The 72,089-nt window shown below is 37.3% G+C and overlaps 1 protein-coding gene, 1 long non-coding RNA gene and 1 pseudogene across 2 annotated transcripts; 1 reads left to right on the forward strand and 2 right to left on the reverse strand.

Moving 5' to 3' along the window:
• Nucleotides 1-19,777: 19,777 nt before the first annotated feature.
• LOC149802072 (uncharacterized) lies at nt 19,778-21,741 on the reverse strand (annotated as a pseudogene).
• Nucleotides 19,778-27,400, reverse strand: LOC149802071 (chitin deacetylase 8-like). The gene is made up of 3 exons (XM_089956469.1): nt 26,874-27,400; nt 22,327-23,240; nt 19,778-21,752 (listed from the first exon to the last, which is right to left on the reverse strand). Exons 1-3 carry the CDS (start codon nt 26,996-26,998, stop codon nt 21,742-21,744), a joined length of 1,050 nt encoding a protein of 349 aa, XP_089812595.1. The 5' UTR covers nt 26,999-27,400; the 3' UTR covers nt 19,778-21,741.
• Nucleotides 27,401-29,252: 1,852 nt separating this feature from the next.
• Nucleotides 29,253-50,409, forward strand: LOC149802073 (uncharacterized). The gene is made up of 3 exons (XR_016420501.1): nt 29,253-29,372; nt 31,120-31,283; nt 47,464-50,409. It is a non-coding gene; the product is annotated as an uncharacterized LOC149802073 (long non-coding RNA).
• Nucleotides 50,410-72,089: the final 21,680 nt, after the last annotated feature.

Raw genomic sequence — 72,089 nt, forward strand, 5'->3', positions numbered from 1 at the left:
GAAGGACCAATGCCACCTGTTTGCTGTACCAAGCCGACGAAGAGAAAGGAGAAGAAATCAAATACTTGGACGTGTGTTCGCTGTATCCCTACGTGTGCAAATATTGTCGCTTTCCTGTAGGGCACCCGCAGTTGTTGACGGAACACATCGACCTGAAAAACATTCGACAATACGAAGGCTTGATCAAGTGTAAAGTTTTGCCTCCCACGAACCTATACCATCCCGTCTTACCTCACCATTGTCAAGGCAAACTGATGTTTCCCTTGTGCCGTACTTGTGCCGAAACGTGCAACCAGGACCAACCTTGCCATCACAGCCAGGAAGAACGTGCCTTGACGGGAACCTGGGTCAGCGTGGAATTGTTCAAAGCTCTGGACATGGGATACCAACTGTTAGAAGTGTACGAAATTTGCCACTTTCCCAAGACACAACAGTACCACAAGGGTGACCCTACTCAGAAAGGCATTTTCGCCGACTACGTGGATGCCTTTTTGAAACTGAAACAAGAAGCCAGCGGCTATCCTTCCTGGTGTCACACTCCCGAAGACCAAATACAATTCAAAGAGAAGTACTACGCACAAGAAGGCATCTCTTTAGACCACATCGAAAAAAACGAAGGCAGGCGATCGTTTGCCAAAGTGATGTTAAATTGCTTGTGGCGTAAAATGGCACAACGACCGTGTTTACCCAAGACGGAATATTTGACAGAACCTTCCCGCTACTTCCAGATGATTCACGACAAAACCAAATACATGAAACACGTGGACGTCGTTCGAGAGGATTTGATCTTGGTCAATTACGAAGAAGATCTGGACTTTGTACAAGACGACCCTTTTGGAAATGTCATCATTGCAGCTTACGTGACAGCTCATGCTCGCTTAAAATTGTACGAAGCTTTAGAACTGTTAGAAGAACGCGTCCTGTACTTTGACACGGACAGTTGCATTTACATCCATCACCCGATTCAACAGCACCCTGACATCGAAGGAGACCGTTTAGGAGCCTGGACAGACGAGCATCCCGACGACAAGATTCTAAGTTTCGTCAGTGGTGGTCCCAAAAATTACGGCTACGAATACCGGGACAAACAAGGAGAAGTGCACACAACGTGCAAAGTGAAAGGACTGACTCTGAATCATCGTACCAGTCGAGTGGTCAACTTTGGGGTATTGAAAGAAGCCTTGCAATCGGGAGAGGATGGAAACTTTAAAGTGACCACCTATCAACCGAACAAGATTGTACGTTTACCCACTCACCACATCGTCAGTCGACCCTTGGAAAAAGTCTATCAAATTGTATACCAGAAGCGAGTGCGACTTCCCAATCACTTCACCTTACCGTACGGTCACGTCGGTATTGGTCTGTATATAAAAAGGAACCCTAGGCAAGATCGATAGTTCATTGTTCATTGAAGTAACTTACCATGTCGTTGACGTAGAAGAAACCAGATTGGTTAGGAGTCAAATGTTGGACATCACCGAGACCAGGGTTTTGAGGCTTGGACACATGAGGCGACCCAGTATGCACGAGAGTTATTCAAGGAAAAAAGTTACTTTTCAACCTGTATTAGTGACGGTGCCAGAAGAACCCGTCACCCAGGACAGGACTGTCGTGGACAGGCCTGAAAGACCCTTTCGGGAGGACACTTGTGTGACCTTACCCCTACTATAGAACTGGTTAGAACTTTACCCAAAACATGTTGTACAGACACTTGTGTTTATTCCACGTTCATGGTTATCATGTGCCTTTTATTCTTGTACTTAAGCCTTTGGCTTTTATGTATTTTTGTCTTTCGTATTCATGTTTGAAACATTCAATAAACGTGTTCTGAAAAAGTATATAAACTCTTGTCTTGTTTGTTTTTCGTGTCACAAGTGACATTTCTCACACCATGGCTACCTCTGCTGTCTCTGCTCCCGCTTCCTCTACTGTCAAAGTCATCGACGAACACTTAGATCGTGCCAGTTGGGAGGCTTTGTAACTTCGCCATCCCTTTAACATGCTCATTGCTGGACCTAGCGGTTCAGGCAAAACCGAATTCGTCAAACGTTTGATCGAACATAAACATCATTTGATCGATCGACCCCCTCAACGAATCGTGTGGTGTTACAAAGAGTGGCAATCGGCGTACAGCCTCTTGCGAGAAAGTCAAGGCGATTCCATCGTGTTTGTGGAAGGCATTCCTAAAGAAGACGATGGCATCGTCTTTGACTCCCGTCTAACCCATTTGGTCATTTTCGACGACATGTTAGGAGAAGACGAAGAAGAAATTAAACTGTGGTTCACGCGCAAAGGGCATCACCGTAATGCCAGTGTCGTTTACATCACCCAAAATTTGTTTCAACAAAGTAAAGCCCATCGGACCATCAGTCTCAATGCGCATTACGTGGTCTTGTTTAAAAGCCCTCGAGATAAATCGCAAGTGCAAGTCTTAGCCAAACAGTTAGGAACGCCTTGGCTGACTCAGGCGTACGACGATGCCACTCAAACGCCACACGCCTATTTACTCGTCGATTTGAAACCTACGACTCCCGAGGATTTGCGATTTCGTACCCACTTGTTTCACCACTGGTGCCAAGACGGAGGGCCTGTCCTGTACACGTCTCCGTCCTCGACTTCATTTCACTCCCCATAAAAAATCTATAAAAACCTCAGACCCTTTTTCGTCTGTCTCACTCTCAGTGCGAACATGACGTCCCTTCAGTCGCATCTTCCCGTCAAATTGATTCGTGCCTTGTATGGCATCAGTCGAGAAAAAGATCCACAAACACGAGCTCGTGTCTTAGAAGCTAGTCTCAAAGAAGTCTTACGATGGTTCACGGTGACGGCACGTCAATTACTCCAAGGAATCATTCAGATTCCTCATCAAACCAAACGCTTTTTCGATCGAAACAAAGTCGCTTTGGTCCAACTGGCCGATCCCCGCATCGACACTCAAACCAAAAAACAAATCATTTTGACACCTGGAGGGAGCGGTACTCTAGGAGGGGTCATCATTCGCTCACTCTTAAGATGGGATCCTAATGCCCCCAAAGTTATACCCAAGACAAAAGTCCAACGAAGCCCCAAGAAGAAAAAGACCAGGTCCCCACGCAGAACTTCTCCAGTGGCAGGACCCTCCTCTGACCAGACACCACCACCACCCCGGAAAAAGAAAAGAAGCCCCCAGAAAAAGAAAAGTCCACAGAAAACTAGTCGCAAGAGAGGCACTTCGGCCAGGACGCAACCTTACACTCGCAAACCACGACCTGCCACGGCAGTGACTGCGTCTCCGGCAGCTTCACGTTTGTCCACTTCTCCGTTAATGACACCCAGAACTGAAGAGTACTTGGAGACGTTGATCACACCAAGAACTTCTCCGTTGATGACCCCCAAAAGAACTTCCCCAGTGGCAGGACCTTCCAATTTAGTGGCAGTGGCTGCTGCTCACAAAGTACCTTCTCCCAAAATCAAAGTTCAAGAAAAATCGGGCATGTTACAAAGTTTACTGGATTTGTCCAAGCAAGAACTGGCTCGATTTAGTCCGTTACGTACCCCTGCACGACGTGTCATGCCTGTCCTCAAACTAATACGACGTCAAGACAATCAGTGGCGACGCGTTCCAGTATAAAAAAGCCTGTGACCAAGTCGGGTATCAGTGTTTTTTGGTGCTCCTGAAGACTCAAAGATGTCACCCTCCAGAAAACCCCAAGGAAAGAAAAGGAAAGGACTGCCACCACGTTTAGCCAAACATGGGGACATGTTATCTGTCCTGTCCAAAGCTTCTCCACCCCTACGAAACAAACTCATTCAAACAGCCTCCAAAGAGGTCATCGATACCGTGTGCGAATGTTGTTTGAACGTTTTGAAAGGCACGATCCCTTTGTCCAAACACCAGAAACAATGCTTAGGCAAACATCGTCACGTTCTTCGCCAAATGGTTCAAAAGAGAATTCCCATTCGTCAAAAAAAGAAGATGTTAGTGCAACGTGGAGGTATTTTACCTCTCTTGTTAGGCCCCATACTGAAAGGAGTCTTGGGAACTATGTTGGGAGGACTGATGGGAGCAAGATAAAAAGGCCTCGGAAGTTCCAAGATCTCAGAATCGACCCCTGACAACCCCATGGAAGGACGAAAACTAGCTTTAGTGCCTTACAAACGATGGATGGAATACCATCGGTGGCAAGAACAACACACCCCGCATTTACCTCCCAATCCCCATTTGAGCGAGATGTCCCAGTTACAACACGAATTGCAGTCCTTGATGGATCGCCAAGATTTGTCCGAAACAGAAAAATCGCAAAAGTACGGTCAACTCTTGCAACGACTGCAACTCTTTCACCAGAAAGCTTTAGACGAAACAGCTCTACCCACTCTGAAAGATTTTAAGACCTTGATGAAAAGTCCAGCACCATCACCAGTACCAGTACCAGTACCACCAGTACCCGTGACCAAGACAGAAAAAGGAGAAGAAGAGGAAGGGTTTCAAACTCCACCAGAAAAAGTACGCAAGTTAACAACACCACCTACCTCCAGAATTGGATGGATTAAAAAGATGATGGCCACCCCTTCTTCCTCACAAGAGAAAAAGAAAGTGAAGACAGAAGTGAAGACAGAAGTGAAACAAGAACCGATATCCCCGCTCAGACATCCTTCTCCTCTTTGACACCTATTGCTGGCCGCACACGCAAAGCATTGCAATCCAAGAAAATACCCCAAGAGAAAAAGAGTAGCATCCTCCAAGAGTGGGTGTCTTATTAACACACCAACCAACACAAAAAAAATGGAAAAAGTCTTAGCCAGCATTTACTACGATCCCTCCCATCCTGCAGGTTACGCAGGAGTTCAAAAATTGTATCGTGCTGCCAAAACGCGACTGAAAAGTCTCCGTTTACCTCAAGTGCAACGATGGTTACAAGAACAAGCTACCTACATTTTACACAAACCCATTCGACGCAAGTTTGCCAGAAGTCGCACCCGAGTGGAAGGCATCGATCATCAATGGCAAGCCGATTTAGCCGATGTCTCTCATTTGGCCAGCTACAATCGTGGCTACAAATATTTGTTTTGTGTCATCGACGTCTTTTCCAAATTTGCCTGGGTCGTGCCCTTGACTTCCAAATCGAGCAGCGAGTTAGTGCGAGCCCTGCAACGGGTGTTGAAACAAAGCGGTCGTCACCCTCTTCGATGGCAAACGGACAAAGGCACCGAATTTCTGAACCAAGCTTTCCAAAAAGAATTAAAGAAACGTGACATTCATTTTTTTACCACCGAGAATCCCGAAACCAAAGCCAGCATCGTGGAACGTTTTCAACGCACTTTGAAAGAACGCATGTGGAAATATTTTACGCATCACCACACTCTGAAGTACACCGACATCTTACCGCACCTGGTGCAAGCGTACAACCAATCTTACCATCGAAGCATCGGACGTGCCCCGCAAGACGTGACTCCCGACAACGAAGTGCTGGTGTTTGAGCGCCTGTTTGGTACGTCCCCGACTAGGGCTGTCCCCAAGAAAAGTGGAGAGTTGGCCGTAGGAGATTGGGTGCGCATTGGCAAAACCAAACGCACTTTTGACAAAGGTTACCTACCTAACTGGACGACCGAACTGTTTCGCGTCACTGGACGAGTGCATGGCCGTCATCCTACCGTCTATAAATTGGAAGACATGAACGGAGAAGTGCTCAAAGGAACGTTTTATTTGCCCGAGTTACAACGTGTCACCAAAAAAGAAGACGACGTGTACGACATCGAAAGCATTCTCGAACGCAGAACCCGTAAAGTGGGCAAACGACGTGTCAAAGAAGTCAAAGTACGTTGGAAAGGATATCCGCCCAGTTTTGATTCTTGGATCGACGCTTCGCAAGTCATCGACTATAAAAAGAAGTGACCATCATGCCTTTTCACACAGACGCAGCTACGTCGACCACTCCTCCTTCACCCAGTTCTTCTGTGCAAGATTTACAAAAACAACCCTTGTGGGTGTGGTGTGGAGAACGTGTGCCTAAAACGCAAATCGTCTTTTTCTGCCAAATCTTCGTGGTGTATTGTGTCATCGGGGCAGCCATCGCCAATTTGAGTTTGCAACAAGGAGACAAACAATTGTGGACCATTTTATTGAGCAGTTGCATCGGTTACCTGCTTCCTAATCCCTCCCTGAAATTCACCTCGAACGGGAACCCCGGGAACCTTGTGTCCAGTACCAGTGCCAGTCACCACTTCAACTACAACCAGAACCCCATTGTAGACGGAGACACGCCTCTGACGTCCAGTAACCCCTCGGACAGCCACAGAACTCTGGAATTATGAGTCACCAAAACCAATTTTACTTAACTTTACCCAGTGACAGTTCCATGGAGGTGTTTCCCAAGAACACGTTGTGCTGTTACACGGCCAAATTACCTCAGGCCATCCAGTTAGATCACGAAGCCCATTGGGAAGTGGCTTTAGTAGAAATGATTCACCCGACCCAAGTCCTCAATGTCCTTCCCAATCAAAATTTTTTTGATGTGGAAGTTCATGACGAGCAAATGCAACAGTGGATGGATAGCAATGTCAAATATGACAAGAAAACCCGTACACAAAATCAAAAGTACACCACCTATCACTTGTTCATTCCCCCAGGCTATTATTTTAGTGGTCAACATTTGGTCAGCACCATAGCCTCCAGGTTTAATGTCGTGTTTCTGAAAGCTTTGGAGCATGTCAACAAAAGTGTCACCATGGAGTACCACAAAGCAGCTCGTCGCTTCTTGATGAAATTTGAACGAAGTAAAATCGTGTCCATTTTATTTTGTCCTGAATTGTTTGACATGTTGGGCGGAGACATGGACATGAGAAAGGCCATGCTCAAGAAAAATGAATTACCCATCGTTTACGACAACGAGTCTTTTAGCAAGTTATTTCGTGCCCCGGTAGAACTGAACCAAGGACTGAATTTGATGTTCGTGTATTCCGATGTGGTGGAGTACAACGTGGTGGGACACACCTCCGTACCGTTACTGCGTGTCAATCCTTTCAAAGTAGATTCTGCCACGGGCGCTGACGAGGAAGGTGGAAACACTTACCACGTCCACCGCGAATTTGTCCATCCTCACTATTTGCCTGTCAGCAAGTCGTATTTGGACACGGTCAACATTGCTATAAAAGGAGATCTGGGACAAAATATTCCATTCACCAAAGGAAAAGTCACGGTGAAACTCCATTTTCGAAAACGGTTCTCTCACGACTCTTAAGTTATGTATCCAGTGTACCGAGGGGTTGCTCAACAGCGAGGACACGGCTTAGGAGATATGTTAAAATCGGCCTTTCGTTCGGTGGCCCCGGTGTTGAAACCGATGGTGACACACGGATTGCACGCCTTGAAAGATGCGGCACTGACTCAAGGCAAAGAATTTCTCCAAAATGTCATCATCGACAAACAAAACCCTAAAGAAGCCTTCATGAGGGCAGGCAAAAATGTCTTGCTGCAAACGGGCAAAGACATTTTAGGCCAACGAGAAACACCTATAAATGCTCTGCACGCTACCGAGTCAGGCATTCAGCAAGGACAAGGCAGAAAGAGACGACGAAGAAAACACCCTTTCACCAGACTTCAAGCGAGAAAGGCCAAGAAAAGAAGAACCGTTCGAGACTTAGACGTTTTCGATTATTGAGAAAAGAGACAAAATAATGATGCACCGAGAATCTTGCGCTTGTTCCAAGACGGAACTGGATCTGTTTGCCATGCCCCCCACGATGATGACGATGCAAGAATCCCAATGGGTGGAATTTCACCCCGTCTCCTCACTGACCGATTCCGCTCCCATCGAGTTTGAAATCAAAGGACAGCCCGAAGATTACATCGATCTGAATAGCAGTTATTTGTACCTGAAAGTCAAAATTCTAGATAAGACTGGAGGTGCTATAGACGATGAATCAGTAGCTCCCGTCAACAATTTCATGCATTCCTTGTTCAGTGGAGTGGACTTGTACTTGAATAACAAACTGGTCAGTAGCAGCATGGATACTTACCCTTATCGTGCCTACCTGGAAAATCTCTTGACGTACGGAATAGATGCCAAGAACACTCATCTCAATGCCTGTGTGGTATGGGAAGCTGACGAACCTACCAAGTTTGAAATATTGGAAACTGATGAAAAGAAAGACAACAATGATGGATTTGTAGAACGAAGAAAGAGAATCACGGGAGCCGACACAAGTTTAGAACTGATGGATCGTTTGCATTTGGACATGTGGTTGCAAGAAAAGTATTTGCTGAACGGGGTGGATGTCCGCCTGAGACTGAATCGTAGCAGTGCCGCTTTCCATTTGATGGCTGATAGTGACGGTTACAAAACCAAAATCCTAGAAGCCAGACTCTACGTACGCCGTGTGGAAGTGTTACCTAAAGTGGGAAACGACATCAGTCAGACGTTGAGCAGAACGACTGCCACGTATACCATACGACGCGTGGAAGTGAAAACCTTCACTATTCCCAAGGGATAGCGATCCATGATCGAAGATCATCTGTTCCAAGGACAGTTACCCAAACGTTTGATCGTTGGTATCGTCGAGAATACAGCCTTCAACGGAGCTGCCGAAAAAAATCCTTTCTACTTTCAACACTTTGGCGTGTCCAAAATCGAAGTCAGTCGCGATGGCAAGACCTTGTGTACCCGACCTTTTGAACCTGACTTTGCCAAGAAGAATTACTTGAGATCGTACTTGTCCCTGTACGAAGCCACCGGACAGTTAGGAACCAATACCAGTCACGGTATTACGTACGAGGATTATGCAGGAGGCTACGCTTTGTGGGCTTTCGATTTCACTCCAGACCAAGGCAGCGACGAGGGACATTTCCACCCTACAAAATCCGGCCAGATTCGTGTGGAAATTCAGTTTAAAGACCGAGACCCTGATGAAACGGTGAACGTCATCCTGTACGCAGAATTCGATAATACCATAGAAATCAACAGTTTGAGAGAAGTCATCCTAGATTACTAGAAACCATGGAAGACTGTTATCCCTCTTTACCTAGTGGAGAAACTTTTAGTGTTGGATTATTGTTAAAAATGTTAGAGTTGTTGTTGTTTAGTGTTAAGTGATTTTTGAATAAAAAATGTGTTTTGAAAAAATTGTTTGATGTTATATTGTTGGATTATTGTTAAAAATGTTAGAGTTGTTGTTTAGTGTTAAGTGATTTTTGAATAAAAAATGTTGTGTTTTGAAAAAAAATGCCTTTGTCTTTTGTTTAGCTATAAGAATGTTGGATTGATGCTCTTTCATTTCTTACTATCCCTCTCATGACACTCACTAAACGTTGCGACTCAAAAACCGTGTGGGGGATGTTTTCCTTCACGTCCGCGCTTTGACTTTAAGAACCGGGTTGTTTCCAGTCTAACCATCCATTGTCGACTCATCCTCCTAAGAAGATGTGCTCCAAACTAGCTAAACTCAACGAAGCCTACGTGAATTTGCATAGGGTCAGACACAGTCTGATACCGAAGCCAGAAGAAATAGAGAATGTGAGAATGTTAAAAATCACTGAAGACCTGATAGAAGAGCTCTTCAGAGAAGAAATGAACAGGGAAAAAGAAGAATGGACAGAGAAGTACAGACTTCAGAGACAGCAGCAACAACAACAACAAGAGCAGCAGCAGCAACCTGAAGCTGACAGAGGCTTTGTCGATTGTCGTATCGACACCAAAGAGTTCTTCTTCTCTTTCCGAAGAAGCAGACCTATCGCCAGAAAGTCTATCCTCAGAGGACATCGCATTCTTAGAAACTAAAAAGAATGCCATAGCAAACAAAAAAAAAAAACAGCCCTTTTCAGGGCTACCCAATACTCTAGAAAAGAAATAACAATCGATTTGCCAATGTGTGTAGGTAGAGTAGTGTGAAAATAAACACTAACTCTTTATTGATAGTGAGAGTGTATGTGTTTGTGTGTTTGTGTTTGTAAGTGGTTAAGTAAGTTGGTATGGATAGTAGATTAAAATGATGTCTTTTTTTTTGGTGTTTGAGGTGTAAATTTGGGGTTAGATTGGATTGCTTTGCGTATGTGGATAGTCTATTGAAGTGATTTATAAAAAATTTTAAAATAGTGATGGGTAGCATAAAAAGTGAGTGAGTGTTTCTTTTAGGTCCGCGCGTTGTTGTTTTTTGGTCGTGATGTAGGTAAGATCAATTTTATGTTTTTAGGGGATGTTTTCCTTCACGTCCGCGATTTCACTATAAATTGAAACTCGTTCGGCAGTCCAGCTACCCTTGTTGATTGATCAACACCAAAAATGAACACGAGACTGGAGAAACTGTTGGAACTTCATGTGCATCTGGAATATGCCAGGCGCATATTAAATGAACTGGCCGCGGAAGCCATTGTGGAGGAGGGAAGGATAAGAGAGGAGGAGGAAAGAAGAAACAAAGAAGAGGAGGAGAGAAGATATAAAGAAGAAGAGGAAAGAAGATACAAAGAGGAGGAGAGAAGATACAAAGAAGAGGAGGAGGAGGAAAAGGAGAGAAGAAGAAGAAATTTCAGAATCCCAGAGAGCGAAAATTGGGATTCTGAAGCAACATATCCTGCCTCTGCTCTCTCCCCCAAAAAGGTAAAAAGTAACTGGGGGACAAGATGTGTATGTGGCGCCAGGCCTGGAAGGTGCCACCATTAACCAGGTGTCCATGAAGTTCCAAAAAAAAACAGCCCTTTTCAGGGCTACCCAATACTCTAGAAAAGAAATAACGATCGATTTGCCAATGTGTGTAGGTAGAGTAGTGTGATTATAAACACTAACTCTTTTTTAAGATAGTGTGAGGGTATGTGTTTGTGTGTTGGTGCTTGTAAGAGCTAAGGTATGTTTGTGGGAATAGTAGATTATGGGTTTCTTTATTGTTTCTTAGCGTAGGTGAAGAGCATAGTTAGGGTTCTGTAAGCGCTCACGTACGATTGTGTGGATAGTAGATTATGGATTAGTTTATTGTTCTTAGCGTATGTGGAGAGTATAGTTTGGGTTTTGTAACCGCTCACGTACGATTGTGTGGATAGTAGATTATGGATTTGTTTATTGTTTCTTAGCGTATGTGTTTGTGTGTTTGTGTTTGTGTGTTTGTGTTTGTGTTTGTACCCGCTCACGTACGATTGTGTGAATAGTAGATTATGGATTTGTTTATTGTTCTTAGCGTATGTGAAGAGTATAGTTTGGGTTTTGTAAGCGCTCACGTAAGATTGTGTGGATAGTAGATTATGGATTTTGTTTATTGTTTCTTAGCGTATGTGGAGAGTATAGTTTGGGTTTTTATTATATGAAATGAGAAAGTATAGTTTGGGTTTTGTTATATGAAATGAAAAAAGTAGGGGGATGTTTTCCTTCACGTTCGCGCGTTGTTTGGTCATGATCTAGGTAAGATCAATTTTACGTTTTAGGGGGATGTTTTCTTTCACGTACGCGCTTTAAGTATAAGAACCCACAGTATTCGTCGTTCAAACCATTCTGCAAAGAATAAAAAAAGAAGATGGCTTCTAACCAAATGGACAAAATACAAACATTACAAGACGTTTTAGACAACTTAGGAATGATGGAGCAGATGTTAATAAGACTGGTTGAAGACCATTATTCCTATAGTCCCCATCGTGTAAAGATGGAAATTAATAACTTAAAAAAGGTAAAGGACAAGATTAGTGGTGTCATGAAAGAGATAAAGGAGGAGAAGGAGGATGAAGAGAAAAGAATAAGAATAAGCAAATGGAACGAAAAAATTGAAAAAGAAGAAGAAAATGAGAAGAGGAAGAAAGAAGAGGAGGAAGAGAAGAAGAAAGAAGAGCAGAAAAAAAAAGAAAGAGAAGAAGAGAAAGAGTGTAGGAGATAAAATAAGAACTTGGTGGAGAAAAAGAAGAAATTAGAAGCAGAAGAAGAAGAAAACCCAAAGGCCCTTTTCAGGGCCAGCCATATTTCTCGAAAAGAGATAGCCTTTCCATTGCCTACCCTTTTTTAAATTTAAATTTAAATTTAAATTTAAAAAAATTAAAAAAAAAAAATCCCATATTCAATTCCCCTTGTCCCTAGACAGACCCAAACTCTATTCCCCATGTTCAATTCCCCTTGTCCCTAGAGTGACCCACGATTTTTCTCCATGTTCAATTCCCCTTGTCGCCAGAGTGACCCACGATTTTTCTCTATGTTAAATTTCCCTTGTCGCCAGAGTGACCCACGATTTTTCTCCATGTTAAATTTCCATTGTCGCTAGAGTGACCCAGGGGTCTCTGTAATGCTAATTCCCATTGTCGCTAGGGTGACCCCATTTACTACTAATGCCCCACCCTCCATCCGCAAGTCTAATAACTTGGAAATAATTCAAAATGTTAAAAGATGTCGGCTCAAACTACACCATTATAATTCTCATTGACTAAATTTTCCATGCTCATATACATAATAGTGTCTGAGGAGTTCGAGGACACCAGAACACCAGACACTTCAGACTGTGTCTCAATATCCCTACGCTTCCGCATGGATACTAACCGCTGATGGTCAGTCATATAACAAATATGTAACTTGGTTTACGTAGCGGTGTATGTAGTAAGTTAAAGGAGGTTACTGTTACATTGTGATCTTGCATTTTGAACAAATATCGGTAAATCAATTTAATTTGCTGTTTAATTTTTATCGCGTGTAATGTTGAAAATTAAATAACTAAGGTTAATTGAATTCTGAAAACTGCATTATACACTTTAAACTTTTCCATACCTTTAATATCATTACACGTGTCCATGATTAAGCTATTAGGGTTTCAAACGTCAAATCAAACTTTATTTATACTGAACATTGTCTGTAAACTAAACTTAAGTCCAAGCTGCAGCTCGCTGTTTATTTAATACTACAAAGGAAACCATACCAGTTGTAATATTAGGGATGAAGATGACAAAATTTAGAGGACTGTCTCACAGACTTGAAGTTGAAGCGAGATTGTCGAGACCGTATAAACTAATTCGAGATAGATTTTTGTTCTATTTGCTTTATTTACATCCGCAGGTTTTTTTTTCTTCTTACATAAAACTGAAAAGACCAGGACATTCGGATTGATTTTACTTAACCACATTCGGATCTTCCTTGTCTCTTTCCTTTGCGAATCGAATAATTTGGTCTTACTCGGAGGTAATCGTGTAATACTTCCCAAATTGGTTAGTGTGTTGGTGGACGACCATCCGGCTAGATATGCGAGGAACAGAGTCTTATAAACTGATAGGTCCCGACTATAACACTTGACGATATTTTAACAATCAACGAAAAATTAAAATATTTTATGTTCTTCCTCCAACTTGATAATGAAACAATTGAAGAAATCATTTGGTTTCTATTGTCTGCAACAATTGATTGAGTGTTAGTGATTACACGTCATCTATTCATTGTAACGTTGTGAAGTATTACACGTCATCTATTCATTGTAACGTTGTGAAGTAGTTCACGTCATCTATTCATTGTAACGTTGTGAAGTATTTCACGTCATCTATTCATTGTTATCACATAGTCGGTAGACTTTGCCTATGGTGTGTGCAGTTTCATATTTTGATATCAAATGTGAACATATCACTTTTCATGATTCTGACTGGTCCAAATGAGCCCATGAAATTATTGTGCAGTATTCTCTTTACTGATTGGCTGAAATCGTGGGAAAGCTTTTTAAATCCGCCTTCTGGATTTTTAGTTTTTAATAAACATTTTGAGGGAGGCGGTATATCCTTAGCATGGAATCCACTCTTTATACAAGCGTAGTTTAAATATTAACGTACAGAAGTAAAAAAAAACCTCATCCCTGTTCGAAGAAGAATTTGAGCATAAACCGGTCTCCAAACTGACAGAAGTTTATCCAACCGCAGGAGTCTGACTTTTTATCAATAACGTACGACGAAATCTCGGCACCACACGGCACTAGTCTATCAAGAATAGATATTTTTTTCCCCCTAGTTTTGATCTCCAGTACGATTTTAACTATGAACCTAGATGACGTCTTTCTTGAGTTCCATTGCCGGCTGAAGTCGGCATATTATTGGAGAACGACCTTGACTTGAAATTGGAGGATCTCAATACGATATCTGGACTTAAAATTATCTTGATATTGGATGTTAGAAATTGGGTCCCCGTCGCTAGCACAGAAATAATAACGCATTAAGTCAGATACCGCAGAAACAGTATAGTATAAAGCCAAATCCGGATATTTCGTGCGTGAAGTTGGGAAATACAATGCACGCTTTCGAATGTTCCCTTCGAGAGGAGGAATATGTAGTTGAAACAGAAAGCCTCATCGAGGATATGGACAAAAAAGACGATATATCCCTGGAAAAAGGGTGGAGAAAAGGACAATATCATGTTAGGGTAGAGTCATGGATCACCCAGGGAAATCATTGTGATAATCGTGGATTATCCACGATAGTATCCAGAATCTTTATATCCATCACTGGTAGAAGTCGGACTCTTCTATACCTGCCTCTCAGATTATTGTTCCTAAAGCACTAAGAAACACACTGTTGCAGTTCTATCGTAATCAACGCTGAGCTGGACGTCCACGTATCAAGAAAAGTTTATCGAAGGTCACAGCTGGTTACTATTGGCCCAATCAAAAGCCGACATGAATCGATAGGTATTATCATGTGATGTACGTGCTGAACGAAAACAACTTCAACAGGTATTCACAAAATCGATGGATATTATCATGTGATATAAGTGCCGAACGAAAACAACTTCAACAGGTATTCACAAAATCGATGGATATTATCATGTGATATAAGTGCCGAACGAAAACAACTTCAACAGGCATTCACAAAATCGATGGATATTATCATGTGATACAAGTGACCAACGAAAACCACTTGGACAGGCATTCACAGTAAAGAAAGTAGTATCACGTGATTTACAGGCCGAACGAAAGCCAATTGAACAGACATTCACAGAATCGATGGGTAATATTCCGTGATGTACGTGCCGAACGAAAACCACTTGAACATGCCTTCACGGAATCGATGGGTATTATTCCGTGATGTACGTGCCGAACGAAAACCACTTGAACATGCCTTCACGGAATCGATGGGTATTATTCCGTGATGTACGTGCCGAACGAAAGCCACTTGAAAAGACATTCACATAATCGATGGGTATTATTCCGGGATGTACGTGCATGTACACATACTGTAGTACGGACCTAGCTGCATGTACAAATCCTGTAGTACGGACCTAAATGCATGTACACATCCTGTAGTACGGACCTAGCTGCATGTACAAATTCTGTAGTACGGACCTAGCTACATGTACAAATTCTGTACTACGGACCTAGCTGTATGTACACATCCTGTAGTACGGACCTAGTTGCATGTACAAATCCTGTAGTATGGTTTCGATCAGACCGTTGATGTACTTGTTATTTTAAAAGATTCCTCTTTTCATTCTTTTTTTCATGAATGGAAAGTGAGTTATAGCCCGAACCAGAATCGAAAATTGTCATACAACACTCTAAAATGCTGTTATCTTGGCTATTTTGACTTCGACCCTCACTCTTCGTTCATGACCGGGCAAACTAAATAATCCTTTATTATGCATCGGTATGAAATAGAAAAATTCTACATTTGGGATGAAAATTGTTCCATCCTACACTGATGGAGATGAAGGATTATACAATTCTTTACTTTCTGTATCATTCAGTCCATGTGTCTGAACCTCCATGAACAAAGGTCGACTCATTTACTCTAAGTCATTTTGCAGGATAGGGGTAAACCTTTGCACATGTCCTTAACTTCGTTCCCTCTCAGTATCAATTTCTTTTGTTGCCTTTTTTGTCACAAATTCTCCACACCTCATTTCTACTTGCAAATTGTTGTCTGTTTTTTGTATAATGTGACCACATATCTAGATTTTCCACAGACTTCGGATTTTTCACCAAGTTTGTAGATTTGGATGTAAAACTGGCAATATTATGGATTATGGTTCCTTTATTATCAAACAATTGTCTTTGTGATTATTTCTCTGTGCTCACTGCCAAGTAAATCGAAAAAATTAATATTTTTTAGCCATTTTCTACGCCATTTAAATGTGTCTGATATTAGAATTAGACCATCTCTTGCATTGATTCTGTATATATATATATATATATATATATATATATATATATATATATATATATATATATATATATATATATATATAAGAAACAAAGAAAAAGAACGTTATACTGCAGTAACAAGTGATATCGTATTCTGGATGTAATTCAGTTTTTTTTTATCTCGTCTCTTTAAACTACGCAGTAATAGTTGTTGTCGTTGTTGTTATAGGGTTTGACGCCATTTTTCAGCACACGATAGGCTATACATTGCGGCCAGCATTAATGGTGGAGGAAGAACCCGCGAAATCCCCTGAAAGAACCACCGACCAACGAGAATCTACTGGCATGCTTTCTCACATACCCACATTGGCCGAATCCGAGACTCGAACCCACGCAGACAGAGGTGAGATGGCAGTGATCCGTAACGGAGAGCGCTTTAGGCCACTCCGCCACTCGTGGCCCCCGCATTAATAGTTGACTTTTCAAGAACGAACATTCTTAAATTTATTATTTTTTTTATTTTCTCTGTTTGCCTCCAAAGCAACCTCTTCATAGTGAGGCAGTCATAATTCTTAACTTTTCCTCCTGACCCATTTCTTCGCTTACCGAATTGTATAGCAATCCGTCAAAATTAGACTGAGGTATGCATTTTGCATGAAAGTAGTTAAACTTTGATAAATATGTGATGCAATTGATCACCGGAACAATACCAATTGCTAGTACATTAACAAATGTGTGTGATGTTCGTGTAACACATGCTTGATGACAGGTTGCACGCAGTAAAAGAAGAAATATACTATCTATCATTGATACGGTTGCTTTCAAACGAAGCTTTGTTCACGCACTTGCAAAGCCGTTGTTTTATTTCTTTTTTTATTGTTTTTTTATTTTTATAAATGCAACATTCTTGCACCTGTACACAGGATTGGTACAGACGTGCAGTCTACAACGTGCCAGCAAATTAGAGTCTTGGCCGTTATCTCTACTTGGGAATGCAAATACACCACGTGACTGGGTTTAGGCTGATCACAATACATGCATGGGCAGATACAGAAACTGCGTATTCTGATTGATAATATCGCATGGGTAATATGGACCAAAATGTGCATTTTGTGTTTTCAAGTTTTGTCATGGTTTAAACAAATCTTTATGGTCTAAAATATATAAATGTTCAACACGACGACGTTACTGAGAATCATCATTTGCGGCTGCACAGCTGAACTGGTTCATTTTAGGTGCAGGCAAGGAAACTAATATAAATATAAAGTCTAAACTACAATGAAGGCCACATTTGGCCAAGAACCTCTTGATGAAAATTGTTTTGATTTTCACATAATAGGATGTTCTAGGCTTTCTCACGGTTTAATGAGAGAAACAGGCTATGCAGGTATGTTCCAAATTTCGAACCCCAAACCGATCTGCCAAGTCCACCTCTTTGTGCTTACTTCGGTAATTATTGAATATTATGTTGCAAATTTACAAGATATAGTTATTGTAGCCCTCACTGTAATTCATCTGACAAAGTCCAATTTTGGATTAACCAAATTCAGTGTCGAATCGTAAAATATGTGGGGTTGTGGGAGGGGGCCTAATCAAGTAGTTGAGAGGTCTGTGGGAGAGAACTCTCAGTGGGTGCCGAGGGGGCGAAGCCTTGGAAGCTCCTGCCTTTTAAGCGTTTGCAGGGCATACTTCTAAGCATCTCACTGTAAAGAAATCATGATATATGAAACGTTCCGGTTCTTTCAAGCTCATTTGTAAGGAGGGATGGGGGAGATAAAGGGCGAGAATATTGACCCGCACGTTAGATTTCTTTAGTTCCTGATTAACTATGAAAAAAGTAATAAAAACGTAAATGTGACTCGTATTTTGTTGCTTTGTGGAACAGCTTAGTTTTAAATAATTGTGAACAGAATAGTACATGTTTATTTGTTTTAAACTGATTATGTAAGACTTTAAAAAAACATCCATCTTTTGAACATTGAAGATTGAATTTTCAGCAAATATAGAAAGCAGATCAGATTGAATTTGATTCACCTGGTCACGATTGTAGACTATACCGTGACACCACCTTCTCTGCAGTACCTCGCTCTTTGATCACATTAGTCTGTTGACAAGAAGGCCACCTTTTTCCTCGCAAATGTATGTCCTATGTTCGACATACATTCATTCAGACCAGAGCTTATGAATTTACGTGTCTGTTCAAGGAATAGAAACTGAGAACTGAAAATTGACAACTAAAGATTGGAAAATCACAAATAATCGTTTTTGTGCGATATATTTTTTATAGTTGCAGAGAAGATGACATTGAATTATGAGTCTTTATAGGACAATAAACCCTCCTCATTGTTCCCACTCTTTTGAATATATCGCTGCTATAAGGCAGCTTATACCCATGGGTCATACAACCCGTAATCTATTGTCTCTACGCATTAGCACACGAGTACATTTACTGAATGCCACCTTTCTCCAGTCACAGATTCAAATAATTCAAAATCAAAGGACATACTAATACTAATAATAATAATAATAACAATGATAATAATAATAATAATAATAATAATAATAATATTAATAATAATTACATACTATATATAGCAACTCAGATACTATATTTTTTGACTTAATTGACTAGATATGTTGTAACAGTATATTTGTTTTATTTTATTTGGACGAATGCTGTGGTAGGACAACTTTCTATCATTTGGAAGATCGGTCTTTGTCGACAGCTATTTTTTTTTTAAAAGAGAGAGGAGTTTATTTACTCCTACAGGTTGACATATAAACCAGACCTGTTCTGAGGGTGGGGTGAGAGTAACAGGTTTGGATCTCCCTGCTTCTATCCATTGACCGGACACTCTTAATTTCATTCTGTAATGAGCATCTTTTGGGGTAAATTGGCAATATTCTGACAGACATAGCCTTTCGTTCCTAATGCCCGTTGAGTTATCGATTGAAAAGATGACTGCCAAGTTGTTTGTAGTGGCAACGAAAACTCCCACGGTCGAAGCTAATCAGTATTTATGATATTGCGCAAGAACTTCATGGAGTTATTTGGACCAATCAGATTCACATAAAGTGCTATGTTAAGATGTTGACATATAAAAACTATTAAACTGCATACTGTATGTAAAGTGTATCGACTATGTGATAATAGGCATACAGACGACTGCCATGTGCTACCTTATAACGTCGCCAGCATCGTGTATCACGTATACAATGAAATAATTCCTGACCTTTTCCTCCGGCGTAATAGGTAAAATTTTCATATTCTGGAGGAAAGAGCGGAGAAAATGCAACACAAATTGAGTTTGATGCAGTTATCAGAATATACCGTTTTCTCCAGGTGTCATTTTACCACCAAATTTACAGCGTTGTTCGGAGAGGTATTATCCTTACACAGGGAGGAGTAAAGAAAATGATATACTTGCATCTTTTACACTGTTCTTCAGTAGAAGCATCTATAACAGCAGAGCCGACGGGAGTGTGGTTGGGGTGGTGGATATATCCCCTAGGCTTGGGCCGAAATACCGCTTTGTAATTTTATGAAAGAAAAATTTTGTTAGCACAAGAACTAGGAGAGACCCTGGTGCTTCTTACTCCACGTCCCGTGATCGCTCTCTTCAGCCCTGATAACTACCTAAGCAATAAACGTAGCGTTCATTTACAATAATCTAAATTGCTACACATTCCCGATCAAATATAGACCGGTGAAACAAAACTAAAACAACGAAAATTCGAAACAGGCCATTTTATTTTGATAGCAAATTCACCTATTGATGTAAATAGGTCAATATCTTGTACTTGACATGAGATGGTTGCACAATTATAAGAATCAATTTATTGTCTTCTTAATTGACGACTTTTCTAGGTCCTGGTTCTTCTTCGTTGATTCTGGTGTCTTTTATGGGAAAGATCGTCACTAGTCAGGCAAGGCAATTTCATCAGTGTTTTATTTTCCTTTTATCATGTAAGCTAAATCTGTCCTTTTCACTAAACTACAAGTAAATGACGTATAACAGAATATTAAAAATATTCAAGCTTTTTTATTTGCAAAGATAGCTTTCAATATCATCGATATAATTTGATATTTTTTTCCCTCGAAGTCAGGAAAATTTAGTATGACTGCTGGGAAATGTTTCTCGAAGCTGACAACATATGGTAAATCACTCATCTGTGCAAAAGTGACTTCTCTGTTCTAGAAAAAGCGTGGGGAAACATGTAGTATGTATAATACACAATATAAAGTACAAAATACTGGAGCTATTAAATGTCAGTTTCCTGAAAGCAAATTTGTCCTTTCAGAAGGAAACCCACTTATTTGTCTAAAAATATTTGTATTTATCAGGACATTATAGTTCAATAAAGTCGAAGAATATATTCGTAAACAGATTTAATACTACTGTACTGAGTTAATATTACTATTTTGTACAGATTTAATACTACTGTACTGAGTTAATAAGACAATTTGGTACAGATTTAATACTATTGTACTTAGTTAACATTACTACTATGTACATAGTTCATATTACTGTACACACAGTATCTTGTATTACCTATTCACAAACGCCATTGTAAACTTACAGTTTACTTGAGGCAACTTTGATAAATGATAATCTTTATTTTTATGTAACAAAATAATGAAATACATAATATACACAATAAATTGAACAACCTTCATTGCAATTAGATGGAAATAGTGGCGTCGTACTGAATTCCATATTTGGTAAGTAACGAAACGTGGTCGTCACCCATTGGCTTGATTTCAGGAGCACGGAAACCAAAAGGTCCATTAATTCCAAGTCGTTTGAGAAAGTTAAGCTCTTCTAGAAGCTCCATTTCCATTTACTCGCTATTTCTGTAGTGGAGATCATTAACTCCTCTCAATGCAATCCCAGCACCCATTTTATGTAACGTCTTCAAAAAGGAGGTATAGCTATCTTGGGAAGATACGAATAAGGTTCCTTTTATTGGACAGTTGTTGGGGTTACTCTTGTTCGAAAAGAGCTGATAGTACCGTCGAAAGACTGAAGGAATAATGTTACCGTCAATGGTGATATATACCATTTGAGGAGTTTCGCTTGCACTAGTTTTACCTGGGATTCCTGCATCGTTGCAAAAAAGAGGCGCCAAGCAGTTTTCTCCAGAGACACAATTGGCAGAGAAAACAGAGGCGTTCAGAAAAGGTTGTAGAATGCCTTGTGCGAGGGTAATGGTAGTCCGCAAACTGGTAGTCGGCGGTATCCGCCTGCTTGTTGATAGACTTGTTGTCGTTCTTAATTTGGCTGTCGTAGTGGTAGTTGCTGTTGCTGGAATTGGAGTTGTTGTAGTGACAGTCGTTGTTGCAGCGGGTTCCGTTGTAGTTATGGTTGTCGTTGTGATTTGTTTCATAGATAAAGTGGTTGTGGTAGTTTTAGTCGGGATAACAGTAGCAGTAGTGGTTGTAGTTAGTCCTGGGGTCGTCATTTTGGTAGTCGGTTTCGGGGTTGTCGTTGTGGTAGTCTGATTTGGGGTCGTAGTTGTAGTAGTTGGTTTTCGTGTCCTTGTTGTGGTAGTCGGTTTTGGGGTCGTTGTTGTGGTAGTCGTAGCTGTAGTGGAGGTGGTTGTGGTAGTGGCAGTGGTAGGGGTTAATGTGGTAGTGGTAGGTTGCCTCTCAACGTCACTGGTCTGGGCTGTGTTAGCTTTGGAATGTGTCCGATCTCATCTTGTGGCTTTAAAAGTGTAAAAAAGACCGTTCTAAAATAATTGTATTAGATCCTTTTCCGAAGTACTTAAATAACTTAAAATGGATAATTAAAAACAAAAATAACTAAGGTTCATTTTCACTGTGTTAAATATCAGATTAAAATGTAAAATACTTTAAGGTAATGTGTATCATGTTTGAGGGACCAACCTTTCAGCCTCGATAATAATTGTGAGAGGGTAGGTAATTCTAAATTGAGAGCTCTTGCTGGATGAAAGAACCAATCGACATTTAGAAAGAGTAATAGCGATAGACTTCACGGCACAGATGAGAAAGCATATTGTACTATGTAAAAGTGAGGCCACAATGTAACTTGTAAAGCTGCATCCTATCCTAAATTGATAATAATAAAAGGATAGAAAAATCGGTAAAACACGAGTACTGGATTAAATCTAGCTCACCCGTCCAAGTCTTTTATATCTAGTCTGTACCGAAAAGGTATCCAATATGCTTAGAAAATATAATGTTTTTAAACAAATATCTCTATATGATACGTGTTAGGCGGTATTGTATAATCAGTCAGATAGGCACGATAAACTTACTTGTGTCTATCGGACTCTGAGATGGCACAACATGACCATTGCAGCTGAATTCTGGGTGTCTGATAAGGTCTGTGAGAGGAACTGGGTTCTTCATCCAAGCTATAACTTGTTTGGCGCTGACGACATAAACGTCGTTCAATGTGTCGAGGTAGTCCAGAAATCTCTCCATCGCCTTTATATTGTAGTCGGTGTAGAACCAAGCTGCGTGCATGTGCAAACCGAACGGCGTTCGGCTGGATGTATAGTAATCATTAAAATTCTTAAGCAGAAGTTGGTACGCCTCCTCCTCGTTACTAGGTCTATTATAACATCCGTCAACGAAGACGCATGGATACGCCCCTTTTGCATCAACGATGCTATTTACTGGGATTTCAAAAAAGCCATCTAGGGTCACGCCCGTCGGGCAGGGCTGAACGCTGCATTGGTATGGCCAACCACCTCGCAAGGTAAACGGGAATGGTTTGGGTGAACCAAAGGAATATCTTGGGTATGTCAATGACACGTCATATTGGTATCCCAGCTCTTTCAGAACTCTTGGTTGGGCGTCTCCAGCTGTTTTAAGGAAAGGGCTCCTCCACCCAACAATATGCTCTGGGGGAATCTTAGCGAGCTTGACGAGATTATTTTTCTGCTCCAGGGCCTCTGTCCGCAATGTCTCCTCCGTGTCAATCATGCTGTGTGTCACGCTGTGAACGCCAATTTCCATGCCACGTTTGTAAAACTCCTGGACCAAGTTGTAGTCTGTATACTGGTGGGAAACGTACAGCGTTCCCTGAATTGGGCATCCATTGGGGTTCTTCCTATCATCCGTAAAGAGACGCCTGTAGAAGCCAGCTACGACAGTGTTTACCGCATCATCAAATCCGAAGTATACAAATTGTGGCATTTCACTTTTGTCCATTGGGAATTCGTTCCTGAAATTAGAAAATAATTGATATGTGATTGAAAGGGACTAATTGACAGGAAAGGTGCTATATGAACAAAAGTCGATAAAAAATGTAGGTAATTCCCAGTCTTTTAGTACTGTAAACATAATTCATGGTAGAAAGTATCCAATACTAAAATGTAAGTTGTTAAACAAATTATTAACTCGTGGATAAAGAAATATCAAACCATTCTAGGATAATAGTATACATTCAAGAGGAACATGAACGAATTTAGCGAAATAAAGGAAAGATTGAACTGAGGAACACGAAAATGATAGACCAATATATGGTCTCATACTTTTGGACTAACGTAATTTGCCTGCCTTCCTACCCGAGTCCATGCCTACACACCCACCTACTTACCCGCCTACCTATATACCTTCCAACCTACATGCGGCATGCAACATACATACACACCATAAAGCAAGAAAGCGAATATCACTGCGCAGTCATGAAGATAACATGGGACTTATTTCGGCTCATTTTAAGTAGGAAGTGTAGTAACATTTTAGACAGGATAAATGATATATTTTAACCTACTTCGTAAGTAGTGTATGGGGAGGGGGGCGATTCAGCAACAATGGAAAATGGAAGGTGACGTCACATGAATGAGCAAAGAGCAGGGGTGTACAGAGAGAACAAAGACAGGAGACAAACACTGATACAACATACTAAAAACATATGGGGGGGGGGGGTTGAAGCAAGAAAGTCATTTCTTTTCGAGGCAAATAAGGGGCCCTGAAAAGAGCATTTGAGTTCTTCTGCTTCTTCTTCTACTTTCTCCACTTCTTGAGTCATCTTCTAATTTTTCCTAATATTCCTTTCTTCTTTATCTCTGGCATCCAGTCAGGATGGCCTATGATTTTCCCCTGAATTTCCCCTGGATTTTGATCCAGTTATTGTGAGCCTCTCAAACTTTTTCTTTATATTTTCTCTCCTTTGACCACCTTTCTTTGATCTTCTTCACTTCTTTATGTTTTCTCTTTGTTTTCTCTCCTTTGACCACCTTTCTTTGATCTTCTTCACTTCTTTATGTTTTCTCTTTGTTTTCTCTCCTTTGACGACCTTTCTTTGATCTTCTTCACTTCTTTATGTTTTCTCTTTGTTTTCTCTCCTTTGACCATCTTTCTTTGATCTTCTTCACTTCTTTATGTTTTCTCTTTGTTTTCTCTCCTTTGACCACCTTTCTTTGATCTTCTTCACTTCTTTATGTTTTCTCTTTGTTTTCTCTCCTTTGACCACCTTTCTTTGATCTTCTTCACTTCTTCTGTTCTTCGGCTGTCTCGAGCTGGTCCAACCCCCATTTTACGAAAGACCACTCTGTCCATTGTACGATATCTTCCAAGAAACACCTTACTCTTATGACAATATGTAAGGCTTCTTTCAACATACCCACTTTCACATACTCAGGGTGAAAGAAGACTTTTAGTCTCTTCACTTTTTCTCTATCATGTCTTCCACAAGACCCATGGCTAATTTCAGGCTGGTTACTTGCCTTGTGACAAAATCCTTGCCTTTCTACTACATACCAGCCATCCACCATCCAAAACCAAATCTCCTTCAAGTTGTTGAACAAATCTGAAGCTTTTGCCATGTTCTTCTTTGATATTCTGTAGAATGGCGCAAATGACGAACGCTTTGACTTTTTTTATCTAAAGCACGGACGTGAAGGAAAACATCCCCTTTTTTTCTCTTCTCATACTATCTACTATTCAAACACAGGTGAGGAGACAAATAACTAACCAAAATCTACTATCCACACATGCGAAGAAGCAAAAATCAAACCCTAACTATACTATCCACACACGGGAGACGCAGAAACATAACCATAATCTACTATTCACTTGGTCTGGAGTAAAATCAAAAGCCCACAAAGCATAGCCTCCTGCATAATCGTCGTACGAAATAACGTGGCTAGTATTGGTCACTAACTGTCCTGTGGCTTCGTACAGAGACAGGTACGATTTCAAATAATTCCTGTCACTAAACTTAGGCTCGAAGGGTCTGGTACACAGTGTCTTGCCATCGCGACTGACTTCGATTTTGGCTTCGTTGTAATGTTGAAACTGGAAAGGGTTTTCGTTGTGAAGTCCATTGAAGGCTGAATTCTTGACGATGCCAATGATCAAACGTTTGGGTAACTGTCCTTGGAATAGATGATCTTCGATCATGGATCGCTGTCCAGCAGGAATAGTGAAAGTTTTCACTTCCACTCTTCGTATCGGATACTTGGCGGTCGTTCTGCTCAAACTGTGACTGATGTCATTTCCCACTTTAGGTAACACTTCCACACGATGCACGTAGAGCCTGGTTTCTTGGATGATAGTTTTGTATTTGTTGGCATGGGCTATCAAATAGAAAGTGGCACTGCTACGATTCAGTCTCAGGCGGATATCCACTCCGTTCAGCAAATACTTTTCTTGTAACCACATGTCCAAATGCAAACGATCCAACAGTTCTAAACTACGTCTTTGCATAATTTTCTTACGACGGTCATTAAACCCCACATTGTGAGGATGGTCATCTGCTGTCAGGACTGTGTCGTTAAACGTGTTCTCACCCGCTGTCAGGTTTCCATACCACGCAAGCATCCAGATGAGTATTCTTGGCTTCTTTTCCGTACGTCAAGAGATTTTCCAGGTACGCTCGATAAGGGTAAGTATCTATGCTGCTGCTGACCAGTTTGTTATTCAAGTACAAGTCCATTTCGCTGAACAAGGAATCCATGATATTGTTGACAGGAGCTACTCTAGCATCGGCTCCTGGATTAGTGTTTTCAGTTTTGATCACTTTGACTTTCAAGTACAAGTAACTGCTATTCAGATCAATGTAATCTTCGGGCTGACCTTTGATATCAAACTCAATGGGAGCTGAATCCGTCAAAGAGGAGACGGGATGAAATTCGACCCACTGTGATTCTTGTATGAAAGGACATTGGTCTTCAGAGTGTCCCGACCGTCAAAAAAGCAAAACATGGGTTAGAAGAGACAAAAGTCAAGATACCTGTTATCACTGTCAAGAAAAACGACATTGGTCTTCAGAATGCCCTAAGAAACAACAGGAGCAAAGAGAAGAGAGGGTTTGTGGAGAGGAAGAAGAAGAGGTACCTCCCACAAGGAAGAACCCAGACACGTGCAGAAAGAGAAACATGAAAAGAAAAGAAGACATTGAGAAAGTGAGGAAGAAGTGGAGGAAAATAGTGTGACAGTGAAGAAATTTAAAAAAAAAACAGAGAGAGAGAGTAAAAACAGACACAGATGAAGCTTATGAACTTTTTAAAGTGTTATGTTGTGATGTGAATTGGATTGTAACAATTGGACCAGAATAGACCAGGCATAATACGTAAGTGTCTCTTGGTTTTGATTTCAGAATACGAACCTACACTCACTCACTCACAGACTGCTCCTTTTGGAAGAGCTACAAATAAGACTACCAAACATTATAACTGAGCGAGAAAAGGACATAAAATAGGATGCTTGAAAGAAATAATGAGATATATTCAAACAATAAAAATAAATAATTAACGATGAAAATGATTTGGAAGAAATAAAAGGAAAACATAACGTTTACAATATATTTCAGCAAGAAATTTAGATTTCTTCAAACAGAATAGGAACGTACCTAGCGCATGAACAGTCCGGGAGTTTGCAGTCTGGTGCACATTGTCCGGATTCTCCCTGGACTATGCTGAAGACTGACACCACGAATAACACACAGATTGTGAATCTCCAAGAGGCAGGCGACATTGTGAAAGGACTTGCACACTTTCTCCCGTACGTCCGCTGTTTGTGTGTTAGGTCGTAGAAGACAGACCGCCGGAGTTTAGAATAGCAAATGTTCACAAGGTTCACTTATATACTAATAGACAGGCAGTAGAGCCCAGGAGATGGAGATATTAAAACTGTTTTCATAAGATTGACGCCACTTTGTCCTGAGATGACAGCACAATTATATCTAGTTATGAACGAGACCGGCTGTCAAGTAAATGATTTGTGTAATAGTTTTTATCTCAATAATATGATCAGTACTCAGTGTATCTCAATAATATGACCAGTACTCAGTGCATCTCATGCTCTGTGAGGAATATGCAAGAAGGGTATAGAGACCGACATTTATAACCCGTGCAACTCGCTTGCTGAATGGTTGATAGGATTGACGCATCGAACGTATCTACTCGAAAATAAATACCACCATAGCTAGCCGCCAACGGACTGTTAAACCGCCTGGTAAACACCGTTTGTTCATATGCTTGTCTAACGCAATAGTTATGTCATACAATCATTATGGCCAGATGCTAGTAGTGCTCCAAGTATGGTACGTTCCAATAAATTGTGAAATACCAAGTGTAAGTATACGACTTGATTGATTGGCATACATTGAAACATTGCATATTGGACCTACCCACTAGGTTTTAAAACAGGATCTTCTCACAAGTTGTGACTATAAATATATAGGGTGTTTTTCATAGGAATTTCAACCGGTGAAACTATACATGGGTGTTTATCCACGATCGTCACATAAGTTGAAACTATAAATAGTTACTAGGTTTATCCATTTTAGTCTAAACCAATGTAACCTAATGTTCGGGTATATGAATAGTCTCCTTTAAATTATGGGACATTTTCATAATTTTAGCGTTACTTCTATTCATATCCATTTTAGCGTTGGTCTTTTCCTTGATTATAATACTTATAGTATCATTGCAATTTTGCAAATTTATGAACACAGCCGACATAATTTCATTTCTAGGCAATTCTTCATATATAAATCTAGGGCTTGTATTAGTATGTGTCTGTTTCTGTCTCTGATGTGTTTGGCCCTCTACCATACTTGTTTCTAGACAGGCCCTATACGATTTCCCCATTGTTCCTAGACAGACCCATCCATGTTCAAGGTCCCCTTGTCACTAGATAGTCCCATGTTCAATTCCCCTTGTCCCTAGTAAGTCCCAATCCACTGTCTCTATACATTCACTATGTTTGATACCCCTTGTTCCGATACAGTTCCAATTTATGTTAAACATTCACTTGTCCTGCTATAGTCCCACCCATGTTAAATTCACCATGTTAAATTTCCCTTGTCCATATATAGTTCCACCTTGTTAAGTTCTCGTTCTGTACTTATAGTACAAAAGACCAAATTTGACATAGAAGTCCTATTGTCTGTATATTGTTCCATGTTCAATTCCCTTGTCGCTAGACAGTCCCAGTCCTAATTCCTTGTTGCTATACAGTCCCAATCCTTTGTCGCTCTATAGTCTCACCCATGTTAAAATTCCGCATGTTAAATTTCCATTGACGCCAATTTTGATATACCCTATTTTAACATTAAGGTCCCATTGACGCTAAAGCGGCCCAATCCCTTGTCGCTATGTTCAATTCACATTCACACCATGTTAAATGTCCCCATGTTAAATTCCCCTGGATGCCAAAGTATCCCACGACCTTTTTGACCGGGAGTTCCATTGACGCCAAAGTAACCCCAATAGCTACTTTCGTATCTTTATTCTGCGTATTTCTTTGTTGACTTTTGCTTTAGTTCTAGTTGAAATTGCTATTACGATATGAGTCAATTTTTAAATATCAGGTAACAAGGATGAGTATGCAATACGTTAATGCAGGCGTCACAGCGGAAACATGGGCTGCAATTCATGGTCTTGAACCAGTGATCTACCTAACTCTAAAATAACACTGCTTGAATTATCCAATCCGATGAAAGCTATTTTTGTTCCTGCGACACATGCAACTGCTACAGTGCAACGGACACCTGCTTTTGTTTGGGATGTCAAGTAGATGATTTATTCAAATTGATCTTCATGTAATATTGTGATTAGTGCTTAGTAAGAGATTGTGTAATAATAAACCTAACGTGTTAGTAAGGGACCGTCTCATGATAACACGCGCAACTCGCTATTGAATTGGTTGATAGGACTGACGTATCTACCGCACCTATTACAAAATAAATACCACCATAGCCAGCCGTCTAGCGACAGTGAAACCATCCGGTAACGCCGTTTGTTCTCGATCTACTCCATCACAATCGTTAATGCTATATGATTAGTTTGGAAAGATTCCAGTGTTCAGAGTATGAAACTTTTCCCTAAGCTGTGAAACATCACAGGTGAGTGTACGAATTGTCTGAATGGTATACAATAAAATATTGAGCAAGAGACCAACCCACTGGAACGAAACAAAGTAAAGGAAATTGTTCTTTTAAATTTAGAACTTGATTCACAAATATCTTGACTTCATGATCGACAACCACAATAGGAAGCAAAACGAGAAAAGAAAAGAAAGAAAAGCGTTGGAGTGATTATTTCTGAGATAGTGCTAAATCATAGTTACACAGTAACACGAAATGATAGGTTATCCTTTCACCATATTTGTTTTCAACAATTAGATTAAATTGAACATAGAAAGATTTTATTAATAAAAAATCTCTACTCAGCAAAATTGTGAAGCCTTAAAACCCCCAAATCTCTGTCTCTCTGTCTCTGTCTCTCTCTGTCTCTCACGTTTGTCTGTGTTTGGAAAAACACTCTAATATTATTACGGAATTCGTATCATATAGATCCATAAGTCTTTGTCTTCGATCTCATTATTTCTATAATTTCAGTTTTGACACTTTCTAATATTTTCCAAGAGACATAATTTCTTTTCTTTCAAACATTACCATTACTATTTCAGATTTTTATGAACATCTTTGTAAAGTGTCGAATTTTGAATTGTATTGAACCTTAAAGTGGAATGCATTGAGCATTAAAATATTATCACATTTAAGCCAGAAAAGGTTTAGTGTACGGTCACTTCGACCTTTCTTTATTTCTCCCCTCCCCCGCCGTATCAGTGTTAAAACTTGAAAGGCTAGAATTTATGAGTGAGTGAGATTCGAACAGGGCATTGCTACGCTGTCCTGAGAAAGTAAACATTTGGGCTACCAATCATAACCGCCTGATAGGAACCCATGTGTAAGGGAAACTGATATGCACCGTCTACGATGAGACGAAATAAATGATTATTTTGGGAAAAATGTAGGAACCGCTGCTTATCATTGGCCAGAGTAAATTAAGGCGCACACTTTAGAAATAATGTAAATTTAAAGTGACGACCTTAGTCGAAATTCTTTAGTCTCCGAGGACGCCTAAAAAGAATAAAGAATAGTGCTTTCCTAGTTAAACAAGGAAAGGGGACCAGGTGGCTGTTTTGTAAGAAAAGACAGGGTTTAGTGATAGGACGCAAAATTTCTGAAAGAGAACAGCATTAAGGTTTTCTAACTTAATTTTCTACGTAGTTTTGTGTGTGTTTGTTTTATGCAAATGTGTTTGATATGACTAGGAATCATATTATGTATCGTTTTTTAAATTTCATAGAAATCTGTTCAGGCTAGAGTTATTATGCAATTTATCTCTTTATTTTACAGTTCATAGTTCATTGATAGACTTGACGATTGCATGATATCCAAATTTTCATATGTGTAGGATTTCATAGGGTTATATGAAATAATTTTCTTTGTTAGGACGATGCTGATTATCGTGAGTTAACGATAATCTCATATTTATATCTGATTTTGTAATGTTTAAATAATCTTGTAAGTTAGGGATGGCTGTGAGCTAGAATTTTGTGAATTTTATGCAATAGTAATCGAGCGTGTGGTAGCGTAGGTAAAGATATGTGGTAACGTTCGATATACCGCTATCGTTTTAATTATGGCCTGTCACTGTGAAGCGGGGGTGATGTTCTATTGGATTAGTTCATAATTTATGCAGTATGGAAAGCTAATATGCTTCTGAGTAATATAAGTGAGGGAATTTTAAGTACATGTAGAAAGTGGTACATACTGATATTTAGGGGTAATTTTGTCCTTTAAGGAACAGCTTTCTGGGGAAAGACGGGACAATCCAAAGACGGAAGTCCCCAAAAAGAAGTGACAAGTTCAGAATAAAGGACGAGGAAGTCCAGTAAAGAGAGAAGCGTAGAGGATAGGAAGGCTCGAGGAAACAGGAAGACGTTGGTACACGGTCACAGGAGCAAGGTGATGCAATCAGTCGTGGACATTGCGCTCTTTTCACCACTCGTTATTATGATAAAATAAATCCAAATTAGACACTGCTATTAAATTTACATAATTTAGATTGAATTGGAATAGCCGCTATTAATTTGTTTTTATTAAATTTGTTATTTTCCTTGTCTAAAGGGGCTCGTATTGCATGATATCTTCCTAATATTCTTGCTCAGTTCTCTGTTGAAATTCTATTTTACCACTCCCACCGGGCTATAATATCGAGGGAGGTTATCCTCTAGGTAACGCCAGCCAAATCAAATTAACCACCCCTATTACTAACAGGGCGACGTTTCAATCTTATTCCCTATGGAAACGGGTCCATGAATACTTAAGATGTACGCGCCGAATCAGTTGTAGGATCTGAGCATGATGGTCCTAGCATTCAACTTTTGCAGTAAAAGACTGTAGTACTCACCTGGACACATCAACACTTAAATGACGTTGATGTCAACATTTTACAGGAAACTGATTTGAACACATATTAAATCAAAATCATCAGATCATGATATATAGATCATATTTATTTCCTTCCGCCGGAAGTGTGTTACACTCATCAGGAGACATTAATATAAAGTTATATAACCATAAAACAAGTAGTACAACTTCAGCGCGGTCGTGGATGGAAGAATTGATTGAAATCCAGAATTAACATTATAACGCTTTTTCCCAATTTGTGATGGGGCATTACCATACGTAGCAGCTCAATAGCACAAAGACAAAATGGTTACTTTTCACACTCTAGAAGGTTATTTTCAAATAATCATTGTTTTCCTCAGTCTTCATTATTAGAGAATACGTTTTCTTCATCTATTAATGTTATGTTCTCATCACCAAGCTAATTGTTTGACATATGTACACAATTTAACCAATCAACCAACCCAACAACATCTAATTATTGCGCGTGTTTGTTTTAGAGCAAGGTGTCTGTTTGAATTTTAACTCTGAGACAGCTCTAAACAGTTGTTAACACTCGAATTGACACACTGACATATGTGCTTTCAGATTTAAGTAAATGGGTAAGCACGACCTGTCAAACGTTAACGGGTCTTCCCATTAGATTTAGTAAAACGGATAAGCACGGGCTAGAAATCGTTAAGAATCATTTGCATCATAGAGTGCACATAAGTTCTCGCTCACTTGTTTTGGATTTAGTTTTCTGCTTAAAATGTATCACACCCGCGAAGACTAAGTTTCACAACAAATTAAACCGTTCGCATTCAGATTTTGTTTTTCAACATTCATGAGAATAATAATTTTACGTTGAGCACCATCACATATTTTCAATAATTGCTTTCTCAAAATCTCATTATAGTATACGTCCCACAAGAAAACTCTTTAGTAAAAGTAAGCGAAAACCAGAAATTGGCTAAAATAAAATTTTGTTTAACTTGAATAGTTCGATTCAAATAAGAATAATACAATATACAAATTTTGCTTATATATGGTGTTAATATAATAAGCTGAAGTCTACTATAAAATAATCGAAGCGCATGAGAAAGCGAATGTGACCCGCAGATGCTGGCGTTATGCTGATTTACATCACATGACGTTGGAGATTTCTGTCACTGCGGCACGCGCGCATTCTTACGTGAGAAAATAAAGCAAAAAGAATTTTACAACGTTAAATGGAATATCTTTGGAACTTGTAATAAATATTTATTGTTTGAGTAAAATTCAATTATTATTTAATTCCAGATGTTTTGACTTGTGTATTGTTTTGCCCTGTTGGAGAAGAGATATCGATATCAATCTCTTTTTTCGAGACTTTCGGCTCTTTTCCTATTCGTACATTATGGAAAATCTTTTTATTAATAAAGGCGCCAAGCCACTGAGCTGCGTTAACAATTATAGACTCATTGAAAGATAAAAAAGAATCTGTTAAAAATGTAATTAGACTTATTGTGAAACTTTCGGTGCTACTCGTTGCTAAAGCGGTGCGGAACAGTTCCGTAGACCCTATCTTTTCACATTATACTTGAAAATTTAACTTCGAATAATTAAAAAAGATGTTTTCGAGATGCTTGGTTATATACTATTCATTTATATCGCACGATAATTTGAAAATCTTTCTTTGTAGTGAAACTCGTATTACCTTATAACAAAACCAAATTCTTATTTTCACTTCAAGTATTACATGTTCAACAAATTATTACGCCGTGATAGTGTTAAAAGGGACAGTACATATTTGTTCTGACAAATAATCACGCTGTGATAATGTTAAAAGGGACAGTACATATTTATTCTGACAAATAATTACGCCGTGATAATGTTAAAAGGGACAGTACATATTTGTTCCGAGAAATAATCACGCTGTGATAATGTTAAAAGGGACAGTACATATTTATTCTGACAAATAATCACGCTGTGATAATGTTAAAAGGGACAGTACATATTTATTCTGACAAATAATCACACTGTGATAATATTAAAAGGGACAGTACATATTTATTCTGACAAATAATCACGCCGTGATAATGTTAAAAGGGACAGTACATACTGATTCTGACAATCACGCCGTGATAATGTTAAAAGGGACAGTACATATTTATTCTGACAAATAATTACGCCGTGATAATGTTAAAAGAGACAATGTTAATAAACAGTACATATTTATTCTGACAAGTAATTACGCCGTGATAATGTTAAAAGGGACAGTACATATTTATTCTGACAAATAATCACGCTGTGATAATGTTAAAAGGGACAGTACATAATTATTCTGACAAATAATCACGCCGTGATAATGTTAAAAGGGACAGTACATATTTATTCTGACAAATAATCACGCTGTGATAATGTTAAAAGGGACAGTACATATTTATTCTGACACATAATCACGCCGTGATAATGTTAAAAGGGACAGTACATATTTATTCTGACAAATAATTACGCCGTGATAATGTTAAAAGGGACAGAACATATTTATTCTGACAATCACGCCGTGATAATGTTAAAAGGGACAGTACATATTTATTCTGACAAATAATCACGCTGTGATAATGTTAAAAGGGACAGTACATAATTATTCTGACAAATAATCACGCCGTGATAATGTTAAAAGGGACAGTACATATTTATTCTGACAAATAATCACGCTGTGATAATTTTAAAAGGGACAGTACATATTTATTCTGACACATAATCACGCCGTGATAATGTTAAAAGGGACAGTACATATTTATTCTAACAATCACGCCGTGACAATTTAAAAGGGACAGTACATATTTATTCTGACAAATAATTACTCTGTGATAATGTTAAAAGGGACAGTACATATTTATTCTGACAATCACGCCGTGATAATGTTAAAAGGGACAGTACATATTTATTCTGACAATCACGGCGTGAAAATGTTAAAAGGGACAGTACATATTTATTCTGACAATCACGCCGTGATAATGCTAAAAGGGACAGTACATATTTATTCTGACAAATAATCACGCTGTGATAATGTTAAAAGGGACAGTACATATTTATTCTGACAAATAATTACGCCGTGATAATGTTAAAAGGGACAGTACATATTTATTCTGATAAATAATCACGCTGTGATAATGTTGAAAGGGACAGTACATATTTATTCTGACAATCACACCGTGATAATGTTAAAAGGGACAGTACATATTTATTCTGAAAAATAATTACCCCGTGATAATGTTAAAAGGGACAGTACATATTTATTCTGACAAATAATTACGCCGTCATAATGTTAAAAGGGACCGTACATATTTATTCTGACAAATAATCACGCCGTGATAATGTTAAAAGGGACAGTACATATTTATTCTGACAATCACGCTGTGATAATGTTAAAAGGTGACAGTACATATTTATTCTGACAATCACGCCGTGATAATGTTAAAAGGGACAGTACATATTTATTCTGACAAATAATCACGCTGTGATAATGTTAAAAGGGATAGTACATATTTATTCTGACAATCACGCCGAGATAATGTTAAAAGGGACAGTACATATTTATTCTGACAAATAATCACGCTGTGATAATGTTAAAAGGGATAGTACATATTTATTCTGACAAATAATTACGCCGTTTGGATAGCATATTTGGGTTTGTTATTTCCTCTTCCCGTGTGTGGATAGGATATTTGGGTTTGTTATTTTCTCTTCCCATGTGTGGATAGTATATTTGGGTTTGTTTTTTTCGTCTTCCCGTGCGTGGATAGTATAATTGGGTTTGTTTTTTCCTCTATAAGGTGACTAAATCCCAGTCATCAGGCACCCCGGACGAGGCGGAAACACTAATTATTAGAATAAAAACTCCAAATGTTATTCGATTAAATAACTTTTCCCTAAAATTGACTAGGAGATTCATCATGCCATCTCTATCTTATCCTACAAACAGCACAAATGATTTTCCAATTTACAAATACGGCAAAACGACGCCATTTAATATTCGGAAACTAGGGTACAAAAAATCGATCCCGGATATAGGGCGCATCCCTTCCACTCGCTCCGACATACCTTTGCCACTGCCAGACATGTGCCATATAAGTGAGTGCGTGTGAGCCATTCCCACTCACCATGAGTCCCGTGAGACATCAATGTCTCGAAATCGGACTAATCAAATAGCACTTCCTAAGTGCATTAATTCGTTGGGGGAGGGGGGAGTGGCACCATTCCTTCCCCCTCGAAAAATCAATTATTCCCAAACGGGAAATTAACCAGTCGTACATGCCCGTAACGGCGAACATGACTTAAATTAAAACAACCGACCGACGACCGATCGTTCGCGGCTGAATTAAACAGTGTTCTGTGAACACATAAATGCCTGGGGGATGAGGCACTTATTCCTTCACCCAGAAGTAATTAAACATCCTGCTTTGCAGGAATAAAACCGACGTACATGCCCTTGTTGGCGAAAACGTCCTTAATTCAACATTGAATAAACGAAGATGGTAATGGACTTTAACTTGAAAAACAGATGGTACTGGTTAGTGGATGGAGCCTATGTGTTGGAAAGGCTTGCATATGAATGCAAGTTTCAAGTAGCCTAGACTTTGTGACCAGTCTGAGAGTAGTCAGGGATCTGGCATAAGGCATGATAGAGGAGGAAGTGGAGAAATTAAGAGGCTTCATTCAACCTCCGTATGTGAGAGTGGGAATCTTGAAGGAGGCACTTGATGGTGTCATCAAAGTCAGGTGCTTTTTAGAAGAGATTGGAATTTGACATAGAGGTCTTTTGTAAAGTGGGGGCTAAAACAATGAAAGAAAGGAGAAGAAATTATGAGAAAAGTGATGGAAGGAGAGGTGAAAAAGAATAAAGATAACTGGGCTAAAGAGAGAAAGGGAAAAGAAAACAGAAAGAAACAAGAAAAGTTTGAAATACTGAAATAAAACTGGATGACGGTGCAGGAGAAATTTAGATCTAAGGGACATCCATTACTGGATGCCATAGAAGGAAAAGAAGAAGAAGAAAGGAATTATTGAGAAGGTGAGGAAATGGTGGAATAACTGGAGAAAATAGGAGAAGTAAAACCCAAATGCTCTTTTCAGGGCCACTTATATGCCTCGACAAGATTTGCTTTCTTGCTTAGTTTTTTTTTTAGTCGGTTGTATAGTTCTATGTGCTTGTATGTTGTATGTGTTATATATGTATATGTCCCGCCAAAACGTTCTAGTTTTTTCCTGCTCTTTGGTCCCAATTGAGGTTAGCAGCCCTTGTTACCTTGTTACCAAGCTTTAGTTCTGTGACGTCATCTTACCTATTATATGCCTATTGTCCTTGTACAACAACCCCACTTTCCCTTTTCCGTATACTATACTGGATATAATATGGTGTTTGTTTGCTATAATCAGAGTAAGATATGTTTCTACCTATATTAACAAAACACCTGTCAGGCCCCTGCCCTAGAACATTAAATTGTTGGTCTCTAATATGAATGCGGTATACCGTGATATTATCGCAGTATGTTCCGCGGTATACCACTGTACAAAATTTTTAGTGGTACCCACTCTAGTGGTTAGCGTGTAGGCCAAGCGACCGAAATATCGCGGTTTCGAAATCCAATCATCAGCTCAGCTCGAATCAGTTAACCGGATGTTTCACTGGGCATAGCACTTTAGGACTAAAGAGCCTACTTGTATTGCTGTGCCGTAGAACACTGAACCAAGCCAATCCTACCACCTCAAAGTTTAGATTAAAACAATCGTTAGGTAGTTAAATATTGTTGGCTGATAAACCTAGCGTTACAAAGTTTATATTCAAACCAATTGTTACGTAGTTAGATTCTGTCTCTCCGAAGAATACGAAATTTTGCAAATGATAATAATAATAATAATAATAATAATGATAATGATAATAATAATGAGGACTTTGTATAGCGCCTAATCTTTTGAAGCTCTATTCCCTTTTCAACATTAGACAACACCTATAAGACAAACAACATATATAATGATATGATTACAAACACAAACACCATGAAATCAGAAAACATTAAAAAAACATGCTGAGAATATTTAAGGTAGGAAACACTATTAGGTCTTTAAGTTTGTTCTTGCGGTCGAAATAAGTGAGTTTTGAGAGCACTCTTGAATGTGATCACTGTGTCTTTGTGTCTAAGTACAGTGGACAATCCATTCCACGTTGTTGGGCCTTGGTATGCAAAATAACGCTGTCCATATGACTTCGTTTTCATAGAAGAAATAATGAGTATACGATTGTCAGAAGAGGAGCGTAAGTATCTTACTGGTGTGTAAGGTCGGATAGGTATGTCGGACGAGAGTCCGTCAGTGAAACGTAGCACAGAGAACAAATTGTGTGTTTGATTCTGGATCGAATGGATAGCCAGTGTAGGGTACAGAGCAGCGGAGAGGTGTGCTCTGATCGTGTACTCTAAGTATGATCAGAGCAGCTGTGTTTTGAACTTTTGAAGTTTTTGGAGTAGATATTGAGATGAACCAGACAGAATTCAGTTACAATAGTCAAGTGTTGAAAGTACTAATGAACACACAAGTGTTTTAGTGGCATCAACTGAAAGATATATGCGAATGGAGCTGATGCGTCTCAGCTCAAGATATGCATCCTTGCATATGTTCATGACATGTTGGTGCAATGTGAGAGTACTGTCCAGAGTAACACCTAGGTTTCGTACTGACTGTGTAAATTTAATGTTGGTGTTGCTGATATTTATTGTTTGAGGTAAAGGATGTGAGTGAGAAAGTCTTTGTGTTGTGATCAGAATGGCCTCAGTTTTATCATCATTCATCTGCAGCTTGTTACATGTCATCCATGATTTCACATTAGAAATGCACCTCTCTACACCTTGAATGGTATCATCAACTTCAGTTGGGTGACTAGATTTGTATATTTGTGTGTCATCAGCGTACAATTGGTGAGACATTGGATGATGATCTATGACGCTTGAGAGCGGCTGAGTGTATAGAAGGAAGAGAACAGGTCCAAGAGCACAACCCCGTGGAACACCAGAACATAAATAAACTGGGCTGGAGTGCATTCCATTTGCAGACACAATTTTTATCCTGTTGACCAAGTAGGATTTGAACCACAGTAAGGCTGTATCATGAATGCCAAATGCATGCTGGAGACGGTGAAGTAATATATCATGGTCTATTGTGTCAAATGCTGCAGACAAATTAAGGATGGTTAGGACTGCAATATTTCCGCTATCCAACGCAGAGAGAATGTCATTAACTACTTTTAGAAGAGTAGTTTGAGTACTGTGACAAGGGTGATATGCAGACTGTACATTGCTAAAACGACTGTTTGAATTCAAATGAGATACAAGCTTGGATAGAACAACCATATCTGAGACCTTTTATATGAATGGGGGATTAGAAACTGGACGGTAGTTCTTTAAATCGTTATGGTCTAGTGTAGGTTTCTTCAGCAAGGGCTTTACAATAGCAGTTTTGATAAATGATGGAAATTCCCTGATGAGAGAGAGAGGTATTAACAACATCAGTTAGTGAAGGCAATACTGGATCCAAGCACTCAAGCAGCAGTGATGTTGGAATTGGATCAAGTTCACATGACTTTGGTGCACTCTTCATCAGGATTGTACGTACGAAATCCATAAAGACAGGTTCAAATTCTGCTGATGGTTGCCGCTCAAATTCTGTATCCCAACTGTATGGTAACGACGAGTCAACTGAAATTGTGGTGTCAAGCCTATTTCTCTAATGGTTTGTAGTTTGTCACGGAAGAAATTTGCAAACATGTCTGGAAGGTCGACTAGAGAGAAGCTAGTTGGAAGTGGTGTAGATTTGTTCCTTGATATTAGCTTGTTAGTAATCTCGAAGAGCTCTTTGCAGCTGAAACTTTCCATGATCTTAGTAGTGTAGTGGGCTGATTTCGCTGCATGGACTATATTTGTGACCTTCTTAGCGGCTTCATGGATTTGCTTATGAATAGTGAGTCTGGTGGAAAGCCAAAGCCTTTCATCTTTACGAAGGTCTATTTTAGCAGTGCGAAGCTGGTCCCTAACACTGCTATACCATGGAGAACACTTTTGAATTGATACTATGCACTTGGTAGTTGGGGCATGTTTGTCGAGCAATAAACGCAGGCAGTTATCAAGTTGTTCTGCGGTAGGAGGTAAGCAAGGTGCTAGGTTTGCTTGGATGTCAAGCAGTAGTTTGGTTCTATTTATCATACAGAGGTTTCTCTTATTAGCAGATAAAGGTGGAGGGTTGGGGACTGATACGTCAAGATGGCATATAATGCAGAGGTGATCTGATCCAAGTTCATGGGATACCAGGGAGGACCGTAGACTGTTATTATCAGGTCTCTGAAGAATCTAGTCTGAAATGTGACCATGTTTATGGGTGGGTTGGTTAACTGACTGTTTGAGTTTGAAAACATTAATGGAATCTATGAGTTTTGATGTGTTTGGGTTTCTGGGACAGTCAAAGTGAAGTTGAAATCTCCAAGAATAATCAGGTTGCCACCTATCGAATTTCCATAGTCCAGGAGATTCGGAAACTGCTCCATATGCGCGAAAGCAACCATATATTGGCCAATGTTGCAAAGATGGTCCTATGACAGCAATATCAACAAAAGTAACAACAAAATTATGTAACCAATGAAAATAATGAGAAAAAGTAATATGAACGACGGCTGTTACAGTGTCTGTTTCTTCACTTCAATCATCATAATTGTTATTATCGTTATTATCAGCGACACTACCGTTACTAACCTATTTTTCTTTCTCATGTCATTTGTTTGTATCGTTTTTTCATTTATTTTTTTATTTGTTTATTTAATTATTTATTTATGTATTGCCTTTTCTTAAATGTCTTTAAAGTTAACATTGGCTACCAGACTGTTGTAAAATTGTCCCCACTGATGGGACTTGTGATTGTGCTTATCAAATGAGTTTGGGAATTAATTGGCAATATAACTGCATTATGGCTGCCATATATAACAAATAATAAAAATTTCAAACATCGTTTTAAAAACGTGTTGATTGGGACTAGACTTCGCAGAAATGACTTGGTGTCAAAACACTTCACTTTCACACAACAGATACTGACATATCATCTGATATGATCACTGTTACTAATAAATGGCATTAAAGCTTCAAAAAATTGTTAAGAACTATGAAGTTAAAAAATGATCGTTGCAGTGAAGGCTTTCAAGTTTTCATAAAGGATGCGAACCATCCATCCAATAAGGCCACTGTTACCAAAATTGAACAAAAGTTTTGAAGGGCTTTTCAACAATTGTTTGGCCACTTTAGATCAAATTTCACAGAAATTAAACATAAATCAAGGAAATGACAGTTTGTAAAATAATAGATATCTAACATTTAGCTGGTTTTGCTAAATAAAATTAGAAAAAATAGTGCAAGTTTGGCCATATTGGTCCAAATTTCACAGAAATGGTTCTTGTTTCAAAGACTCGTTTAGTAGAAATTATGCTGATCTGGTATGGCAGCCTGTACTAAAAGTGGATTCATTGACTTTATGTGAAGTGGCTGGGCCAGTTGGGACCAAACTTCCATAGAATTGATCATTGCATCAAGAAGTTTAAAATTCCACACAAATAATGTTGGTCTGCCATTCACTGTACCTGCTTACTTCAAATAGGAGCAAAATTAAAAAGAACTTGGCCAATTGGGAGAGAATTTCACAGAAATTATAACTGCATCAATACTAATTTCAAGTTTGTATAAATATAGCTGATGCTGAATCCAATATGGTTGCTGTTACATAAAATAGATAAAAATTACTATGTCAAGAATATCTAGGCCAGTGGACCTTTCTCAGATTGTTCTTCAAATAATAAATCCAGTGAAATCTTTTGAGATTTAATTAGTGGAGACAAACTTTTCATTTAATCTGTAGGTTACTGAGAAATTGTTAGTAAAGAATAACCAAACTTCGAAGCATCTTAAACTTATATTTTGTGCAGTAAAGTTTTATTTCATGTAAAAATATAATGTTGATCTTTGATTTACCACATATTAACAAGTTTTAATGTCACTGAAGGCATCTTAAGCATTAATTGATTATGTCACCTGAGAGTTGTTAGCGATCTTATTTTAATTAGATGCTTTGCTGATATCAATGTGTACCAAAAACAAAAAAACAGACATGGCAAATAAACACTAGATGTAGTAGATTAAATACAATTCAGACTATTATTCCAAACTCTTTCATTTGGGGAGGTTAGTTGCTTGTCATTACTGTCATTGTTACTTAATTGCACATCCTGGTTTCATTATATAATTAAAATGTGAAAGAAAGAGTTACGTGGTGCATGTAAACCACTCTTCCATTTGATCTTATAATCCTACACTCTTGTAATGTTATTTCTTGATCTTATTTGTTTTCATTTGTGCATTCATATATTTTATAATTCTTTTTATCTCCTTTCTTGTACATTCATTTATTAATTCATTTATTCTTTTCCTTACACTCACTGCTCCTACATCCATTTATTTGTTTGAACCTTTCCTTTTTGATTAATATTAGTTTGAAAGATGACTGATGAAACCACACCTTAAATAGACCATTGGTGAAAAACTTTGCCCAGGGAATTTGAGAATCTTGAAATAGTTTGCATAAATGCCTCTCTGTGCCCAACTCCCCCTCTCTCTCTCTCCACAAATACAATTGTTCTCTCAAACTTGTCTGATTCATATCTGAGAAAATTGCATAGAAGTATGTATCCAGAATTTTCTTTTTCTTTAAATGAAAATTGCTTTTCACAATGAAAATAATTCCTCGCAAAGAATGATACATTTTTAGGAGATGGTCAAGAACTTTCAGAGAGTCATAACACATCTCAGCAAATTGATTCTGTCTTTTTTATATTATATTCTGTACAGGGTTAATGTATAAAGATTAATATTCAGGTACAATTTATGTAAATGGTGACGTGACTGATGAAGTGTTTCTTACTAATGCTTGGCAGGCAATGTTAAAACTTTCGTAGAAAGCATGTTTTACATGAAGTAGAAAAAACACCATTTCTGTAACTTTTCTTCATGAGGATTAATGATGGATGGTCAAAGGTTATCGCAAATGTTCTTTATATTATTGATATGATATCAAATCAGTTGCCTTAATTCATTAAAACAAAGTTGAAGCATTAAACAATTTTAAAAAGTGATCAAGTATCATTGTGTTCATAATGGTGCTGGTTAAACATGATTTCTCATCAAATTACACTTGTGGGATTCACTGTCAATACTCCTTCATTGTTACACCACACATTATCTCACAAGAAGTGGAGAGTATCAGCTAATGGAAGATACAGCTGTGTGACAGTCTATTTGGACCAAATTGCACAGACATTATCTTTGCACCAAGGTTTTTCATTTTCTAGAAATGATGCTGGTCTGTTAGATGAGCAGTATTAGGGCCACCTGAACCTCTTGTTTGCAATTTACATTGAAACATAACCAAAGCTTTATAATACCAGTCTAACCTGGCTCTGCTCAAATTGAAGTTTTGTGTTCACATGTCACTGCATGATAAGCACGAATTTTGGATAGAAACCATAGATATTGGCATAGTTTGAGACACAAGTCATATGGTGCAGGTGCATATGAACAGAAGAACCTCTTTTTAAGCAAAGTTACAATAGATTCTCCTGTGTATGTGGGAATTTGGTAAACAGAGTCTATGTAGAATGATATTTCATATTTGTCCAAACAAACATTATAAACTGATTTAGTGTCTTCAATGCTTGATAGGTGTGTTGGAACGTTTTAAAGTGAAGAGCAACTTTCCCATCGCCATGTTTGTTTACAACCAGAAAAAAATATGCAATAAGGGATAATAGAAAAAATAAATAAATACAGTAGCAATTTAATCGAGTTCTATTGAACTTCAGAAAGGTACATGGGAACAGCCCCCAGATATCTAAATCCTGTATAGCAGTACACAACATTCTCAAATTACATGGGTATATATACACATGTGAACTTCTCTCCATATTTGGGCATCTACTGATATGACTTAAACACCTATAAAACATTAGGCAGCTAATCATCTGGGAACACGATGCTCTCAATGACCAGGTATGGAACAATGTCCCCCAAAACCACACACACACACACACACACACACACACACATATATATATATATATATATATATATATATATATATATATATATATATATATATATATATATATATATATATATATATATATATATATATATATATATATATATATATATATATATTAATTTCAAAAATGTCTATAATTAAAATTACATAGGAGGAGGATTTATGACTGATGCAATATATATATATATATATATATATATATATATATATATATATATATATATATATATATATATATATATAATACATGGTTTTGGAGGACATTGTTCCATACCTGGTAATTGGGAGCATCATGTTCCCAGATGATATATGTACATATGTGTGTGTGTACACACACACACACACACACACATATATATATATATATATATATATATATATATATATATATATATATATATATATATATATATATATATATATATATAATGTCTATGATTAAAATTACATAGGAGGAGGATTTATGACTGATACAATATATATATATATATATATATATATATATATATATATATATATATATATATATATATATATATATATATATATATATATATATATATTGTATCAGTCATAAAATATCCTCCTATGTAATTTTAATTATACACATTTTTTATTAATATGTAAATATCGGTTTTATGAGATAATTTTTATCTTCCTTTTTGTGGATAGCGTTATTTGTAAGGAACATGTTTACTTGGATTTGAGTACAGGGTCGTTTGATTACCCCATACATGGTCTACCTGTTTTCTGTCAGGATGTAAAATATTTATGTGGACAGTCCTAAACTTGTTTACGAATTTTATGGAAATTTCCATTCGAAATGGTCTTGGCCCGGGACATTTTCTTGTGCCATAAGTCAGATAAGGGTTTATATATCTAGAATAATTATTAATTTTGTCTTAATTTTCTTTTCCTTAAAGTCTTTCTGTTTGGATAAGTATTTTTGCATGACAATGGTTTAAGAAATTTACTTTAGCAAATGTCTTTGTGAAACAGTGGCAGTAGATAACATCGGAATGAGAGTGAGATGTATGTGCCACACCTACAGAATACCTTTCATGTCCGCAACCACTTTAATTTAATTTAGAACAAGAACTAAACTGAACAGGAAAATAGTTTCATATGAAACATGAGTACGTCGAAACTACAGCTCCCATTCGTAAAGATTACTGATGCGTTAGAGAAGGAAAGGCCACTTTACAAAGTAACAAAGCATAAGGGTCGGGCCGCAACATGTGCGGTTGTGTAGGTTTGGCATATACTGGAGTTAAACAGAGCCAGGAAACTAAAAATACCCCATACTGCAGTAAACAAGGGACAAATGGACTGCTGTTTCTTCCTGGTTAATCTATATACACTGTGGGTTTAAACGTGGCATAAAATACATTGTTCCGATATAATGGCGAAGTGTATCTGACATTGAGTGATAAAAGTAAAATGTTCGATACAGAACAAAATTTCAAATTGAAACTACGATGGTACTGGGTGCCGCGAAAACGTCTTCGTTCGAAAGTGGCAGCGAACTGTCCATAAAAAGATAAATTTCCATTGTGTTTCACTTCGTTTCATTGATTGATGTAAATAATATGCAGATAAAGTGAACTGTCTAAATACCTATATATTGGACTATATTGCTATCAAAACAATATAGTAGTATATCAGTCTACCAATATTAACTTACAGTACATCAGATTACTTGTTGTTATTGTTGTTCTTATACCACATCATCCACAGTAACAGGTACATTGGTAGAACAAGCACGTGACAAAAGTATAGGGCATTTAAAACTCATCGCGTCCAGTTTATGAGTGTGTCAAAAACCGACACCCAAAGGTCCTTTTCAGGGCCTCCCAGCTCTCTAGAAAAAAGTGTCTAGTAAAAAATAACTAAATAAATGAAAACTTAAATCCATTTTCAAATGATCTTTGAATTGTGTTATTGAGAGTGCGTGCATGTAGGTCCTCGTTTTCAAAAAAGACCAAGAGACCCATAAGCCACAATCGTAATTAGGGTCATGCTAATTAGTTATAAATTTTCCAATCATTAAATTTTAAATCCAAAGTACGTAGTGTACGTATGCTCATATACTTCAGAATTTACAAACTAATAGGTCTAAGAGACCTGTTGACTTTTGTTCAGCCATGTTAGGAAATTTGGTTTTAGAACGGTGATGGTTGTGGTCGTGGTTGTTTGAAAGATATTATCGAATTGTGATTTCAAGCATAACTGAGATCCAATGGGAAGAGGCAAATTTGAATAGCCCTTAAAAGGGCCGATGTTAAATATCGTCAGGAAATAGTAGTCGCTTCAAGTGATCAGGCGGCATAAACATCCTTCTGACAATTCCTTCAGTCAGTTTTGGGCAGATGATATCTGCGACAACTAAGTATTCACATTTTGTCCATGCCTAGAAGGATGGAAATGCAATCTTGTGAACGTTGATCAGTTGATTAAATAATAATATCAATAGGGAAATTGGAGTCATTGGAAAATTCTCCCCCATGTAGCTTTAGACTTAAAACCACCCTCAAAAATTTATTCTCACGAGGCAAGACAAATTTCCGTTGACATTCTGATATTTTGTAAGTTTCCAGCACCGGTCTTTGGTCGTCCGTGTATGTTGGTGCAACAATTTGGTCATTAATTAAAACTCAAATTTCACGTTTCTTGGCTTCATCAACAATATAGTTGACCACGTCTGCTCTCTGATGGACAGTAAGTCCAGTTTTACGTTTGATTGATGTTTTGGTTGATCTGCGGTTAATATACGTTTAGAAACAGATTTTATTTTGCTGACAAACTCTGAATCTCCTAGAAGCATAGTATTTGCATGAAATGTTAATTGTGGCCTTCGGCAATTAGAGGGTTTTTACATCTATTTGCAGAGTTATTGAGTTGAGTATTGGATTGGGGATGGAATTATTTATTGAAATAAATTATTCTCTGGAATTACAAAGTGCTCAATAATATTCTTGGCCAGAAACAATAATTTGGAATTATAATGAATTCAAACAAGGATATATTGGACTATATTATCATCAAAAGACTGTTGGCACATTACCAGTGGAATGTGATTAGAAATGGTGATATGTATTAAATGTAAAAATCTTGATATTAAGCTGGTTGAAATACCCAATAATGTTTTTTTTTTAAATTGTGATCTGACCATGCCGCAATAAATCTCATTTATGAATTTCATATCAATAGTTAATTGTTGCTTACATACTCTCTAGGTCAATGATGAATTCCACTAACTGATCATAAACGAAACAAAAAAATGACTTGAGAAAATATTAATGTTTCTCGTTCTCTAAATAAATTCAACATTGCACATTATTTCCTAGAAAACCCTTTGGGATTGAGGGAGAAAAAGAAACTGAGCCGAATGAAACGCTTGTAGGTTAACTGACGCAAAGTAGCAAACAGGAACATGGATATATATACGTAGAGTATTTTCCGTCTGTATAATCGGGTGCTGAAAACACAATAGTTCCACGTAGCAATTGAGTATTCACATTTAACTTGTAGCGTGGAGCCAAATATCATAAAGTTTATATATATATTTTGAATGATTTTACAGGCTCGTTGTTATTCTGTGGTTTCCTTCTTGCTGGCTTGCGTGCAACCCTCGGCGATGACCCGGGTAAAATATATATGGTCTTGACATTTGTTAATTTGGATGATGTTGTGTTTGATGCTACGAATATCGTTCACCAAAAGCACTTTTTCCGGCCACTCCCTTTTGGAGGGAAAACATGGGTCATGCAAAGTGTAACTTTAAAACTCTTCACTGGATTTCTGAAATAGTTGAATATTGTCAATGATTTTGGAGGGTGCCAGATACTTGCTATCACTGTCAGGAGAAAGGACAAAAATGAGAACAAAGAAAACAAATAAGAGGACAAAGAACCCATTGTCGTCAAGAAACGCCAGAAATCCAGACAACTTGAAGAAAGTGAAGACGATGTAGAACCGTACCGGTAGAAAATTCAAGAGGAAACACTGAAATAAGACGACAACGTTAATGATGGTTATAAAATGTTAATTTTTATTACAAACCAAAATATACCCGAAAGGAAACGAAAGTGCCCCTTTGCCTTGATTTTAAGATCTGCATTTGAATAAACACACACGCGCTTGCTTATACTATTGAATGTGGGATGTTCGATGGTATGGATGGTGTGATGGATAGTATGATGATGGACTATTAATACACGAGTCAGATGTGTTCTACACATGCTATGGAAACTACACACTCATCTCTGTGATTAAGATTTAACAGTCGCATGCCAGAATTTCTGTTGATGACTCAGCTCACTTGAGTATGAGAATTATGTATGTTTAATCTGTATTGTTGTCTAATCTCCATCACAAAATCTTTTGTATATCTATATGTTCTAATTCAACTTTTCCAAAGTCAAGTTAAATGTCTACCCGACTAGTGACATTTAATGACAATATGTCCCTATGCATACAAATTAAATATTCAGATCATATTATTGGCGGTAAAAATGTTTATTCGAATGTGAGGGTAAGACTTTCCTTTTTCACTTGGAATTTCCTTAACCTGATGACAACTTTGCATGTTGTAGAAAGGAAACTGATCTACATCTTGGTTCTAATATTATGTCATAATTTTTTATGTATCAGTATTGTTTGTTTGAAAAATTGCACATTCCTACCTCCACATCCTAAATGGAGGCAGTTTTGTTGTTGTTTTCAGTTTTTAATTTGGGTTGATTTATTTATTTAAATTATTCACTGTAAGCATATTATTTTGGAATTATTGTGAAAATACTCACGAAAGTTTAGATTATTTAAGATTATATTATGGTGAGATATGAAAGGTGGCGCTCACCAATTAATTTTAACTTTTGAGAGAGTGACGTAGGTAAGGTGAAGTTGTTTGCATTTGTAAGATGCACAATGGAGATAATGTTGGCATACCTCTATGTTACTTTTGTGTAATGTGGCTGACATTTCTTTGGATAATGTACTTGTGGAAATTGTACATGATCTAAGCACACGGTAGAACAAAATGGATGCTCCCCTGTGCTTGACAAATTAACCAGAATTAATCAAAAGTACACTAACTTTAGCAATTATTAAAATAGGGAAAACGAATTTTGCTGAAGTAGACAATAGCAGTTACTGAAAGTGCAATGAACCAAGTACAAAATATCTGAAAAGTAAATAAAGTTATCGGCTCTTTTTTCTACAATTTACCTCTGAAGTCCAGGAAGTGAAAATGAATATACGGAGCTAGCAGTTTTTTTTAAACGAGCACATCTTAAGTGAGCCCAAGCTGTATACTCTAGAACCCACAGTACACCCATCAATCATATATCAAAATAAAGGGAATTAAAAGTTCTTTTAACAGCACCTAAGATATACAAAGTCTTTATTATATAGCCTGTATAACCAGTGAAGAAATCATGGGAAATTCTTTCTCCTTAAAATTCTAACCCTATGCAAAATACGAAACTGTAGAGCGCCACCAAAGACTGTTAACGAATAGCCACATACCAGGATATTGGACCATTAATATATTCAAGACTACAGGCGCATCAGCACATTAAATATGTGACTTTATTTGGAACACAACTGGAAGTTATTTGGAACACTAAACACATGGACATGTGATAGAACGTTTAGGTCTATTTATAATTTAATTGACAATATCGCAAGTTCTTTTTAAATTTTACTTTGTATCATAAGGAAAGAAAATATAGTATGAATTGAACAAACATTGGTGGCTTTTTGCTCTTTTCTCTTGCTTTGTTTAGGACTAATATTCGTAACAGTGAGATACAAATAGATTCGACTAATCCCAAAAAAGTATCAGGTCATGTGAATGTATGCCATGCCAATTGGCCGTAGACATTACCTGTATACAATGTTTAAAACCAATATACATATAGTGGTAGCAAGATGAAGACATACTATCCTTCCATGGATATAGATATGTTGATATACCTAACTGTCCGAAGAACTATTTATCCTTACACACCATATGATGAAACTGCACATCGTCACTAATTTGACTGAGGGGAAAAACACCAGTTGTAGCAGATCTGGGTCTCCTCGGGTCTTTTGCCATACACGTGAAATCTTTCGAACAGAACGAAATGAAGATAATTATCTGCTTCAGAGATTCCTGTATGACTTTAACGTGTATCTTAAGGTATCGATTGAAATTGCTCGTGGACATTGTACATTTAAGTGCTACACTTGAAACGTATTAATGTAGAATGGGTTCTCCACCATTGTCAGAAATGACCTTTATATAAATGCAGACTTTATGTGCAATAGACGGGTCTATGAAAAAGGTGAACTATGTGTGCATATATGTCACTAAACGTATCTAGAAATATAAAAATGCGTTTTGTATTACATTGTGTCTTTATAATGTGTCTTTAATTCACAGAAGAATAAATGATAAACAACTTTACAATATTTTCGATCAAATGCGCAAGAAACATGTTGTTAAACTAATAGAACAAGATTAGTATTTCTATTACACAGATGACCCTTCTCTAAATGTTCACAAAATCCAAAGTTCCGAACGTTTACTGAGCCGAGGCAGCTTCTTTGATTGAAAACCGAACTTGTAACCAAAGTACCGTGTTCAGTACCGGCCCAAGCTAGCCCTAGTCAGTTGCATATGCTTTCTCGAAGTATATGGTCAGTTGTGGTTCATTTGCGCTATTCGTGTTATCCATCTGTATGCCACAAATCCTTATTTGGGGAGTAAAATTCAAACTTAAATAAATTGTTCACATTTATAATTGGATGTACATGTTGTTTTTAAATTTAATAGTAGAATAGACAACCAAGCAACATAAAGTCAGATTCATAAAAGACAACCAAGCATCATACGGTCTAATTCATAAAAAAATAACCTAGCAACATAAGGTCTCATTCATAAAAGACAAACCAAGCAACATAAGGTCTGATCCATAAACGACAACCAAGCATCATAAGGTCTAATTCATAAAAGACAACCAAGCATCATAAGGTCTAATTCATAAAAGACAACCAAGCAACATAAGGTCTCATTCATAAAAGACAAACCAAGCTATATAAAGTCTCATTCATAAAAGATAAACCAATCATCGTAAAGTCTGATTCAAAAAGCACAACCAAGCAATATAAGGTCTGGTTCATAAAACACAACCAAGCGACATAAGGTCTGATTCATAAAAGAGAAACCAAGCATCATAAGGTCTAATTCATAAAAGACAAACCAAGCATCATAAGGTCTGATTCATAAAAGACAGCCAAGCAACATAAGGTCTCATTCATAAACGACAACCAAGCATCATAAGGTCTGATTCATAAAAGACAAACCAAGCAACATCAAGTCTGATCTATAAAAAACAACGAAGCATAATAATATCTGATTCATAAAGACAACCAAACAACATCAGGTCTCATTCATAAACGAAAACCAAGCATCATAAGGTCTGATACATAAACGACAAACCAATCATCGTAAGATCTGATTCATAAAGCACAACCAAGCAACATAAGGTCTGATTCATAAAAGACAAACCAAGCAACATAAGGTCTGATTCATAAAAGACAAACCAAGCAACATAAGGTCTAATTCATAAAAGACAACTAAGGAACATAAGGTCTAATTCATATCATGGTGAATATAAGAGCTAGACCATGAGTCATCTTAATCAACTTTGTTAACTTTCTTTGTTATACTGATCAACAATGGAACCATTTACATAGTTATGTACAGTTGTGTTGTCGAGTCGAAAAAAGAAAAAGAAAAACGTCATTAGTTACATTTATGTACAATATTTCATCCGACCTAATACACAAATGAGATGAAGAATATTTGTTAAAAAATGTTATCGTGTGGATACTGGTGTTCTTACACCTGAAGCGTATCTCTCTCTCTATCTCTGTCTCTGTCTGTCTGTTTGTGTGTGTGTGTGTCTCTTTCTCTCTCTAATACACACATACACATCTAAACATAAAGAAGAAACACAATCGTTCATAAAGCAGTGAAATATAAGTAAAATAAGGTGCAAAATTCACTGTTCCCTCTCACCCATTTTGTGTTCACACGTTGGATACTTTCAGGCAGAAACACAATAGCAAAAGTTGTGCATGCCTTAGGGAGAATATTGATGAAATATACATTTAAACTTGATATTTTCCAGCCGTAGATCGCACCGGATTGTATCAAATCTAAGCATTTCGAATAATGAAAACGTGATCAGACTGAATGCATTAGAGGAGAGTGATAAAGAGGTCTCAGTTCTATTTTTAAGTTATGAATATGAAACGCCCGAATTCAAGAAATTATACCCTGATACTATCAAACGAATATATATGCCAAGTTGCCATTTGTTCTACATTGGCAATTTAGGAAAGAAAAAAGTCAACGAGGAGTTGCGATTGTAACGAACTATTTTATTCATCGAAATTTCTTGGCCAATCCTGATGTGAATATAATTGCGAAAACAGCCGACGTTTTCTAAATAGATTCTAGTTTCAGTATTTCCGGCGAACAAAATTTGTGATTTTTTTGTAAGTTAATGCCACGATATACATCCGAGGTATATTTTGTCTTGCAGAAATAGCCGAGATGTTCTGAATGCCTCATGGTGTGGTGAAACCGCTTGCACAAGTGGAGTATTGCAAGTATTTACGGTGAGTATGTTTTAACAAAACTAATTGTGAGAATGATGTCGTCTCTGTGTGAAGGGAACACGTTTTTTCGACAAGTATTATTCAGGCCATCACACATATCGGCTTCCTAGTCTCAACAGAGAACGAACACTATGAAACCTTGAAATGTCATGCAGTAACCAACTATAGACTTTATATAAGACGAATGAAACGTCTTTCTTTGCCGTGCGTATCGACCAAGACATCTATCATGTGTTCATAGATTTCAAAAAGGCCTTTGACAGAGTGTGGCATGAGGCATTGTGGGCCACAGTGAAGAAGTATAACACGGGTGAAATGTTAACCAATACCGTCAAGCAGCTGTACGCCAAGGCTACCAGTGCAGTAATTGCCCAAGGTACTGTGGGGGACTGGTTCCAGACAACAGTGGGAGTGCGTCAAGGCTGTCTCCTGTCACCCACGCTTTTCAACATCTACTTAGAGTGCATCATGAGCGTAGCCCTGGAAAACCACTGTGGGACAGTCAGCATTGGAGGGCGTAACATCACCAACCTCCGCTTTGCAGACGTCATTGATGGGCTGGCAGGCAGTGAAGACGAGCTAGCCACCTTAGTGAAGAACCTGGATGAAACATCTTCCAGATTTGACATGGAGATAAGCTCTGAGAAGACACAACTGATGACAAATAGTGGCAAAGAAATCTCAGCCAAGATTAAAGTCAGAGGACATGAACTGGAAACAGTGAGCCAGTTCAAATATCTTGGTTCCATAGTCACTGAAGAGGGATCAAGAGCAGAAATTTTGTCAAGAGCAACACAAACAATGGCAGCTATGTAAAAATTAAGACCCATCTGGAGAGACAAGAATATCTGTCTGAAAACTAAAATCAGACTATTGCGAGCTCTAGTGATCTCAGTCTTTTTGTACTCATGTGAGGCATGGACCCTGACAGCAGAATTACAACGAAGAATCCAGTCACTTGAAATGAGATGCTACAGAACCATCCTTGGCATCTCTTACATGGACCACATCACAAATGAAGAAGTGCGTAACACCATCAGGCACGAAGTAGGCCAATATGAGGACCTCCTCACCACCGTCAAAAAGAGAAAGCTGAAACGGTACGGCCATGTCACTAGAGCCAACAGTCTATCCACAACAGTCCTGCAGGGCAGCATCCAGGGTGGGAGAAGGAGAGGTAGACAGAGAAAAAAGTGGACTGACAACATCACAGAATGGACCAGGAAAAGTTTTGCGGAGACACAGGCATTGGCACATGATCGAGACAAGTGGAGGGAACTGGTCAGATGTTCAGCAATACAGTGCCTCAACGACCACACTAGGTCATGAGACTGATGATGATGATGATAGACCATAGTTCAATATAAAAATTTTTAAATTGTTTAATTTGTTGCTGTTATGCGCGACTTTGTTTAAACACAAATGAATATTTGTACTAAAATGCATAAAAGTCTGACTTCTACAGTAGTAGATATTGATTGCATATTCATCCGTCATTTCAAGCATGTCAGTGGAGTTCCGTTTTATTTATGAAAAGTTGTGAACAGATGTGTGGGTATCTACTCAGCACACAAATTAATAAATAAATGCGTTCCAGTGAGACATGTAGTTTTTTTGCTTCTTAATTTATAATGCTGCTTTATTTAGGTTAATACTTATCTAATTTCAGTAAACACAGACAGTGGTATTGTTGAACAGAATCTATGTAGCCAATTCATGTTGGTTTATAGAAGCAAAAATTGCCTTCAATATTTGTTAGTATGAGGAAGCTTACTGTTATCTGAGGACTGTCAGACCCATTTATATTTGCATGCTACACATGTTTTAGTTTCACTCAGTACGGTACTATGACAAAGGTAATTTGGTCGTCTGAAACTGAGCAAAATGATTCAAGGTCTATTGTCAACCCCTTGTTAAATAAATTACATAGTGTTGATAATCAAAACTTTTGTCCGTCAGTTCCCGAATAAAATAATTCCAATGTTAGGGCAGGAGGTACATACCTTGTATATCATAGGAATGTTTTGGTCAATCATATTGTCAGTGTATATGTAACAATAAAATACAAACATGGTTACACACACACACACACACACACACACACACACACAAGACTATTAAAGGACTGAAATGACATGAATAAAACAATGTCTCTATTTTTTCATTTACAACTAGGATAAGTTCTTAAATGTTTTTTCTTCTTCTGAAAAATAACTTACATTATTAACCAATTCTGGCCAGCCAAACCCATATATACTCTATTTATGTTCACCTATTTCCACGCTTTTTCTCGTTTTTTCATCAAATTAGTTCCGTGTGTCCAATATCCACCCTTGTTGTTCTTGGCACGTAAATCAATAATAGTTCAATACATAAGTAAGCAACGTGTATAGTTCAACGATTACATTTGTGAATAAAAAATTATATTGCAAGTCCGTGTTCACCTATATAGCAATGGTCCATGTCAGGCAACATTTAGTTATTTAAGAAAATCAGAAAAAAATTAAAATAAAACTGTTTAATAAGAGTCAAATTTTCTAATATTACCATTTATCTTTCATCAATTTAATACTGAAATATATAATAAACCTTGTTATATTATATAATTAATGAGCAAAATGTCAAGGTCACCATCTATATATACATGTACTTTTACAGAAAAAGAGATTTAAATGACAGATATTACCGAAACTCCCCCCCCCCAGAAGACATATAATTTAATACTAAAGGAAGGTAGACACAAGTCCATTAAAATGCAAAAAAAAGTTTGAAAACATTCAATGAACGAAATTAGTGGGATGAAGAGTCATGAATGCATGGTAGAAGAGACCTAAGTGATCATATCGGAAGCTTTATGGTTCAAAACAATATTGATCTTCATAGTTGCTCTATCAATAGTAAATTGTATAAACCATATATACGTAATTGCATCGATATTACCCAAAGTGTAAAACACTCCGGCCAACACAGTCAAATCTATACAGCCTTCCCCCTTCTTGGCAACAGATGATTTATCTGCATATTTGTTTATAATAACACTAGGTCTGTGAAAACAAATCAAAGATGGATATAGGACACACGGTAATAATTCTATGGAAAAATGGGAACCAGCCTGGAAATGAGTGAACATAAAATAGAATATATATGGGTTAGGCAGGACAGGATTGGTTAACAATGTAAGTTATGTTTTAATTTAACGAATCTTTTGACAGGTTATACTAGGTGTGCCTGAAAAAATAGAGACATTGTTTTATTGATGGAATTTCAGTCCTTTAAGAGTCTCGAGTTTTGGAACACTCATTACTGCAATTAGCACCCGACTCTTTGGTGCGGAATTGAAAGCACAGGTTTTCAACACATGCAGGTCCAGAAAATTCATATCCTTTTCTCTACACAGAAACTGACATCCAGGATTCATTTATACTGATAAATATAGGTTTGATCATGAGCAAAGATAAAAGTTACTTTATTAAATTTTTAATATCATGGTGTTTGCATAGCTTTAATATGGGAACTGAATTAGTACCATGAGTCCTATAGACAGCTACAGCAATGCAGTGACTCCACATATGCAAGTGCAATTAACTTTACTATAAATGCAATCATTTGGTACTATTTGTGAAGAACAAGCAAAATTAATACCATTCGTATTACCGTATGTTCTAAATCGACCCTTAATTTTTTGACAGACCTAGGAATAGTAGTTGAATGTGTAAGTAAGTAATGTGCATTGTTCTGTTTGTCAAAAATTGCATTTGTGAATATTCAATTATATTGCAAGGTCATGTTCACCTACATATCTATGGTACATTTCAGGCAACGTTTAACTATCTGAGCTTTATTTAAGAAAATCAGAAATGAAATAAAATAAATCTGTCTAATAAGAGTCACCTTTTCTCTTCAATTTAATACTGAAATATATAACCGGCCTTTTCATATTATGTAATTAATGAGTAAAAGGTCAAGGTGACCATCTCTATGTACATGTATTATTATAGAAAATGAGATTTAAATGACATAATTTGCCTAACATTCCCCTTAGAAGATATATAAGTTCAAACTAAAGTAAGGTAGACATAACTCCATTAAAGAACAAAAATATTAAGTTTCAAAACATTCACTGAAAAAAAATTAGTGGGATGCAAAGTCATGAGAGGTCATCACCATTAAGCATGCTGGAAGAGACCGATGAACAGCTCAGTTACTACCACACACATAAGAGGCTCATCTTGACCTATATTTTATCTTTTACTGATTCTGCTGAGATTTTAGCACTTAACTTACAAGAGTTTTTGGCATGGTATATGCATAACTATCCTACCTAGAATCATGATACTTGGTGAGTGAATGCAATTTGCCAAGTTCTACATACATTTTGCCACATGAGGTAAAGTTACTTTGTTGCAGTTGTGTTTAAAAAAAATCATTTCGTATGTGCTTTTGATGTTCAAATCATGAAACTAAATAAATGGATGCATCTCTGTTACCACTGCACCCTTACAGCCAAAGGTCATTGTGACTTACAGTTTATGCTTTACTAACATTGGTTAATTATTTGTATTCATGATCACATAGATCAATCAGTGCTGGACACATATACATCCCAGCCTGCAGAGAAGGTCCAAATGACCAGTGTATTATTTGAAGTAGGACTAACTATGTTTGTTCAGTGGTAAACTTTCCATATTAATTTCTGTTTAGTAAAAATACTGTGGTATGTCATCTTAAACAAGTTAACTGTGTATTGTACATGTGAATGAGTATGGGAATCAAAGGACTTGACTTAATGCAGCTTTGCATCGACGGCCTCAACTGTAGTGGCTAAACATGACAATTATTGATGCATGGCCTTTGTATATACAGCTGGATGTCACTACCAGGCTATTCAAAGCATGTGATGTACACCATGTAAAATCTGGATTCTAGGGTTTGACAATTATAATATCTTTTGAAGCAGAATTTAAATACAATTTTTTCAACAAAATATACCAAAACAACATTAATCTTGAGTTTTATCAACTTTCATCACCTCTACATTGATATTATAGAGAAGAATGTTTGATTTTATTGTTTTATTTCTTTTACGCTCTGCCACAGTAGGTAGGAAGGTGGTTTCATAGATACTGCTAAATAGTGCTGAGGAAAGTTAACATTTTTAATTTTTGAAAAGTTGGATGCTAAAGATGATACATCTGTTAAAAATCTAGGTACAAGGTTTCACACTATCAGGAAAAGGTCGGAAGAAAAGATAATTTTTTTTCTCGAGCGGAAAAAGTCATTGAAGTTTGCAAATATTTTTGAAAGTCTGAAAAACCCGTGAATTTTCTGCCACCACTTGATAGAAACATTTACATAATCGAGTCGTAACTATACTGGTCTTGAGAAAAATTTACTGAGTTTTGATCAGATTATTTGGAGGTTGCAGTATGGATCATTTAGGTGCCTGCCATAAACATATTTATTTGATCAATCAGATGCTCATTGGATTAGATTGGCCGAGTGGACTGGTGATTTCAATTACATCTTGCTATTGGTATCTTTTCTTAAATGGAAAGTATGAAAACCAGTCTAGCTTCATATTATGAAGCCAGCATAATGGCGGCAAAGCATAAGATGGCCTAGCAAACTTAAACGCAGTTACATCTAGTCATAACCACAGGTGCTCCACATGAGGTTATTGTTGGAAACAAATCCACAACATGAAGGAAAAATATCAGCGAGTGACAAAATTGCCTCAGATAAGCCCCGTGACCATTTCTAACAAAATAAACCTGTCTGCCATACTAATTGTCATCCGCACCGATATTTTCCTTCAGGTTATTAATGTCTTTTCAACTTTATGCTCGTATCGAGCACCTGTGACTATCATATGCCACTACGATGGCGGAAAATTCCAATTGTTTTATAGGCAATTGCTCCTACCCCACAACCCATTCTAAATATCCAAATGTGCAAAATGGAGAGTGAATATTTGGAGGAAGTCTGGATTAGAAAACAGACTTCCTTAGTTTTAAGTCAGATTTGTAGTCAAAAATGTAATATCTCTGAGCTGAACTTTGCTACTAAACTATTACACTGTAACACATAGCTTTAAGTATTTTTTTTCAAATCTTAGAAAGGTCGCAGGAGAAATGGGAGATTGTTGTCTCTTGTATTACATATTAAAAAATGATATGAGACCCTGTGAGAATCGATAGAGGTTTGGGGACTGGTTTATCATATTACAAGCAGACATTGATTTTACAGAAAATTTAATCCTTGCTTATGCAGTTTCATGTAATTTTAAAGATTTTTTCAAAATTCAAATCAACCATTTTGTAAGTTTTTCCAATTGATGGAATTTTAACCCAATCGGCTTTAGCCGTTTAGATTATTTGAAGCATCTTATTTTGGGTTTTATTGGCAAGTATTAATGCAGAGTTTAAATATTTCATTGCAAGATGAGATTCTAATACAGCCCTACTCACTTATATCGATATCACTTAGGTCGACAAGCCGCCATTTTCGACAAAAAAGCAAAGTCCCGGTCCCTTGGTCCACTATTACTACCAAAACTGTCATTGTTATGTCGACGTCGAGATAAAAAAGTAAACGTAAATGTTGCCAGAAGCCGTTGGCCCCAGCTTGTACAAATCCTTTGTTTTCTAATCATTTATGTCCACAAGCTGCCAGATTCTTGCATTTTCCAATGTGATCGGTGATTAAAACAAGTTTTTTGTGCTGTGACAGTTTCCTTTTTGACTTTATTTAGCATGTGTCAATGAATACAATATTATGCCTTCATTAATCATATCAGCCGCATATCTTTTGTTCGCTTTTATGTACTTTTCACGATGACTTCTGTAACTAAATACATGTACTGTTTATACCAACTTGTTGACATGTTTTCATTTCCCTGTGAATAGCCCCATCCCCTTGGTATCCTGAATCAGATGGGAACAGACTGAACAAAATCTATGACAATTTAAGTACATGTACTTGAAGCATGTAAATAACAACTATGCAACCATATGCTGACGAATATAACTTGCATTTTTTTTCCAGACCTTCCTCCCCCCCAACATTTATCTCGATATCCGTCTATGTCGACAATATTTCCGCGTGCCCGAGGATGTCGACATAAACGGGTAGGACTGTACTTTGAATTTATTTTTTATACTGTGATAGGAAATGTTTACTTTCTGTAAGATGCATATAGATTGCTATCTTGATTTACTATCGATTATTCAAAGTCGTTTAGAATTAAAAGTTTGAAAGGAAAACGAAAGTAATTTGTGTTCGTTATGTTGTTTCCTCATACCAACATAATGCAGGTCTGCTTGGTCCAAAATGAAAATGGAACTATCCGGATTCAATGTGGTTGTCATGGTGACCAGCTTGAAAGCCTTGAAATTGCTTCTGGATGGATGGATGGTCATGTTATTAAGGGGTTTTAACCAAAAACTTGTGATATCCAGTTGATCTGGAATAAAAATTGTGCCGATATATCTAATAAGGCCAACCCCATTGGCTGTCTTGAAAACGTTGTTATAGCTCCAGAATATCAGAGATGGTTCAACACACAGCAGTTAGAATAACGTAACAACAAGAAGATTGTCAAACCCTTTTAGGGATTTTGTTTCTCTGTGGCACCAATCTGTTTTAATGACATGTGTTCATTGTAATTATGGGGGGGGGGGGGAAGGTGAGAGACAAGATGTGCATTGTATCAAGAAATTTTAAAAGAATATCAGGACTGTTCCATTATAAACATAGATAGGGCCCAGGGAATGCACTTTTTAAGTGGGGTACTCACCCATCGATGAAATTTAGAATTTTCTTATCATTTAAATATGAACTCGGTAAAATCAAAGTACCCTGCCATATATTTTGGAAAAGCTGCCTTCCCTGGGTACCAAGTATGTTTAAATGGAATGGCCGTCAGGACATTCAAAGTTTACATGTGAATATTTACTGTGTTGAAATCATGATTTACAACATTTCAAGGACTTGGATTATTTTTATGCATTTCTGCTCATGTGGAAGGCCAGGTCGTGTTACCCTTATCCATACACTTGTCCGTCCATCTGTCACAGTTTAGTACATTTTACATTTGGGTCAGTTATGCAACTTGACATATACATGGGTCTTGGTGAATATCACATGTAAAAGTTATAGTGCTAGTCATTTGTGTGCTATAAATTCATATTTAGCTGTCTTTATCTGTCACATTTCGTGAGTGTATTTCTTTAAAAACCATTTATTTTGGTGTAACATACTCTATGCAAAGCTCTATCAAATATTTACCCCCACAGCAGCTTGAAAAATTAAAACTACATGCCCATTATATTTCCGTCCTATCTGCTTTAGCAGTGGTGAGATGGAAGAATCATTTATTCTAACGTTGGCTGTGGTGTTTGCAACATTTGGTTTAATTTTTTTATTTTTCTTCAGTACAATTATAAGTTCAGAGTGCCTTGGGTAATTGCTTTCATATTTGGACTGAAGCAAAGCTGTGTTAAAGTTTTCCTATGCCACCGCAAATCTCAACCAATTGTGGGATTGCTTTCATATCTGGCAGGATTTACTTTTTGTATGTACACATCTCCACCCAAGAATGTGCCCCAGATCAAGACCATTGGAAACCTTTAGGCAGGAACTAGTCTTCCTTTGAACATCTTGTTGAGGAAATGGAGTCAGGATGACATAATTTAATACATTCACATCTGTGACATTTTGCATGTCTCGATAGATTTGGTGACGTAAAATATCCACATGTGCATTTCATAGTACCATCTATATATATATAACTATATATCTTCTCATTTGTATGCCCACCCACAAATGTGGAAGAAGCCTATTGTGTTACCCTTGTTGTTCCGTAACTCCATCAGTCAGTTTATCAAATTATTGCCCATATGTATACATGTTTGTAATTTGTTATCCAGATTATGAAAGTGGAAGGTGGTGTATTTGTGTCTTATGGACACATTTTGTAGGTTCTCATTAAATAAAGTAGAATGGCCAAACTTTTAGTGAAGCAAACTTTGATGTTGTCGAAATGCTGTTGATCTGACAGTACGGCCATTATTATCAAAAATAACATAAAATTTTTAACCCCTTGACCAATTTTGATGAAACTGAACAGATATGACCCCTGAATTGGGGTTTTTAAAGTTTTTAATCGGCTATTCATTATGGCTGCCATTAGTAACAAATGATACAAATTTCAAACATCGTTTTAAAAACGTGTTGATTGGGACTAGACTTCGCAGAAATGACTTGGTGTCAAAACACTTCACTTTTACACAACAGATACTGATATATCATCTGGTATATCACTGTTACTAATAAACGGAAATAAAGCTTCAGAAAACTTGTTAAGAACTACGAAGTTATAAAAATGATCGTTGCAGTGAAGGCTTTCAAGTTTCCATAAAGGATGCGGACCATCCATCCAATAAGGCCACTGTTACCAAAATTGAACAGAAGTTTTGAAGGGCTTTTCAACAATTGTTTGGCCACTTTAGATCAAATTTCACAGAAATTAAAAGCAAATCAAGGAAATGATAGTTTGTAAAAATAATAAATATCTAACATTTATTCTTTTCCTTACTCTCACTGCTCCTACATCCATTTATTTGTTTGAACTCTTCTTTTTTTATTAATATTATTTTGAAAGATGACTGGTGAAACCACACATTAAATAGACCATTGGTGAAAAACTTTGCCCAGGCAATTTGAGAATCTTGAAATAGTTTGCATAAATGCCTCTCTGTGGCTCCCCTCCACAAATAAAATTGTTCTCGTCAATTTTGTGTTATTCATATCTGAGAAAATTACATAGAAGTATGTATCCAGAATTTTCTTTTTCTCTAATTGAGAATTGCTTTTCACAATGAAAATAATTTCTCACAAAGAAAAAATCGCCATTCCTGTAACTTTTCTTCATGAGGATTCATGATGGATGATCAAAGATTATCGCAAATGTTCTTTATATTATTGATATGATATCAAATCAGTTGCCTTAATTCATTAAAACAAAGTTGAAGCATTACACAATTTTAAAAAGTGATCAAGTATCATTGTATTCATAATGGTGCTGGTTAAACATGATTTCTCATCAAATTACACTTGTGGGATTCACTGTCAATACTCCTTCATTGTTACACAACACATTATCTCACAAGAAGTGGAGAGTATCAGCTAATGGAAGATACAACTGTGTGGCAGTCTATTTGGAGGAAATTGCACAGACATTATCTTTGCACCAAGATTTTTCATTTTCTAGAAATGATGCTGGTCAGTTAGATGAGCAGTATTAGGGCCACCTGAACCTCTTGTTTGAAATTTACATTGGAATATAACCAAAGCTTTATAATACCAGTCTAACCTGGCTCATCTCAAATTGAAGTTTTGTGTTCACATGTCATTGCATGTTAAGCATGAAATTTTGGATAGAAACCATAGATATTGGCATAGTTTGAGACCCAAGTCATATGGTGCAGGTGCATATGAACAGAAGAACCTCTTTTTAAGCAAAGTTACAATAGATTCTCCTGTGTATGTGGGAATTTGGTAAACAGAGTCTATGTAGAATGATATTTCATATTTGTCCAAACAAACGTTATAAATTGATTTAGTGTCTTCAATGTTTGATATGTGTTCTGGAACGTTTTAAAGTGAAGAGCAACTTTCCCATCGCCATGTTTGTTTACAATCAGAAACAATATGCAATAAGGGATAATAGAAAAAATAAAAAAATACAGTAGCAATTTAATCGAGTTCTATTTTTGTGGGTAGCGTTATTTGTAAGGAACATGTTTACTTGGATTTGAGTACAGGGTCGTTTCATTACCCCATACATGGTCTACCTGTTTTCTGTCAGGATGTAAAATATTTATGTGGACAGTCCTAAACTTGTTTATTAATTTGATGGAAATTTCCATTCGAAATGATCTTGGCCCGGGGCATTTTCTTGTGTTCATAAGTCAGGTGAGGGTTTATATATCAGGAATAATGATTAATTTTGTCTTAATTTTCTTTTCCTTAAAGTCTTTCTGTTTGGGTAAGTATTTTTGTATGACAATGGTTTAAGAAATTTACTTTAGCAAATGTCGTTGTGAAACAGTGGCAGTAGATAACATCGGAATGAGAGTGAGATGTATGTGCCACACCTATGGAATACCTTTCATGTCCGCAACCACTTTAATTTAATTTAGAACAAGAACTAAACTGAACAGGAAGATAGTTTGATATGAAACGTGAGTACGCCGAAACTACAGCTCCCATTCGTGAACATTACTGATGCGTTAGAGAAGGAAAGGCCGCTTTACAAAGTAACAAAGCATAAGGGTCGGGCCGCAACATGTGCGGTTGTGTAGGTTTGGCATATACTGGAGTTAAACATAGCCAGGAAACTAAAAATACCCCGTACTGCAGTAAACAAGGGAGACAACTGGACTGCTATTTATTCCCGGTTAATCTATATACATTTGTGGGTTTAAACGTGACATAAAATACATTGTTCCGAGATAATGACGAAGTGTATCTGACACTGAGTGATAAAAGTAAACTGTTTGATACAGAACAAAATTTCAAATTGAAACTACGATGGTACTGGATGCCGCGAAAACGTCTTCGTTCGAGAGTGGCAGCGAACTGTCCGTATAAAGATGAATTTCCATTGTGTTGCACTTCGTTTCATTGATTGATGTAAATAATATGCAGATAAAGTGAACTAAATACCTATATGTTGGACTATATTGCTATCTTCTCACCCAACACTATCAAAACAATATAGTAGTATATCAGTCTACCAATATTAACTTACGGTGGATTAGATTATTTGTTGTTATTGTTGTTCTTATACCTAATCATCCACAGTAACAGGTACATTGGTAGAACAAGCACGTGACAAAGGTATAGAGCATTTAAAACTCATTGCGTCCAGTTTATGAATATGTTTAAAACCGACACCCAAAGGTCCTTTTCAGGGCCTCCCCGCTCTGTAGAAAAGAGTGTCTAGTAAAAGATAACTAAATAAATGAAAACTTACACACATTTTCAAATTTTGTTTGAATGGTGTTATTGAGAGTGCTTGCATGTAGGTCCTCGTTTTCAAAAAAGACCAAGAGTCCCATAAGCCACAATCGTAATTAGGGTCATGCTAATTAGTTATAAATTTTTCAATCATTAAATTTTAAATCCAAAGTACATAGTGTACGTATGCTCATATACTTTAGAATTTACAAACTAATAGGACTAAGAGACCTGTTGACTTTAGTTCAGCCATGTTAGGAAATTTGGTTTTAATATAGAACGGTGATGGTTGTGGTCGTGGTTGTTTGAAAGATATTATTGAATTGTGATTTCAAACATAACTGAGATCCCATGGGAGGAGGCAAATTTGAATAGAACTTAAAAGGGCCGATGTTAAATATCGTCAGGAAATAGTAGTCGCTTCAAGTGATCAGGCGGTATAAAAATCCTTCTGACAATTCCTTCAGTCAGTTTTGGGCAGATGATATCTCCGACAACTAAGTATTCACATTTTGTCCATGCCTAGAAGGATGGAAATTCAATCTTGTGAACGTTGATCAGTTGATTAAATAATAATATCAATAGGGAAATTGGAGTCATTGGAAAATTCTCCCCCAGGTAGTTTTATACTTAAAACCACCCTCAAAAATTTATTCTCACGAGGCAAGACAAATTTCCGTTGACATTCTGATATTTTGTAAGTTTCCAGCACCAGTCTTTGGTCTTCTGTGTATGTTGGTGCAACAATTTGGTCATTAATTAAAACTCAAATTTCACGTTTCTTGGCTTCATCAACAATATAGTTGACCACGTCTGCTCTCTGACGGACAGTAAGTCCAGTTTTACGTTTGATTGATGGTTTGGTTGATCTGCGGTTAATATACATTTAGAAACAGATTTTATTTTGCTGACAAACTCAGAATCTCCTAGAATGATAGTATTTGCAAGAAATGCTAATTGTGGCCTAGGGCAATTAGAGGGCTTTTACATCTATTTGCAGAATTGTTGAGTTGAGTATTGGATTGGGGCTGGAATTATTTATTGAAATATATTATTCTCTGGAATTACAAAGTGCTCAATAATATTCTTGGGCAGAACGAAGTGCAACACAATGGAAATTCATCTTTATACGGACAGTTCACAAGATTGAATTTCCATCCTTCTAGGCATGGACAAAATGTGAATACTTAGTTGTCGGAGATATCATCTGCCCAAAACTGACTGAAGGAATTGTCAGAAGGACGTTTATGTCGCCTGATCACTTGAAGCGACTACTATGTCCTGACGATATATAACATCGGCCCTTTTAAGGGATCTCAGTTATGCTTGAAATCACATTTCGATAATATCTTTCAAACAACCACGACCACAACCATTACCGTTCTATATTAAAACCAAATTTCCTAACATGGCTGAACAAAAGTCAACAGGTCTCTTAGACCAATCAGCTTGTAAATTCTGAAGTATATGAGCATACGTACACTACGTATCTTGGATTTAAAATTTAATGATTGGAAAATTTATGACTAATTAGCATGACTCTAATTACCATTGTGGCTTATGGGTCTCTTGGTCTTTTATGGAAACGAGGACCTATATGCACGCACTCTCACAATAACACAATTCAAACATCATTTGAAAATGGATTTAAGTTTTCATTTATTTAGTTATTTTTGACTAGACACTCTTTTCTAGAGAGCTGGGAGGCCCTGAAAAGGACCTTTGGGTGTCGGTTTTAAACATACTCATACACTGGATGCGATGAGTTTTAAATGCTCTATACCTTTGTCAGGTGCTTGTTCTACCAATGTGCCTGTTACAGTGGATGATTTGGTATAAGAATAAGAACAGCAATAACAACAAATAATCTAATCCACCGTAAGTTAATATTGGTAGACTGATATACTACTATATTGTTTTGATAGTCTTGGGTCAGAAGATAGCAATATAGTCCAATATATAGGTATTTAGACAGTTCACTTTATCTGCATAACATTTTCATCAATCAATGAAACGAAGTGCAACACAATGGAAATTCATCTTTATACGGACAGTTCGCTGGCAGTCTCGAACGAAGACGTTTTCGCGGCACCCAGTACCATCGTAGTTTCAATTTGAAATTTTTTTATGTATCAAACATTTTACTTTTATCACTCAATGTCAGATACACTTCGCCATTATCTAGAAACAATGTATTTTATGCCACGTTTAAATACCCACAATGTGTATGGATTAGCAAGGAAGAAACAGCAGTCCAGTTGTCTCCCTTGTTTACTGCAGTACGGGGTATTTTTAGTTTCCTGGCTCTGTTTAACTTGACAAACCTACACAACCGCACATGTTGCGGCCCGACCCTTATGCTTTGTTTGTTTGTAAAGTGGCCTTTCCTTCTCTAACGCATCAGTAATCTTCACGAATGGGAGCTGTAGTTTCGGCGTACTCACGTTTCATATCAAACTATCTAACTGTTCACTTTATACCCTCATCTGACTTATCACAAGAAAATGCCCCTGGCCAAGGTCATTTCGAATGGAAATTTCCATCAAACTCGTGATCAAGTTCCGATCTGTCTATATAAATACTTTACAACATCCTGACAAAAAACAGGTAGACCACGTAAAGGGAAATCAAACGACACTGTACTCAAATCCATGTAAGCATGTTCCTTACAAATAACGCTTGCAAAAAACCGCGATTTACATATTAATGAAAAATGTCTGTAATTAAAATTACGTAGGAGGATGTCTTATGACTTAACAATATATATATATATATATATATATATATATATATATATATATATATATATATATATATAATAGATCGCTTTTAGGGACCTGGCAAATGGGACCAGCATGTTCCCAGATTATGAGCTGCCTGATGTTTCATAGGTGGTTCAGTCCTATCAGTAGGTGCTCAAATATGGAGAAAATTGAAAACTTTGTGCATTCATATACAGAAGTCATATATATGGAGACTGTTCCCATTTATCACGTGAGTACATGGACCCATGTAATTTGGGAACTTTGTGTACTCATATACAGGATTCAGATATCTGGGGGCTGGTCCCATATACCTTTTTGAAGTTCAATAGAACTTGATTAAATTGCTACTGTATTTATTTATTTTTTCTATTATCCCTTATTGCATATTGTTTCTGGTTGTAAACAAACATGGCAATGGGAAAATTGCTGTTCACTTAAATACGTTTTAACACACCTATCAAACATTTAAGACACTAAATCAATTTATAACGTTTCTTTGGACAAATATAAAATATCATTCTACATAGTCTCTGTTTACCAAATTCCCACATACACAAGAGAATCTACTGTAACTTTCCTTCAAAAGAGGTTCTTCTGTTCATACGCACCTGCATCGTATGACGTTCGTCTCAAAATATGCCAGTATATATGGTTTCTATCCAAAATTCGTGCGTATCATGCAATGAGATGTGAACACAAACTTCAATTTGAGATGAGCCAGGTTAAGCTTTGGTTATATTCAAATGTAAATTACAAACAAGAGGTTCAGGTGGCCCTAATACTGCTCATCTAACAGACCAGCATCATTTCTAGAAAATGAAAAACCTTGGTGCAAAGATAATATCTGTGCAGTTTGGTCCAAATAGACTGTCACACAGCTGTATCTTCCATTATCTGATACTCTCCACTTCTTGTGACATAATGTGTGGTGTAACAATGAAGGAGTATTGACAGTGAATCCCACAAGTGTAATTTGATGAGAAATCATGTTTAACCTGCACCATTATGAATACAATGATACTTGATCACTTTTTAAAATTGTGTAATGCTTCAACTTTGTTTTAATGAATTAAGGCAACTGATTTGATATCATATCAATAATATAAAGAACATTTGCGATAATCTTTGATCATCCATCATGAATCCTCATGAAGAGAAATTACGGGAATGGTGTTTTTTTCTTTGTGAGAAATTATTTTCATTGTGAAAAGCAATTCTCAATTAGAGAAAAAGAAAATTCTGGATACATACTTCTATGTAATTTTCTCAGATATGAATAACACAAAATTGACGAGAACAATTTTATTTGTGGAGGGGAGCCACAGAGAGGCATTTATGCAAACTATTTCAAGATTCTCAAATTGCCTGGGCAAAGTTTTCACCAATGGTCTATTTAATGTGTGGTTTCACCAGTCATCTTTCAAAATAATATTAATCAAAAAAGAAATGTTCAAACAAATAAATGGATGTAGGAGCAGTGAGAGTAAGGAAAGGAATAAATGTTAGATATCTATTATTTTTATAAACTGTCATTTCCTTGATTTGTGTTTAATTTATGTGAAATTTGATCTAAAGTGGCCAAACAATTGTTGAAAAGACCTTCAAAACTTTTGTTCAATTTTGGTAACAGTGGCCTTATTGGATGGATGGTCCGCATCCTTTATGGAAACTTGAAAGCCTTCACTGCAACGATCATTTTTATAACTTCGTAGTTCTTAACAAGTTTTTTGAAGCTTTAATTCCGTTTATTAGTAACAGAGATCATATCAGATCATATATCAGTATCTGTTGTGTAAAAGTGAAGTGTTTTGACACCAAGTCATTTCTGCGAAGTCTAGTCGCAATCAACACGTTTTTAAAACGATGTTTGAAATTTTTATCATTTGTTACTAATGGCAGCCATAATGAATAGCCGATTAAAAACTTTAAAAACCCCAATTCAGGGGTAATATCTGTTCAGTTTCATCAAAATTGGTCATGGGGTTAAAGATTTTATGTTTTTTTTTATAATAATGTCCATGCTGTCAGATCAACAGCATTTCGACAACATCAAAGTTTGCTTCACTAAAAGTTTGGCCATTCTATTTTATTTAATGAGAAACTACAAAATGTGTTCATAAGACACAAATACACCACCTTCCACTTTCATAATCTGGATAACAAATTACAAACATGTATACATATGGGCAATAGTTTGATAAACTGACTGATGGAGTTACGGACCAACAAGGGTAACACAATAGGTTTCTTCCACATTTGTGGGTGGGCATACAAATGAGAAGATATATAGTTATATATATAGATGTTACTATGAAATGCACATGTGGATATTTTACGTCACCAAATTTATCGAGACATGTAATATGTCACAGATGTGAATGTATCAAATTATGTCATCCTGACTCCATTTCCTCAACAAGATGTTCAAAGGAAGACTAGTTCCTGCCTAAAGGTTTCCAATGGTCTTGATCTGGGGCACATTCTTGGGTGGAGATGTGTACATCCAGAAAGTAAATCCTGCCAGATATGAAAGCAATCCCACAAGGGGTTGAGATTTGCGGTGGCAGGGGAAAATTTTAACCCAGCTTTGCTTAAGTTCAAATATGAAAGCAATTACCCAAGGCACTCTGAACTTATGATTGTACTGAAGAAAAATAAAAACAATGAAACCAAATGTTGCAAGCACCACAGCCAACGTTAGAATAAATGATTCTTCCATCTCACCACTGCTAAAGCAGATAGGACGGAAATATAATGGACATGTAGTTTTAATTTTTCAACCTGCTGCGGGGGTAAATATTTCATAGAGCTTTGCATAGAGTATGTTACACCAAAATAAATGGTTTTTAAAGAAATACACTCACGAAATGTGACAGATAAAGACAGCTAAATATGAATTTATAGCACACAAATGACTGGCACTATAATAACTTTTAGAGGATACATGTGGTATTCACCAAGACCAATGTATATGCCAAGGTGCAAAACTGACCCAAATGCAAAATGTACTAAACTGAGACAGATGGACGGACAAGTGTATGGATAAGGGTAACACGACATGGCTTTCCACATCAGCAGAAATGCATACAAAATCATCCAAGTCCTTGAAATGCTGTAAATCATGATTTATTAGCATACAAACAAAAGCCTTTCAACACAGTAAATATTCACATGTAAACTTAGAATGTTCTGAGGGCTATTCCATTTAAACACACTTCGTACCAAGGGAAGGCAGCTTTTTCAAAATATATGCCAGGGTACTTTGATTTTACCGAGTTCATATTTAAATGATAAGAAAATTCTAAATTTCATCGATGGGTGAGTACCCCACTTTAAAAGTGCATTCCCTGGGTCCCATCTATGTTTTTAATGGAACAGTCCTGATATTCCTTTAAATATTTGTGATACAATGCACATTTTTTTTCTCACCCCCCTCCACCCCCAATAATTACAAGAATACATGTCATTATAACAGATTGGTGCCACAGAAAAACAAAATCCGTAAATTTTTATTCCAGATCAACTGGATATCACAAGTTTTTGGTTAAAACCCCTTATTAACATGACCATCCATCCATCCAGAAGCAATTTCAAGGCTTTCAAGCTGGTCACCATGACAACCACATTGAATCCGGATAGTTCCATTTTCATTTTGGACCAAGCAGACACCTCAAGAAGATTCCTGGTGAAAAACCCAATTTGATACGACTTGACATAATGGCTGTCAGATCGGCACCATTTTTATTAGGATGAACTGGACCTCATAAAGTGTTCTGGTGAAAACCCCAGTTGATATGATTTTCCATTCAGAAGTAAAGTCATTTCAATTTACAGAATGCAAATTCTACCTTGACTCTGCTGACCTGCATTATGTTGGTATGAGGAAACAACATAACGAACACATATTAGTTTCCTTTCAAACTTTTAATTCTAAAGAACTTAGAATAATCAACAGTTTCCGCTTATATTTCAAAATTCTACCAAAACATTCAAGTCAGAAAAGATGATCATGGACCAAACCAAAAACTATATCACACGAAACAAGTTTGACCACTGTATTACCATAAACTGGCATGTGAAGTCATTTCAATTTACAGAATATAAATTCTAGCTTTTCTTTGCTCACCTGCATTATGCTGGTACGAGAAATCAACATAATGAACACAAATTAGTTTCGTTTTCCTTTCAAACCTTTAATTCTAAACGACTTAGAATAATCGATAGTAAATCAAGATAGCAATCTATATGCATCTTACAGAAAGTAAACATTTCCTATCACAGTATAAAAAATAAATTCAAAGTACAGTCCTACCCGTTCGTGTCGACATCCTCGGGCCCGAGGAAATACTGTCGACATAGGCGGATGTCGAGATAAATGTTAGGAAGGAGGAAGGTCTAGGAAAAAAAATACGTTATATTCGTCAGCACATGGTTGCATAGTTGTTATTTACATGCTTCAAGCACATGTACTTAAATTGTCATAGATTTTGGTCAGTCTTTTCCCGTCTTATTCAGGCTACCAAGGGGATGGGGCTATTCACAGGGAAATGAAAACATGTCAACAAGTTGGTTTAAACAGTACATGTATTTAGTTACAGAAGTCATCATGAAAAGTACATAAAAGCGAACAAGAGACATGCGGCTGATATGATTAATGAAGGCATAATATTGTATTCATTGACACATGCTAAATAAAGTTAAAAAGGAAACTGTCACAGCACAAAAACCTTCTTTTAATCACCGATCC

The sequence above is a fragment of the Sinohyriopsis cumingii genome, chromosome 4, assembly GCF_028554795.1.
Source record: "Sinohyriopsis cumingii isolate HCF-2022 chromosome 4, ASM2855479v2, whole genome shotgun sequence".
Taxonomy (NCBI): domain Eukaryota; kingdom Metazoa; phylum Mollusca; class Bivalvia; order Unionida; family Unionidae; genus Sinohyriopsis; species Sinohyriopsis cumingii.

What these genes read in the sequence shown, in the direction of transcription:
- LOC149802071 (XM_089956469.1), bottom strand. Translation starts at nt 26,998, where the DNA reads ATGTCGCCTGCCTCTTGGAGATTCACAATCTGTGTGTTATTCGTGGTG. An exon ending in CCGGACTGTTCATGCGCTAG is followed by an intron (nt 23,241 to 26,873) that starts GTACGTTCCTAT and finishes TTCTAATTTCAG; the next exon opens with GAACGAATTCCCAATGGACA.